At 34.8% G+C, this 72,089-nt stretch overlaps 2 protein-coding genes and 1 long non-coding RNA gene across 3 annotated transcripts in view; 2 read left to right on the forward strand and 1 right to left on the reverse strand.

The window, feature by feature from the left end:
• Window positions 1-6,304: 6,304 nt before the first annotated feature.
• LOC127840519 (MAM and LDL-receptor class A domain-containing protein 1-like) lies at window positions 6,305-10,654 on the forward strand. The gene is made up of 4 exons (XM_052368934.1): window positions 6,305-6,485; window positions 7,588-7,739; window positions 9,938-10,051; window positions 10,388-10,654. The coding sequence occupies exons 1-4, from the start codon at window positions 6,305-6,307 to the stop codon at window positions 10,652-10,654; spliced, it is 714 nt and encodes a 237-aa protein (XP_052224894.1).
• A 44,388-nt stretch (window positions 10,655-55,042) lies between these two features.
• Window positions 55,043-58,797, forward strand: LOC127842726 (uncharacterized). The gene is made up of 2 exons (XM_052372402.1): window positions 55,043-55,674; window positions 57,376-58,797. Exons 1-2 carry the CDS (start codon window positions 55,056-55,058, stop codon window positions 57,699-57,701), a joined length of 945 nt encoding a protein of 314 aa, XP_052228362.1. The 5' UTR covers window positions 55,043-55,055; the 3' UTR covers window positions 57,702-58,797.
• Window positions 58,798-69,787: 10,990 nt separating this feature from the next.
• Window positions 69,788-72,089, reverse strand: part of LOC127843212 (uncharacterized) — a 2,839-nt gene continuing 537 nt past the window's right edge. Inside the window, exons 2-3 of the long non-coding RNA XR_008032136.1 lie at window positions 70,816-70,995; window positions 69,788-69,974 (exon numbers count right to left, since the gene is read on the reverse strand). This is a non-coding gene — a long non-coding RNA (uncharacterized LOC127843212). The remainder of the gene's footprint in view (window positions 69,975-70,815; window positions 70,996-72,089) is intronic.

Consider the following 72,089-nt stretch of genomic DNA (forward strand, 5'->3'; position numbering starts at 1 on the left):
TGTATACTAACACCTTCGACTTAGCTGTTATTAAAATATCACGGCCTGATATGTCAATGCTGTAAATAGCAGGACGTTTATTAACGGATTACATGTATTTCGAAAGATGGTACGATATTTCATTTGTCCACTATGTATTCCTTTTCCCAGAAGTCTGTATATGTCGCATACTGCTTTAGTTATCAATAGTTTATTGTATGTACAGTTAGTCCTGAAAAGCATGCAGGTGAGTTTGAGTCAATAATTGATTTCTTTGGACATATACAGATTTAACGTGATTAAGTTGATGCTTTCAAAGTTCTTTCTTCTAATTGAAGCTGTTTTTATACGCATTACTTATCAGAATGTTTTACCTAGCTTAAAAGAACGCATAAGTATACAATTAAGTAATTCAATAGTAATTAACATATTGCCGTATTATTTAACTGGGGTTATTTTATTAATACACATACATCAATTAAATTACCTTAATTTAAGCTGATGACAGATGAACAGACGTTCTCTATGTAGAAAGCAATAACAATTTGTTTTCTAAAAGAATATCAATTGTATGAATGTCATTATATCTGTCATTATGATTTATATCTTCTCTAATGTTCGAAGAATTGTTATATCAATTAGCAGTTAAGTACTCTCTTCGCTTGACGGTTGTTGTTTCCATCTGTAAGTTTGCTTACATAACATTCCGTTCTTTGAATATATCATGACAACGAAACGATGAAACCTCGGTATTTGCCAAATGTATGTAAAGGTGATATTTACTTTTATCTGTGAACGTTTACCTTATTATGAACTTTGAACTTGGTTTTGGTATTCTTGGAAATTTCTGGCATTGAAATCCTTATTTAAGTGCGAAATAGCTTGAATATCTTAAATAACGTTAACGAACACAATGTGTTACCGACCTACCTACTCGACTTGATTGAATTGTTAGTGGAAAGTAGCTACTCATCATTTGGTATAAACACATCGAAAGGGTCGGCGGAGGTCATATTATCGTTAATCTAAAACTTATAGACCAGTATTTAACTTTATTTTATTGTTTGTGTCCACGTATTTTTAGATGTTCTATCGTTTATATATATTTACATTTGATGACAGTGTCCTTTGTTCATATCTCCGAGTTTCTTTTTTTTTCTTTATGTTATAACGAGTTAATGTTCAACAACCTTTCAATAACGTTTCACGATCGTTCGTGTTAACCCCCTGTACGTCGATAATCCAAACTGAGTAGGATAATTCAAACTGAAGAAAAAATGACGACAGAACTAAAGACTCCAGTCATTTATTTCTGAGAACACGTTTATTTGAGGTAAGTTTTGACATAATAAACGTTTCTTTTTGAAAAAAATGTTATTTGCCGGATACTATGCGCTAATAAACCCATAACAAGTAAAAACAATATCGTCGAAATAAAATGAATATGTTTGAAAATCTGGAAAAAGTAAATGAAATTGTCGAACGTTTTAGGCCAAAAACAATTATAATCGAATGTTTTAAATGTTTTAATGCTTGGACTTATGTATTAACCTTTCGTATATGTATGTAAAAATTTGATTGGCGTAAATGCTCGAAAACACAATATATTCGTATTTGTTTGGGACAAGAATATACAAATTGGATAATGACCTAACTAGTGTATGGATAATTCCAAACTAACATTAGGAAGTTGATGGATAATGACCAAACTGCAAGATGTCTTTATGTGAAAATCTATCTAAAATGAACACTCTTGTAAAATATTTCGAGATTTATTTAATTTCTGACAACAAAAGCATATATATTTAATAAAACTGTATTCAAATGATGAAAATAAATAAGCATTTTCATACGTTTGCCTCTACCAGTCTGGTCCTACCACGTAGCGAAATAAAGCCAATACTATGTGCCCAAGCCCCGGCTCTAAAACTATTTGCCACCAGTTCAAAGGAGCGAATCAACGGAATTTCCCTATATAATGAAGTATCAAATATTCAAAATTCCAAAAAATCCACATTTTATTAACATAAAATCGGAAGGAATAATCCTTTGATTAATTAAACCCATAAATTGATGAAATCGGAAAGAAATCTAGTAAAAAGTCCACAAATATTATTCCAACCAAGGTTTCAATAGGGTTCAAAGTCATTCCATATAAAACTCGCAAGCTTTCTATGCTAAAATACCGTTAATAGTGACTGTTGTTTATCGTCTGTGAGCATGCGCATAGTGGGGTACTGTACAATTCACTCGTTAATATTTTACTACTACTTCAATTTTCCCGCGCCGGCAAAAAGGGTCATGGGGATTTTTTATTGTTATTAAAATACATTATTTACAGAAGATTTTTAATATCTATGTCTGTGTATTGATACATCATTAAATATGTTCTTTTCAATGTGTAAATATATTTCGGAAAGTAAAATGTTATACTAGCCGTCGATATGCCCCTTAAATATGTGTGTAACATTCGATGCAATCTTTCTGATATAATGTATAATGAATCAGATTAGTAATGCCTCAAATAATATTCGAAACCTCTAATATGGTGACAAATACATGAATCAGCGAGGCAAGTGCATCTTCGACTCGAATCTCTTTAAATAAAGTGATTAAATAAAAAGTAGGGACATTGTTCAATTTCTATGCTTTTCAAGCTATCCAAAATGACATGGAACACGTGTTATGGCATCTTTGTGTACGTGGAATGCAAATTTCGCATGCTTATTTTGCTTCTAATCTCAATTGTATATATATGCAAGTTCCGTTGAAATTGATTTCACTAATAATAATAATAATAAATATAATAATAATAATAATAAAAACTTAATTTCATGAAGAATTCACGTTAAGAAATACTTTCTTTTTTACAATGTGGTCTTCAGTAAAAAACACAAGTATAACTAGAAATGGCGCGGCAGAGGCCGACGCGTATCCCCACGCCGAATGTTTGACCTAGGTGTGCCCCAGGGTTGGTAATGGGGCCATGCATAGCTGAGATTGACCGTATTGTCATAAGAGAAGTTCATCATCAATTAGAAGTGAATTGGTGTAGAAATGAAGAAGTTATAGTAAAAGGCAATTTTGGGTGGGTGTGACATATGTGGGCAGGGCGCCCCAGGGTTGGTAATTGTGCCATGCATAGTTGAGATTGACCGTATTGTCATAAGAGAAGTTCAATATCAATTTGAAGTGAATCGGTGTAGAAATGAAGAAATTATAGTAAAGGCAATTTTGGGTGGGTGTGGTCTATGTGGGCGGGGCCCCAGGGTTGGTTATGGGGCCATGCATAGTTGAGATTGACCCTAATGTCATAAGAGAAGTTCAGTATCAATTTGAAGTGAATCCGTGTAGAAATGAAAAAATTATAGTAAATGGAATTTTTTAATGGGTGTGGCCTATGTGGGCGGGTGCCCCAGGGTTGGGATTGGGGCCATGCATAGTTGAGATTGACCCTAATGTCATAACAAAAGTTCAGTATCAATTTGAAGTGAATCCGTGTAGAAATGAAAAAATTATAGTAAATGGAAATTTTTGGTGGGTGTGGGGGGGCGCCCCAGGGTTGGGAATGGGGCCATGCATGGTTGAGATTGACCGTATTGTCATAAGAGAGGTCCAGTATCAATTTGAAGTGAATCGGTGTAGAAATAAAGAAGTAAATGTAAAATAACCTAAAAAAATGAGTGATAATTTCTGACGCGGCCCCACCCCAACCGCTATAACTTTTGACCCAGGGGTCAGATCAAAATTCCAAATAGTGCAGGGTCGCACATATGCTCATAGCTACCATGTGTGTAAGTTTCAAGGTTCTAGTGCTTTTAGTGTAGGAGGAGATAGTGGCCAGGACGGACGGACAGACAGACAGACAGACAGACAGACAGACGGACGGACGGACGGACGGACGGCGGAGATAACCACAATATCCCCACCTTTTTTTCAAAAAGCGTGGGGATAATAATAACAAATAAATGAATGTTGATGTTCTTTGAAAGTATTTTTTATATTCCATTATACACATCGTGTGAGATTTTGGTTATAAATAGTTGTTTTCAAAGAATAATATCCAACCTGTCTTTGCAAAACATATATCGCAGTTTGTGAATTATCCATTTTTAGTTTGGTTATTATCCACAGAAATTTTCATATCAGTTTGTATTTATCCATAAACTTTTATACCCGTCCTGCAAACACATGATTTTAACACAAAAACACATTAGGTGTTAAAAGTAAAATTTTAAAGGACGTTCATGATATAATTTGGCATATCTCTGTTACAGTTTCGTTCGCTCTTTTGTCAATTAACGTGTAAATAATTCAACACATAGGTAGCATTTCACGAAAATTAGCATTTTCCGAAGACAAATTTATCGTTTTTTACTAGAAAACTATTAAATCATTGCAATAATCAAAACGCATGTGTGTGTCAGACATTCCTTATCACATGTGTAGAACAAGTACGTCCTTATAGTTACAAAATTAGCAGAAATGATCAAATAATCACCTACCTTTCAGTTTCAGTTTCAGTTTCGGCCGACTTGTTTTTCTTCAGTTTGAATTATCCAACTCAGTTTGGATTATTTACGTACAGGGGGTGGTGTTACGTACTTACTTATAACTAACACCTCAAAATATATTTAACACAGATCTTCAAAGACCAATGCCCGTTGGAAAAATCGTTGTTATGTTTAAAGCAAAAAATTATGCAGGTAAAAAAAGGCTCTCGTATTAAACGATGGAAAACAACCTGATAGGTGGCCCTTAGTTGTACACGATAAAAGAACAAATGAAAGACGTGCCATTAGGCCCAACAAAATTGTCGTGACATGGCGACGACCATTCTCGATTTACCAATATTTACTGTTGTTGCACATTGCTACAATATTACTTCTACGGGCAATCGATTTAAAATTTAACATTGCATGAAGTATGTTCTTAGCAGCTATCTTTGACACCATCTTGGATTTTATTTCACTCCAATACGAGTTCTGGTTCCATAAACTACACACCTAACACAAATTATATATAAAAGGTGCTGTATACAGACGTGGACCATTTGGTTATGTAAACATGCCATAATAGGCTACACTAAAATGGTATTATGATTGGGATATTTATTTCACACAAAAATAGTGAGCGCAATTGTCAAATTGAGTTACATATTATATGCGCCTTGCGTTTATATGGTGGTATCCATTTTCGGATATAGTCCGAACTTTCTTTGTGAACACGTCATAATATAGCTAAGTTATCCTCCAGTACTCGCCACAGCTAACTTCAATTACAAAAACATTCACAAAATTACCAAGAGCAATCATCGGATGGTCACTTTTTACTTGCGGACTAAGCTTTCTTCTGTCCTTATTATTTGTGCACTGAGTTGTAAACGGTTGGTTCCCTTCGAAATGGAATAAAATAGAAAACCTAAATCATCGAAACGTGAGAAATTTTTGAAGATAAAGATAGCGCGAGGTTAAGTCATCCAAAGCCACAAAACGTCATTTAAAACTGCAGTAATTGTGCAGGAACATCTGTTCTACCGCAGATAACAGGACATTTGCTTGTCATTGTCCTTGTTTGCTGGATGTTTTATGTCCTCTGTGTTGGTGTCAAACGTTAGGTCGTCTAGACGGCAATGATACGTGACTTCTACAAATGCCAAACGTATGCAAACTGATCAGCCGGTGAAATCTAATGTCACTAGGTTGACAGTTCATATATAATTATTTAAGATGCACGTGGTAGATCTTGTAAACTGTGTAGAATTGCTGACGCACATGGTGTTGATATTTTTCTAATAATATATTCGGCGAATATATGAAGTAGTAGTTATACGCTGGCACACTACGACAAAATATGTTTCTCCTTTAAAGATAAGTAACATATAGATGATATATTGTATTGGCATAAAAGTAAAAAAAAATAAAATAATGTTTGATACGGTATTCAGCTATCACATCGTCACTCTCTATGATGCCAATCCGAAAAGTCAGCCCCTCGACTAAATATCGAGTAGGTCGCCGTAGCGTAATGGACATGGTGATATGGTGGCTAGCGACGGGGAGGTTACGGGTTTGATCCACACTATGGGAGCGTTTTTTAAATCCCCCAGAGACATCAAGTACTTTAACTAATTAGTTTGCTGCTCAGCAAACCATTTTATCCGCGGAAAATGTCGTTCATTTTGTTTTAATTTCTCAAAACAATAAGAATATGCATTTTTAATTAATATTATCATACAGTTCTTCTTGCATGTCCTGGTTTTTATGCAAATTATTCTCCATTTCAAATAACAGGAACATATCTCTATTTTGAAGATATTTGCAGAATGCTGTATGTGGTAAATCCTTTTAGCGAAGACCCAGCATTCTGCGGGTTCGAGGATCCAGGCATGTGCGGTTTCGAGCAGGACAACACCACGGACCAGTTCGACTGGACGCGCATCCAGGGTCGCACTCCCTCAGCCAACACTGGACCGGAAGCGGACCACACGTGCGGCGATAGTAACGGTAAGTGGTCGGCTGTGAAATATTTGTAGAAAATTGGCGCCTGCTTTCGGAATGTTATGGCCCCTTATTAAAAACCGCGTTTACAATAAGAGGTTTTCTGTGCAAATTAAATTTGTAACGTACGGTATGCTTATTACCACCAAAGTAAATAAATAACCGGGTCGATTGAAGATGTTATATTTTTCATCCTGCCTCTGTTGCAAACATTGACCTAATAACGAACGGTCGAATAAATTTTCCTATCTTCGGTCAACAGGAAGTAGTGTATTCCTACGCACGTTGTGACACATAGTTGAGTGTAACCTTTCCAATACACTACACAAGGGTGTAGTACTTTACCAATATCGGCTGCTATCGTAATTGTAGCCCAAGAAAAATATCACATTCTCGATTCGTTTTTTTATTTCTTCTCATATTTTCAATAGGAAGGTATTAAAAAGAACAGTTTAAAGTGGAACTATTCTTTACGTGACACACTCGGTAGTTATTCGGTCGTCAGAAATGTTGTGTACATGTAGGAGGCTCGACAACAATTATTTTATTGTTATGTAAATTAATCGTTTGTCTTTGATAAAATGTGTCAACGGCATGAAGCAGGATAAATCGAATACATGGTTGGTGCCGAGAGGGAGAAAGTTTATTCGGTTCGGCCCGAAAAAGAAAAATAGGGCTCGCTAAAAGTCGCCCTATTTTCCTTTTCTAAGCCTCACCGGATTAACGTTCTCCATCTCGGCACCAACCATGTATTCTCTCTATATATATAACTCCACTTGGATTAGGTGTAACACATGTTTATACAAACACGTATAACGGTATAAATAAGCACGGCTTATGCAATTAATCGCATGCAAGTATAAAAACCTCTGACAGGAATCACTTTAAAAAAAAGAAGAAGAAAACGACTCAGAAAAGAGTATGACGGTACCGTACATGCACATGAACGTATTATTTGCCGAATTGCCTATTTAGTATTTATATATATTTACCAGACGATTTGTTAATGTTAAGTACCTCGATATCTAAATAAATACGCTTATGTTCTTTTCTTGTGAACGATGTAGATCAGATTCCATGCTTCTATGAGTTCAGTGTCATGTTGCAGGCTACTTCATGTACATTGAGGCGAGCGGGCGCTCCAAGGGTCACGCCGCCCGGATGTCGTCTCCCCGGTACCGCGGTCTCCAACCCCAGTGTATCGAGTTCTACTATCACATGTACGGGCGTCAGACCGGCACTCTCACTGTCTATAGTAAGGTAGGTAACAGACAACATGTACTAGTACTTTAAATACGTGTTAAAGACAGCTACTGCGTTCCAAAGATAGTAGGGTAGGTGACAAACTATTCTAAATACGTGCTAACGGCAGCTACTGCGTTCCTAAGTAAACTTCCTTCAAATCTCGACGTGGTGTGTAACTTCTCCGTGATTAAATACGAACCGTGTTCGGAACATGTACAATTCGGACCTTTATACATGAATAAATAAATAAAATAATGTCACATGTAATGTATAAGTTCCCTTACTGAAAGCAAGTTGAATTGAATAAAGCTTATCGCAAATGCTAAACTTCACATCTAAAAACACACGCACGAACAAGAACGCGTGCAAATGTGCCGCGTCATGCGAAAATGTGCTTTATATGTGCAATCGCGCAGTCATGTCAGGAACTACCTTGTCTGATAATAAGTCGACGAAACATGACTTTGAAGCCAATTGCATATTTCCTGACCACATTGCGCGAATGCGCAGATTGGTCTGAAGTTATGCAGGGCGCATATTACATAAGACCTATTTTAGCATGACGCGGCTCAATTTAATTCAATTCAATTCAATTTTTATTTTAAGTCGGTGCAGATATGTCAATATAAACATTAGCTATGTATAGCTATTTACCGACATATCATAAAAACATAACATGTAACAATTAAACAAGCATATGCAAGAGTCAATGAGAATAAATAAATAAATAAATGACTATAAAACATGGTAGTTTCATATACTGAAATGAAAGATCAAAGGTGGGTTTAAAACAAATAACATAAATACATTGTATGATTAAAAAATGTGTGTTGTACCTACTGATCTTGACTTATAAATGTCTAAAAGCTGCCTTAAACGCAAATGGGTAAAAAACTGAGTGAGAAATATGGGCACAAAGGTGCGACAGATAAAAAATTGATTTGAGAAAACTGCTATTACCTCAGATCAGTTCTGCGAGGAAATGATCAGCAGCTACATTACAAAGCACATATATGAATGAAAACATATACGCAAGACGCATCTTAGATATAATATGAGTGTGTGTACATATCCTCAATAGCATACATGCATATAGTGATTAAGTTTTAGAGCTAAGTATAAAAGGCAAAATAAAAGACAAAGCATATAACAAAACAAGTATGAACTAATCTAGCAGATTGCATAGGAAATGCAAAAAAGCAAGGTGGAATAAATAGTCTATATACACAGGCTCATCTTCGATATAATGTGAGTGTGTGTACATATCCTCAATAGCATACATGCACATATAGGGGTTGAGTTTTAAAGCTAAGTATAAAAGACAAAATAAAAGACAAAGTATATTACAAAACAATAATGAACTTATCTAGCACAATAATGAACAAAGCATATAGCAAAAACAATAATGAACTAATCTAGCATAGGATATGCAAAAAGCAAGAAAGAAGCAAATCGGATGCTGAATATATAAGCAGGGTGTATGAAGTATTACTATTACTAAGCATGGTTAGAACAAAAAGTACAGGTACAACTCTCTCCAATTCCATGAGCTTATCAGGCTTTTAAACTGATTGAAATTACTTTCGTCTCTAAAGTGTTGAGGGAGCTTATTCCATAGTTTGGCATAGGAGCGGATGGAATTAGTGCCATAACCAGTAGTTCTCACCTTTGGTATATCAGCTGTCCCAGTGTACCTAAAAGAGTAATTTTGTTTTTTCATATTAAGAAGATCATGTAAGTATGTTGGACCTTGTTTATTTAAAATCTTAAAGGCTTCAAGTGCCATAGTCCTTATTCTTCTTATTTTAAGGGAGGGCATTTTAGAGCGAGATAGAAGGGTTTGATAGTCAGAATTGTTATCACTGTAAATAAAGGTAATATGAGTTATGTTTGGTAAGTAAATGTAGAGACTGCATGATTAGCAGGTAAATGTTTGCCAATTTTACCAGATTGAAATTGAGAATTACAACAGAAGCACCTGAAATCATCGCATTAAGAAACTATATTGACGATAAAAAGCTACTGAAACGTTCCCTTTGAAGAACTTTAAATTTGTTATTTCAGTTTCAGTTTCAAAAATGTTGTTTTCGTCGTTGATTTTGATTTTACCCAAAACTTTGTCTGCTGTGTCTGTATTCATGAATATAACAGGCTTATATAATTTATAAAATCTGATACCTTTTACCATAAGGCCATATTGTTACATGTTTTAGCTTTTGACCAGTGAAGAGAACGTGGCGTTATGGCGCGTATTCGGTAACCAAGGCAACCTCTGGATCAAAGCAAGCATCGCGGTGTCCGAGGAGACGGTCCGCTCCGGCTACCAGGTAGACTTTTAAGTGTTTCCTGACTTGATTTTTGGTTTTTAGTGTTTGTGAAAGTTGCGAGGTCTTTTTGAGCTTTATGATGCATTTTGTTTTGGAACCCACTATTACCTAATTAATACTTGTCTCACGGAAGTTGGGACTAATTATCTATTTAGGCCTTCTTACTTTTTACACAAATGTATTAAATGTTGATGTGGTCTTGTGTTGCGGTGCAAAAAGTAGTTTCTGGAGAAAATCATGTAGAAATCCGGTATAGAACCCACCATCAAAACTCACATGCGTCGGTGCATTACCTAATATTATTGGGCTAATACGCGTTTTGCTACTGTATTTCAGTTGATCTTCGAGGCTGTCACCGACCTCGGTTACGAGGGCGACATTTCCATCGACGACTTCAGCATCCGGGACGGTGCGTGCGCAGTAGACACGGCGTCCCTGGAGGTGACGCCGCCGCCTCTGACGGACGCCGAAAAGTCTAAACTGCTTCAGGATCAGGTTGAAAGATATCGTAAAATTTTAAAGCGTCGGCAGAGGCTGCGGAACCGGTTGCATGGAAAGACGCCTGACAACGACGAAGGGGATGATGACGATGGTGCGCGTTGATTCTATATCAGGAACATCAGTCGATATCAAGACTTTTTAATGAATGTATGGTGAGAGTTGCGCTGTATTTCTTTAACCGCGTAATTTATGTGAATAATACATTAGTGTCAGCTATTTTCTGATCACCAGTTCAGAAACATGCGGTAGTCAACATTTTAAAATAAACGAGTTATAGAACCTATCGGAATTTGCAGGTTCAATGTGAGATTTTAATGTTTATTTAAAGTATTTTATTATGAATCCAAATCAGGGACGATGTATGTTCTTATTCAAAGGATACCTCAAGGCCAAGGTTTTATTTACGATAAATTAGAAACAAATCCAGAGGACTGTTCATGCAGCACTTTATTGCACAGTGTCCATGCAGCACTTTATTGCACAGTGTCCATGCAGCACTTTATTGCACAGTGTCCATGCAGCACTTTATTGCACAGTGTCCATGCAGCACTTTATTGCACAGTGTCCATGCAGCACTTTATTGCACAGTGTCCATGCAGCACTTTATTGCACAGTGTCCATGCAGCACTTTATTGCACAGTGTACATGCAGCACTTTATTGCACAGTGTCCATGCAGCACTTTATTGCACAGTGTTCATTGCTATGCGCCATTCAGCAGGACTTAAAGGCTAAAGCGATATTTGCATTGCCATGTTATTTAATGATCGGCGTGATTTATACATACATTAAACACATGCATAATAATGTGTCTTATTCGCATGTATGCATGAAAATAAAGAAATCAGTGTTTGCATTAAATGTGCGTGCACTAAATTTGTCGAAAAACAGCATGACTTTAAGAAGATGTGTCTCTGGTGTGTTCTAATAGTGAAAATAGGACCGCGGCTTCAATAAAAATGGTTTCGCAGTTATAGTAATGCAAATACAGAGATGTATAGACCACACGAGCCGTGCCCAATCATCAACAGAGGGTTTCGCATACTAAAATATAATTAAGACTCTGTAAAATGCGACTGAAAAATCATTATGATCATTCGGTACTGTGGGCCTGCGGTTGAAAGATGGCGTCCAAAATTGCCGCTAAAACATTAAGTCACTGATAATCACAATACACTTAAAGATTTCATTACCAAATTCAATGTAAAAGCAATAAATTTGACAAAAAATAAATATTTTTTAGCGAATAGACCCTCATAACCATACCATTTTTAAAGAGCATTCCGGACGAATTGATTTAAACAATGAAAAGGTAGTCAGTCGATACGTGAGGAAGAGTTCGATGCAAATCAAAGGTCACTGATTTCCGGCCATCTGTTTTCCGGCTACTCTCCAGTTGAAGGTATGCTGCCAAGTGTAAAGGCCACATTACGTAGTTTCCAACCTTAACCCCAAACAGTAAATTTGTAGTACGCAACACTGTTTTGTCCTACCACACGCACACAGAAAATTTTAAAAACAAGTGCATGGCAAGTGCCCACACAGAGAATTGTGTTCTAAAATAAATGATGTTATTGATTAAGAGAGAATAGGATTGCACATAAAAATATTTATAATCCTGTAACCTAATATGGCTATATTTATGAGCTATCATCAAATGTTTTTTCCCCGTTATTTTATGCGATATACACCATATACCTATACATCAGATTTACTATTTTATCTATTTTTTGTTTGCCAAAAAGATATTAGCTATACTGTTGCAACATGTTTTCGCTAATTTCTTACCAAAATGAAAAGGGTGTGTTGTCTATGATAATATATAATACACCTTAACCAAAATTAAAGTATGTCTTCTTAGTTATTGTTTATTTTTGAGACACTTTGAATTTACACAAATAACACTTGCCTATACCATGATAAAGATATAATACATTCCTATGTTTATGAGTTTTCTTGGTGTGACATCATAAGGTTTACGGTACGTCACCAGATTTGTAAATTGAAATACAGTAGCTTTCACCCAGCTTAGGAACCATGTTTTTTTATCTAGTGGGGTGTATCTTACCCATGAGGTTTTGGATAATATTGCCGGTCTTGACAATCGGCATCACTGTGGATGGAATTTGATTGGTCAATTTAAGAATTGTCTGAAATGTCAGAAAGAAAAAATGAAACACACTTTACATGAATAATCTTGAATATATAGAAACCAAATGCGTTTTATTAAACCATTCTAGCAACGAAGAGCCGATGGTTAATAAACCTTGCCTCTCTGATTGGGGCTCTATGTTCATATATATTATTGATTTGTTTTCTGATACGGGAGATGTCATTCCCACTATTAATAATAATGGACTCACTCGGAAAAGGCTGTTATTCGGGAAACTTAATAAATAATCCTGTACTTCTACAGGATACATTACAAACCGGTCAGCTCTTGTCGAACCATACTCGGTAGGAGAATACATGAACATAAGAATATATAATTTGTTTGAATGTACTTACATATGCCGTGAAATACACAATGACTTTTGCTCACCCCAAAGCCGCATCAAACGAACTTGAGGACCTATGCCAGTAGGATAAAAACCATCCGTATAATTATAAAATGATTGTAAAGAGATAATAGGCAGCGTAACAATTTTGAATGCTCCGCTTATTGAGGAAACTGTCGGCAAGTTGTGTCCATGCTACAGGTCTGGAGACTCAATTGGCCATCACGATGGTAGCCGAACTATAATAACTTAGTTTTACTTTGTTAAAGGCATGTTTGTTACATGTGCATTTTGACACACTTGTTTCTTTACGCATTCCATTAATTTAATAGTTGAATGTAACTTAAGAATTATTGTTGGCATTTTATTATCTCCTTCAGATTAAAAAAGATATTACCTAGTCTCCGAAATACCAACTCCTACCGTTTAAATGTACAACTGTCAAACATTATTATTTATGTTCACTAACATTAACGAATCATGATCATATTTCAATCTGTATATATCCTGCGTAAACTTTATAAATCAAAATATATGCAGCGAAACGATGAACACACATACAAGTAGTAAATATATTCCTGACTTAAAAGCAAAATTAACAACTTCACATGTATCAATATAACAAAACATGTATAAACATAAAAAAGACAGTCTCAATTTTCAATGCTCGAAGAGATAAGCAAGCTTAAAATAAGAAAGAAACGGCCTGAACACGAGATATCTAAATTATTTGTAAATAATTTTATACCATGTGAACGATTCTTTTAAATGATACATAATTTTCACGTATTATACTAACAATAAATAATTTAAATTATATATAAATTTTATCACAATGTTTATCCCCTTCATTTCGGCCTATTTGAATGCACAACATATTTACATATAAATGTTAGTTTTATACTCTAAGTCTGATGACAACAATATTCACAAAGAGAGGGCAATAAAAAGCGATAATTTCAATGTTAAATTCCTACACTATTAAGGCCATCTTCAGCATCAATATTTATATCACCATCTCTGAATCGTTACCCCGCATGATTATTATCACAATCGCCAATTTGAATTTCAATAGTGATAAAACGAAGGCAAGATCTTACGATTCCACTTCATAAAAATGCTATGTTAAGTGCGAAAATACGATGAGAGATAGCAAAACAACGATGCAAATTCATAGTATTTAATTCGAGATATCGCATCGTTTTATCGTGAATGCGACCGAGCATGGATCAAGTACGCGAGATCACAATATTAACTTCGCAAATTCGCATTCCGGTTGCATATGCGCAGACATGCCATATTATTGCTGTTTTTAATGTTTTATTATAAAACATATACCGGCATTACGCTAAAATACGTTAATGAGGATATGTGCAAATAAGAGGTCAAAACCACAACGTGGAAATATACGTGTACGTGTAAACGATAAAAACTATAATTAAATATTACATAAAGGCTCAATGTCGGATCTGAAATTCCGTTTGATTGAACATATTGGATTTTACTTAGTACATAGGCAATATTGAAAGTTTAATGGTAAAGGCATTTTTTTCGTAGCACACATGCTGTGCGTATTTAGACTTTTGCTGGCGAATGTGTATGTTCCTTTATCATCATTCTCCTCTCGTTAACATCCGAATTCGGTGGTTTTCTAGTCTGTTCGCAAGGAGGATTGCTTTTGTACAAACTTTACTGCATGAATATCTAGATTTCTCGACTAATAATGAGTTAATATCGCGAATACACAATACAAAATAAAGATGTTTATATCGTGATCTCGTATCGGTATGTCGCCTCATCGCATCTTATTATCGTATTCCTATCATTATATCGTGCCCTTGCGGTTTTAGCGGTACTTAATGACACAAACATGTAAATACATAGTTTCATCTGTTTCAAACATAACATATATAGCAATCAACATGTAAATATACAGTTTCATCTGTTTCAAATATAACACAAGGGCTGATCCAGGATTTCTGGTTACGAGGGGGGGGGGGCGGAATATTGAAAAATTTGCTGGGCGTCCAGGCGGCCTGATAGGAGCTTCACGATTTAAATGATTTTGAAGGCTTTGACAACCACTTCTCGAGCATGTCACGCCTTATATACTTTCATCAAAGTACCTTCTTATAATGCCAAAAAAGTGCATGGTTTATCGTTTAAGGGGTCCAGGGGGCGAAGACCCCCCCCCATCGAAAGCTTCACGATTTTAATGATTGTGAAGGCTTTGACAACCACTTCTCGAGTATGTCACGCCTTATATACTTTCATCAAAGTACCTTTTTATAATGCCAAAAAAGTGCATGGTTAATCGTTTAGGGGGTCCAGGGGGCTAAGCCCCTCCCCCCCCCCTCGAAAGCTACACGATTTAAATGATTTTGAAGGCTTTGACAACCACGTCTCGAGCATGTCACGCCTTATATACTTTCATCAAAGAACCTTCTTATAATGCCAAAAAAGTGCATAGTTAATCGTTTAGGGGGTCCAGGGGGCTAAGCTCCCCCCCCCCCCTCGAAAGCTTCACGATTTAAATGATTTTGAAGGCTTTGACAACCACTTCTTGAGCATGTCACGCCTTATATACTTTCATCCAAGTACCTTCTTATAATGCCCAAAAAGTGCATGATTTATCGTTTAGGGGGTCCAGGGGGCTAAGCCCCCCCCTTCGAAAGCTTCACGATTTAAATGATTTTGAAGGCTTTGACAACCACTTCTCGAGCATGTCACGCCTTATATACTTTCATCAATGTACCTTCTTATAATGCCAAAAAAGTGCATGATTTATCGTTTAGGGGGTCCAGGGGGCTAAGCCCCTCCCCCCCCCTCGAAAGCTTCACGATTTAAATGATTTTGAAGGCTTTGGCAACCACTTCTCGAGCATGTCACGCCTTATATACTTTCATCAAAGTACCTTCTTATAATGCCAAAAAAGTGCATGATTTATCGTTTAGGGGGTCCAGGGGGCGAAGCCCCTCCCCCCCCCCCTCGAAAGCTTCACGATTTAAATGATTTTGAAGGCTTTGAAAACCACTTCTTGAGCATGCCACGCCTTATATACTTTCATCAAAGTACCTTCTTATAATGCCAAAAAAGTGCATGGTTTATCGTTTAGGGGGTCCAGGGGGCGAAGCCCCTCCCCCCCCTCGAAAGATTCACGATTTAAATGATTTTGAAGGCTTTGACAACCACTTCTTGGGCATGTCACGCCTTATATACTTTCATCAAAGTACCTTATTATAATGCCAAAAGGTGCATAGTTTATAGTTTTGGGGATCCACGGGGGCCAAACATGATGTAGTAAACAACTGCTTACCAGTTGTTAAATGAAACTGACCATTTGTGCATAAATGTACTTAAATAATGTACGTTGTATTGCTTTCGTCGTTTGCAAAAGGCGGACAATTTGTATATAAAACACTTCAACCACTGTAAATGATAAAGTGCAGTTGTATGTATGTATTGCAATCTGTTAAAAACATAAAACTCATATCCATAATCAATATGATTGATAAACTGATCATACTACAAAGGCACACTTTTCTGATGATTTAATACCGATAAAGGTTTCGTGACCATACCAAATATCTGGAAATGCGTTCAATATAAAACATAATCGATTAGGTGTGGGTTATGAGCATCAGTCGCTGTACCTATGGAATTCAAGAGGATTGGCATCATGAACACATCTGGAATCAACACGTGATAGGGACGTTTGTGAAACAAACGATGCACTCAATACAAATGTCTTAGATAGTTGTGTAATCACGAAATGGCTCTATGTATAAGTACATAGTTGTCGTCATGAAATAGTGAAGATGTGTCGTCGTCGGCATGTTCTCAGCCTTATGGCGACCGTCCTTTGGAAGTTCCATATGGTTTTAAGAAGCCATTCCTGAAATAAAATAACGGGGTGCAACCATAACTCTGCAATATGGTTACACATTTCGTAAACTCATTTACCCGGGAATGCAAACGGGTTTCTACCGAATTTAAGTAATGTTTTTCGCCTAAATGACGAACGCATATTTTCTTGTTTGTTTTATTTGGTTAATATTTGTCACAATGCCTAACGCGCCACTAGTTACTACATATATAGCGATATGTACAGTATGAAAACATAGGACATTGTAACTAAAGACATGAGACGTCGTTTATAAGATTAATCTGTATGATACTGCATTATTTTGCAACACTCGACACATGTTTTTTTAAACAAACAAATTCAATATTTGACCCGCTACATATTCGTTGCATTCTACTCAAAATGCACACACACAATTTGAAACAAACGACCCATCTAAGTAGCATTCCATCGGTCCTGTCTCTCGCTACTCCACTATGTTTTTCAGTACGTTGTGCTTTTATCATAAGGTACTGCCTTCAGTTTCCTTTAATTACTTTTGTGAATTATTAAAGGCATGTTTACACGTCTCTAGTTGTTTAATTGTCATTTTCGGACAACGTCACGTTCGCATGTTTGTTCGCATAGTCTAATCGCTATGTTTTATCTTGACGTTGTTTTTATGAATGTTTGTCTCGCGTTTCAACACAGCGGAATGGGGTTCAACCTGCACCAGTTGACGTGACTCATGACTTGCCTGCTGTTCTGTCGCTATCAGCAAATCGTTGGCTCCGTTCAGCACATTATTTACTTCGCGCAAGTATACAGTGCGTTCAATTAGTACGAAAACGGTTAAACTGGATCTGCAGCTGAAAATTAAGCATGTTTCCGGAAATTTCGTGTTCCCCACACTATCATAAAGCGAGGACTCTATCAAGTATTCTGTAACATTTAGTTGAAGTGGATCATAAGATTATTGTTTAACAATACTAGGCCATATTCATAAAAAAGAGACATTGATACTGTATTATCCGGTTATCGCTTTAATTTTGGCTTAATTGACGTTATTGTGAACTTATTTAAAGCACTGTGGCATATAAATCATATCATGCTTTATTTTACTTCTCAAAAATCACTGTCGTTGACGCTCTCGCTCAAATAATCAAAAAGGTAATCACCCCCCCCCCCCCAAAAAAAAAAGAAGAAAAGAAATAATAATAAATAAAACACACACACACAAAAACAAAAACAATTACAACAACAAATAACAACAAAAAACACACACACACACACACACACACATATGATTAAACATCGTAATTATCATCACAGAGTTTATAACGTCATATATCAACCCCAGCAATATAACCTTCCGCATGCGGCCGTCTAAACTAATAACCTCCGATAAATCTGTTTCGTCAAGCGCGGTCGGAGGCTGTAGGCAAGGTATACCATAGTGAATCAACCGCTTTGATCTTGTGTTTTAGCGTAATTTGGTTAATATCTTATTATCCCCACGCTTTTAAAGGCGTTCTGTCCGTTTGTCCACAGGAGTTTGAAATTCTATCAATATAGCTAATCTAATGGCTAAATAAAAAAATATACCCCTATATAGTATAAAGACTACAGGAATGCAACGCAGCAGACTCCGGACCTGCCCATTTTCCAGTATACAAGGGAAATTACTGGAAACAGGGTACCCTACATCGACCCATGGTATAATTATCAAATGGCCGGTGAAAGAAACTACGAACACTGCTTACCGTGAACTACCTTCCTCTTAATTCACAATTATTCAACACTTTCCGCTCATCGTCGGATCCATTGCGCGTTGTTGTTGTTTTTTAGGCTAGATTGCACTCTAACGGTACGCAGTTGTTTACCACTATCGACAAAGCAGGGGTTTGGGGGCGGTAGTTCCCGATACTAAGGAAATATATAGGATAAAAAAGATTATTAAGTGTTGTGTTATGTGTTAGGAATTGGGCGCTCAGCAACGATACAATTATACGCTTTTCCATTTTTTTACGTACCGGTAACGTGCAATCGTCCCGTTTTTTATTCACTTCGAATCTGCCATGTACTTCCACTTCGATAACAAAAACAACAAGAAATATATTCTTTATTTTATATGTTATAATAAATATTCCTATAAATTAATAGAATGTGTCTGTTTTTATTTGTCAGTTAACTAAAATGTTTATTTTTTTTCGAAGATGTTGTTGTTGATGTTGTATTGACGTAAACAAAAGACACGTAACCCAATGATCATGAAGCGGGAAATTTGAAAATTGGAAAATTTCCTAGCGAGTGGTATTTTATCATGGCCAGTCATCTAAGCATAGCGATATGGTATGTTTCCTATGTGTTTTATGTCAAGTTAGGTGTAAAACTGACCACTTCTGTGTGAAACACAAAGATATGCCATAATTGAATCACACTCTATGACCTAATTCCGGGGGGGGGGGCGAGAATGGCCACCTTTTTTAGCGCTCCCAGGTATATGAATAGCTTCTTTTTTCAGACAAGAGAGGCCTCGTTTTCTTATATGGGTGCCTGATTTTCACATTTGGCATACGATATGAATCGCCCAACTTTCGGACTCTGACTGGCTGCGACCTTGGTAGTCTACTAGAACCACCGACCTTCCGCCGCTAGTCACATGGATGTCTTCATAGACCACTCCGGCTAGGCACATATTACTTGACTGTATTAACTTACCTTATGATATGTCACGAGTTTGATGATTGGTGACTGGGAAATGATATAGTTATTTTTAAGTAAATAATAACGAACACCCTTAGTAAATATCACCACAGCTTTAATGATTACTAAACACGCAAATACTTTGCCAACATACTAGTACTCATATTCGTGTATATAATGCATCATCAACATATAGAGTAAATCCTGTCCAACAAAGCGTTTATAGCCACTAAACAGTACATGTATATTGATGCAGGAGTTTGAAATTCTATTCATAAAGTTAATGTAATGGCTAAATAATAAAAATAGACCCCCCTATATAGTCTCTATAGACTACATAGGCTTACTCCTGTGATATTATTATTGTCATATATTGTCTTTTTCTGAGGATATAATTCCAAGCACGATCGGACATTTCCCTAGAACCGCTGATCGTTCAGCTTGGTAACACCAGCACTTAAACCAGATAGACACAATCGTAAGGTCTACATCATCGGACATTATACTAATTAATTAAGCAACATGTATGTTTAAATGCATAAAGTAACGACACATCTAAACTGCCGTAGACAAACTCATAACTAACCGCTGAGGTCAATCATTATAGCCTTTACTGGGATCTGGTCAGGTTCCAAGCAGTTTGACGATTTAACAATAATTCTTCTGAATTTAGATAACTTGGAAAAAACTTAAAACATAAATCTTAAGACATTTGAGCAGAAGACATGGAGTTGATTAACACATGTATGACGACACACTGTGATATATGTATAAATATTACGATGGGAATAAAAAACGCGACGATTGCATTTTACCGGTACGTAAAAAAATGGAACAGCGTATAATTGTATCGTTGCTAAGCGCACGATACCTAACACCTAACGCAACACTTAATAATCCTTTTATCCTATATATTTCCTTAGTATCGGGAGCTATCGCCCCAAAATCCCTGCTTTGTCGATAGTGGTAAACAACTGCGTACCGTTAGAGTGCAATCTAGCCTAAAAAACAACAACAACGCGCAATGGATCCGACGATGAGCGGAAAGTGTTGAATTATTGTGAATTAAGAGGAAGGTAGTTCATGGTAAGCAGTGTTCGTAGTTTCTTTCAACGGCCTTTTGATTATTATACCATGGGTCGATGTAGGGTACCCTGTTTCCAGTAATTTCCCTTGTATACTGGAAAATGGGCAGTTCCGGAGTCTGCTGCGTTGCATTCCTGTAGTCTTTATACTATATAGGGGTATACTTTTTTTGATTTAGCCATTAGATTAGCTATATTGATAGAATTTCAAACTCCTGTGGTTTGTCCTGGCCACTATCTCCTCCTACACTATAAGCACTAGAACCTTGAAATGTACACACATGGTAGCCATGAGCATATGTGCGACGGCGCACTATTTGAAATTTTGATCTGACCACTGGGTGAAAAGTTATGGGGGATAAATGGGGTAAATTGAGGACATTTTCACTCATTTTACTAACAACATGCGACGCACATGATAATTACTTTTGACCCAGGGGTCAGATCAAAATTCCAAAAAGTGCAACACGGTCTATCTCGACCATCCATGCCCACATTACCCACCCCAGGGCCATTGATACATGTAAAGGCAGCTTGGTTCCCGTCCTCTTTCAAATATTTCGAGAGGTCCACGAGTACTATTTTCCCGTACCACCAAATTATTTTTCGTACCCAATTTTTTTCCGTACTCATTTTTTGTACCCAAATTTGTTTTTGTAAACAAATGTTTTTTCGTACCCCAACTTTCCCGTACACCTTTTTTCGTACTCAATTTTTTTTTGTTCCGAAATTTTTTTTGGTATTTATTTTTTTTTTCTAAATTTTTCTCGTACCCAAATGTTTTCGTACCCAAATTGGTTGTGTACCCAAAATTTTTTTCGTTCCAAGTTTTTTTGGTTGTTCTCAAATTTTTGTTCGTGCCCATTTTTTTTTTATTACCCAATTTTTGTTTTGCATAATTCTTTCGTACCCCAAATTTTGTACCCAAATTTGTTTTCGTACCCAAAATTGTCGTACATAGACAATTGTGGTGATGTAGATACACTTAAATTGGTGCTTATATGTCCTTCCTGTTCAAAAGCATCGTCACACCAGTACTGTCAGTACTTTGATTCTTATTTTTCATTGATTATCCCCACGCTCCGCATTGGAGCGGGGGATTATGTGGTTATCTCCGCCGTCTGTCCGTCCGTTCGTTCGTCCTGGCCACTATCTCCTCCTAAACTTTTAGTAATAGAACCTTGAAACTTGAACACATGGTAGCTATGAGCATATGTGCGACAGTGCACTATTTGGAATTTTGATCTGACCCCTGGGTCAAAAGTAATGGGGGTGGGATGGGGCCGGGTTAGAGATTTTCACGCATGTGTTATGTTATTTTACATTTACTTCTTCTTTTCTAGACCGATTTACTTCAAACTGATAATGAACATCTCGTATGACAATACGGTAAATCTCAACTATGAATGCATGGCCCCATAACCAACCCTGGGGCGACCCGCCCACATAGCCCACCCACAATTTTTTTTTAACATAACTTTTCATTTATTCACCAATTTACTTCAAATTAATACTGAACATCTCTTATGACAACACGGTCTATCTCGACCATCCATGTGCACATAACCCACCCAGTGGCCTCACCAACATAGGACTTGCCCACCCAAAATTGTCTTTTAATATAACATCTGTGCGGCGTGGGGTACGCGTCGGTCTCTGCCGCGCCACTTCTAATTAATATATTATAGTTATTCATAGGTCGTGCTTGCTTCGTCAATCCGACGATTTGGCAAAGGCAAATATTAAAATGTATACTTATATTGTAATCCAAACTAAAAAAATCAGATCAAACCCATGTTTACAATCTCCTATTCCTATTTATCCTCGTACCAATTTATTCAATATAATACCACCAATGGTCGAACCCGGATTTTAACCACAGTTTACAAGTTATATCTAAATACAACGGCTATGTGGTATATATGTTAATCTCAATGTAACAGTTTAATTGAGAATGCAGTGGGGGTCAAATAGAAACCAGCACATAAGCAATATTACCATTTTATTTTACAAGCAGTGGTAAAATAGCATATGTTTGTCAATGAAATTGTAAAAGACGCGGTTAAATATCATAAAGCATTATTGAACATGTTTTGATTGTAGGTTAATGCACCCAAAATGTAAACATAATATAACGCTGATTGGACGACTGTAAAATAAATTCACAACTATTAAGTATTCTCACGGAAAGACGGCGACTCTTAGAGAGCAGCAATCGACTCGTATTTCACAACATTAGAAATCTAATACAATAACAGAAATACACAACTGCACTACAGATTGTTAAGCAAGCGGCTTCTTCTCTTGGAATGCGGTAAAGAGGTATTTAATCATTAACACACACAACCAAACCCTGTACCTTTCGGTAGAACTAATAAATTGTCTTATTCAAAAATGTAATACACTATGTAGACAATTGCTAAAATCCTTATATATTTGGGGATATTTGGTTGGGAAAAGCAATATGAGAGAAATTGACATTAATCGTTAGCACAAGTACGGTAGCAGTGCATTCAGTACTCATGTTCCTAAACGAATATGAAATAAATAACACATGCAAAGACACGAAAACTGCATGCACTTGTAATAACATGTTTCAAATGTGTGTCATTAAAACTTGACTCTCTTCTTTTGCTAAAGTTAAGAAAACACATTCAACTTGTGTTGAAGTTTTATATAGTGTTTTTTTGTATGTAAGAACCGTTATAATTTTGTGTAAGTTGTGCAATATACAAATACAATGATTAAGTTAATTGAACATTAGTATACTATGCAATGATTTTGATAAAACGATCTTCCAAATGTATAATGATACATGAAAAAAATTACCGCAGACCTGAGAGCGAATAAAACATGTGCACTTGAAGCTTAATGTGCGAATATACGTATTGCACTTTAAGCTAATTGTGTGGATGTACTTATTTCGAACTCGAGAAACATTATAAGGGAAGACATTGTCGTGTGACTCAATAAATATACAAGTTTTGTTTTGCGCGAAAAATTACTTTTAATTGAACAAAAAACTCTCTGCAATATGGTCAGAAAGACCAGCGTTACAATCACACTCACGCATGCATTCACACACAAGTGAATACAACACATCAAGAAATAACTTAATGTTCATGATAAGCAGTAAAACTTTTGTCCTGTTTTTTTTTTACAAAGCAATCGTAGTATCGTTTAATTAGTTTCTATTTAATCTGTAATGTGCAAATGATGATTGGGTTCTTGTTCTTACAAAAGGGTCGATATTGCATAACGTCCATCGCTGTGCATGTATGTGATTGCAGGGTAGAACGACTACCAACTCAGACTTGTTTCAACTCGACAGGCAAATGCAGTAACGCCCGAGTCAGAATCGAAATTTATTGCACTGCAAAAGTAAACTTCAAATATGTCAACTTTAAAAAGGGGGTAAATGATTAAGAAAACTGTCATTGTTATCGTGTATCTATCATCAACAATGTAATACACTTCCTTTGTGTTTTACATTATGATTTATTGAAATGTTCTGAATTTTAACAATAGTGTACATGCAAGTGATATTATATTTGCATACAGTTTCTATAAAACGAAGACCTAGATTTATTATTTGTATTATCAAAAGACCGTCCGTATTATATGATTTCTAAAAGTTTGATTTTTTAAGAGATAGTTCTTTGATTATTTTATTTGAGAAAAGAATGGCACACAATAAATCAAGGATTTTGTCGATACACGTGCTATGTTTAATAGAATAAAAAAGATATGACCAGCCGCTAACAAGCAATACGCCATAGATACTATAGTTATGAGCAATGTTTCGTAATATCAATGGCAGTTTATCAGATATATAAAAGCATGAACTATAAGATAAATTTATTTTAAAGCACCCCTTTATGAACGATCTAGTTTAGTAACGGTCTCCCAGGTAAATTCCTATATTACAATTCAATAATGTATTTGCAATGTTATCAGCATAGTTTACTTGTAATTCTTGGTATATCTTTGAATAGTGGTATTAAACAACTGAAAAAAAGGTAAGCGGATACTTATCTGAACGCTTATCGTGAAATAAGTATTTTTAGAATCTTAATTAAGTGAATTTGATATATATTTTCATGTTGCACGACGGCTGTCAATATCCTTACTTCACATATGCTTGGCACATATTTGGATCGGCTTCGTATAAAGTCGCGTTGTGATGTAGATTCGTTAAATGTTATCGATAACTTTAACCTTGTACAAGCGCTCATCATGATATTATGAGTACTGAAGTTTTATTTTATGCTTTCCGGTGATTTATAGAGAAATATCAGTGAATTAAAATTGATACTTCACTGTTTTAACAAGTGAAAAATAGCAGTGAAAAATATCGATATTTTTCACTGTTTTACTGTGTAATGACGTAATTTTGTCGACCAAATGACGTCATAAATCCAGCAAAATTATCAAGTTAAACTCTTTTACAATGTAAATAAACGGTGACAAAAAAAAATAATTAAAAAGAAAATTTGTTGGATTCGATGGAATATCGATTTTAATTCACTCGTGATCATAAAAAATATAATATATTTTCACTCGTGGCGCATATCCTCTATTTATTACGTGAATCAAATTTAGTTAAGCTAAACATATGACGTCAAAGCTTTTTGCACGACACAGTTAGCCCGCCCTAATAACTGTCAATCTGAACCTGACACAGTGAATGATTGTTGATGTTTTAAAATTTCTGAAACGGGAAAATCATACTGTGCCTTGTGGTTGATTGCATATTTGTTTCATACTAGGACAACATGAAAATTTATAAAACATTTTTTTTTTCCTTTTCTTGAATGACAAGTTTCTACAGTACGTGATAAACTATTATACTTAAGTATAATCATACCAACAAATGTGCACTGTTATACACTTACACTAAATTGTATTTTTCACTTAGAAAATGAAAGAGAGAAATGTATTTATGTATTTAAAATAATTTAATTGGGGTTCCAATAAAAAATGTAAAATAAATCAACGTAAGAATCATTGATACAGTTTAGATTAATGAGTGATTAAATGCGTAAAGCATCTCACCTCTATCAAAGCAAAAACATTTCGTTATCAATTTGGTATGCTATGACGGCATATAATGCGCATGTGTCGACAGGTGGTGTTGGCTGGAGCCCAGATGGGTTACGAGGCTTATTTTTCTTGCTATGATTATGTGAACTGAGTACTTTTCACTGTGCGTGCAATATTAATAGATACATGATAAGGGATACATAATATTTTTGAATTGGCATTTTAGCTCGTTATCTTCCGAATTGATGTCTTGAGAAATATTACTTTATAAATTAGTGTTATCCAAATAAGAGAAACTACCAAAACGTGTTTTATCTATGACACGTACCTTATCAACTGCCACCATACAGGACAACTCAACCCTAAACATACCAATACTAACAATTTTGGTCACCGTCTTGAAACGTTCCATGCAAACGATTTTGTTTTAAACACGTGACTATCCGCTCTAAATGTTACACTAACAATATTCCTAAGAACAACTTTGTTTTTAGTACAAATTTGTTAATCAACAGACATGTTAATGGACATAACTTTGGCGTCAAACCATTTTCTTCGGCGACTGTCCTTTGACGTAAACGACCTCTAATGCTATCCATGTTATTTCTCATTATTTCGTTGAATTGTTATCATCATTATTATTCCTAGGATGTGCTAATAAATAATGGCGCCTAACTTTGATAGTGATGTGATGATAAGAAATGAGATTGAACAAATACGTCTGGAAATGAGTTTCATTATTATTGTTTGTATTTGCTTACATATGGTTAACACATATTTATACGGTAGTTGTTAAGCAGACATAAATATTTTAATTAGTTGAGTTTGTTATGTTTTTCTTATTAAATATTTATCTCTGTTCTAATTAAGCCGATGGATCGTTTTTTGCACAACATGATATGTGTATGATGGTTTTGGCATAACATCATATGTGTATGATGGATTTGGTAAAACATCATGTGTGTATGATGGGTTTGTAATAACATCATATGTGTATGATAGGTTTGGTATAACATCATATTTGTATGATGGGTTTGTCAAAACATCATATATGTATGATGGCTTTGTAATTTCATCATATATGTATGATGGGTTTGTAATTTCATCATATGTGTATAATGAGTTTGTCATTACATCATATGTGTATGATGGGTTTGTCATTACATCATATGTGTATGATGGGTTTGTAATTTCATCATATGTGTATGATGGGTTTGTCATTACATCATATGTGTATGATGAGTTTGTCATTACATCATATGTGTATGATGGGTTTGTAATTTTATCATATGTGTATAATGAGTTTGTCATTGCATCATATGTGTAAGATGGGTTTGTCATTACATCATATGTGTATGATGAGTTTGTCTTTTAATCATATGTATATGATGGGTTTGTCATTTCATCATATGTATATGATGGGTTTGTAATTTCCTCATATGTGTATGATGAGTTTGTTATAACATCATATGTGTATGATGAGTTTGTCATTTCATCATATGTATATGATGGGTTTGTAATTTCCTCATATTTGTATGATGGGTTTGTAATTTCCTAATATGTGTATGATGAGTTTGTTATAACATCATATGTGTATGATGGGATTGTCATAACATCATATGTGAATGATGAGTTTGTAATTTCATCATATGTGTATAATGGGGTTGTTATACCATCAAATGTGTATGATAGGTTTGATATAACATCATATGTGTATGATGGATTTTTCATTACATCATATGTGTATGATTGGTTTGTCATGACATCATATGTGTATGATAGTTTGTCATTACATCACATGTGTATGATGGTTTTGTCTTTACATATTATTTTTATGATGGTTTTGTCATTTCATCATATGTTTATCATGGGTTTGTCATTACATCATATGCGTACGATGGTTTGTCATTACACCATATGTGTATGATGGGTTTGCCTTCACAGCATATGCTTATAATGGGTTTGTAATTACATCATATGTGTATCATGGGTTTGTCATTACATCATAGGTGTAAAATGACTTTGCCATTACATCATATGTGTATAATGTGTTTGTCATTACATCATATGTTAATGATGGGTTTGTCATAACATCATATGTGTATGATGGGTTTGCCTTCACATCATATGTTTATAATGGGTTTGTAATTACATCATATGTGTATCATGGGTTTGTCATTAAATCATATGTTAAATGACTTTGCCATTACATCATTTGTGTATAATCTGTTTGTCATTACATCATATGTTAACGATGGGTTTGTCATAACATCATATGTATGTGATTGGTATTATATTACATCATATGTGTATGATGGGTTTGTCATTACATAATATGTGTATAATGGTTTTGTCATTACAACATATGTGTATGATGAGTTTGTAATTACATCATATGTGTATGATGGTTGGTCATTACATTATATGTTTATGATGGGTTTGTCATTACATCATATGTGTATGATGGGTTTGTCATTACATCATATGTGTATGATGGGTTTGTCATAACATCATATGTGTATGATGTGTTTGTCATTACATCATATGTGTATGATGGGTTTGTCATTACATCATATGTGTATGATGGGTTTGTAATTTCATCATATGTGTATAATGAGTTTGTCATTTCATCATATGTGTATGATGTGTTTGTCATTACATCATATGTGTATGATGGGTTTGTCATTACATCATATGTGTATGATGTGTTTGTCATTACATCATATGTGTATGATGTGTTTGTCATTACATCATATGTTTATGATGGGTTTGTCATTACATCATATGTGTATAATGAGTTTGTCATTACATCATATGTGTATGATGGGTTTGTCATTACATCATATGTGTATGATGGGTTTGTCATGACATCATATGTTTATGATGGGTTTGTCATTACATCATATGTGTATAATGAGTTTGTCATTATATCATATGTTTATGATGGGTTTGTCATTACATCATATGTGTATGATGGGTTTGTCATTACATCATATGTGTATAATGAGTTTGTCATTACATCATATGTTTATGATGGGTTTGTCATTACATCATATGTTTATGATGGGTTTGTCATTACATCATATGTGTATAATGAGTTTGTCATTACATCATATGTGTATGATGGGTTTGTCATAACATCATATGTTTATGATGGGTTTGTCATTACATCATATGTGTATGATGGGTTTGTCATTACATCTTATGTTTCTGATGGGTTTGTCATTTCATCTTATGTGTATGATGAGTTTGGTATAACATCATATGTGTATGATGTGTTTTTCAATCATCCATATGTGCATGATGGGTCTTTCATTACCTTATACGCATATGATGGCTTCAAGAAAATCTTATGTAGCTTTTAATAGGGTTAGCAAAAGCAAAAAGTTTGCACTATATTAAGCAAAAAATGGAACATTTACATGAGAGAAATTCGCCATCGCTATCATGCGTATATATAGGAGTTTACTGCATCTTATACATGGAATATAAAAGAGAGATATTCTTGAGATTCGAGAACTTTTCTTTGAGGCAAGTGGACAATTACTTGCGCTATATGGGACAATACATACAGCATAACAATGAACATAATAACAGTGGGCTTTCACCTGGTACGTTCAATCCAGAGGCTTAAACCAGATGTTCGAGCTCACAAATTCTCACACGGAGCCCAGAAAATAATAATAAAAACCACATGCAAAAGGATATTAACCTGTACTTATAACTGGACAAAAAAAGCCATGAATATGACCACATCGAGAATGCATAATTAAATAACATTATATGATAAATTCACTGGTAAATTATTCCATCTACATTGGACAAACTGACTCAGTAGTTTTAAGTGTTAGAATACCTCGGAACGATATTACATAAAAATCCACTATTTACTAAAATTATTAACACACTGTTAGGCTCGTCAACATTTAAGATTATCATGCTTCTCTGCAATGTGTTAGCAATCGTTAGTCATTCCTATTGGAACTTTGTATCGTGTGAATCATTGCAAAGTATGCAAAAAAATTATCTGGGTCAAAGGTTTAAAGTGCTTATATATGAGTGATAATTTAAACCGTTTTAACGAGGAAACACGCACATATTACACACAATTAATACAGATTAACTAGATCTTAAAAAAATAAGAAACGAAATTGTTAAAAAAAACGCACGCAAATACTATGTCAACAATCGGTATCATAACAGTTAACTATTAACGACAGTGTACATGTTTGAACCAACATGTGAGATCCAATATGGCATGTGAAAAGAGTTGTTTTTCTAAAAATCGAATTCTCCGAAGAACGCGATATGACAATACCAACTTGGCAAATTCGCATTGCGGATATATATGCGCAGTCATGTCATATTATTGCTGTATTTAATGTTTTATGATAAAACATATTCTTGCATTCCGCAAAAAGGTAAATGAGGATATGTGCAAATTAAAGGTCACAACCACAACGTGGAAATATATGTATAAGTGTAAACGATAAAAACTATAATTAAATATTATATTAAAGGCTCAATGTCCGAGCTGAAATTCCGTTAGATTGAAAATATTGGATTTTTATAATAATATGGGCAATATTGAAAGGTAAATGGTAAAGGCATTTTTATGCGTTGCACACATGCTGTGCGTATTTGGACTTTTGCTGGCGAATTTGTATGTTCCTGTATTACCATTCTCTTCTCGTTATCATCCGAATTTGGTGGTTTTCTAGTCAGTTCGCAGGGAGGTTGACTTTCATACAAACTGTACATATTATTGTTTGCAATACGAAATTCGTGTTTATTTTAACAGTGACAAGCAGGAGCTCGGCATAAAAAATAACATGGGGCATGTTGTAAATACGTATATGTTTATTGTTTGGAATAGTGCATGCCCAACGTGGACACTTTACTTTCGTGGCATAATATAACAAATTTAGTGCACTTACCACAATTGATTATATAAATGTCATGCTAAAAAAATGTTCAGGAGACGTGTTCACAGATGTTCGTTTGTTAAAAATTGCATAAAAAATGTATAACAACAACTGTAATACTTATTTGGAAAAGTCAAAAATCATTAAAAACCATGAGGAAAAGTTGGATGACCTGCATTGGTTTCAAACCCTAAACCTTCAAAATGAAAGACCAACTCGAAACCTCTTAACTATACCGACATTTGGAAATTAAATATTATGATTCACTTAGCAAACTGTTGATAAAACGCCTTTTAAATGTACGATAATCAATAAACTATATATCATGTTTTAGTCAATACTGTTATTTCGTTTGTCTGGAAATAATGCAGAAATCCTTATCCGAAATCTATGACAGTTTTTGGAAAATTCTAATCATGGCAAATAATATAATTTCCCAAACTGACTCGTCGGCGCATATGCAGATGGAATATGAAATGAATATCTGGATCTCGCGATCTTGACTTATAATGAGTCAAAATCGCGAATACACTATTCAAAAATCAAGATGTTAATATCGTGATATCGTATCGGTGTGTCGCCTTCTCGCATCTTATAATCGTAATCATCATATCGTGCTTTTGCCCATGTAATACAGGGGTCGACAATCCAAAGCAACGTGGGTTCAAGTGATACAGCGTATTAATGACATAAACATCTAAATACAAAGTGTCTTCTGTTTCTAACATAAAAAATAAAGCAATCAACAGTAAAGATACGCAAAAAAACGATACACTTAGTATGCATATCAAGGCAACACATTACTTGAAAATAAAGAACAGCAATACCATTACACTTCAAAAGCGGTCGACAACCACTGTGAATAATCTAATACAACTGAATCTTATCAATACAATTTACAGCAAATATTTCAATAATCTAGTGAACGCTGGATATACTACGTGGATACGATTTTCGGAGAATGTTAAAGCGATAAAAGTCTCGTAAGAATTTTAAGATCTGGAAATGCTGTAAATGTTCAACGTTATTTGTAAATTTGTTGCATCAGCATGTTAATGTATACTGATATCTAAATACTACTGTTCCAAACAGAATGTAGTAAACAACTGCTTACCAGCTGTTACATGAAACTGACCGTTTGTGTATTAAATTATTAATGTATTTAAATAATGTTACGCCGAATTTAATACTTTTTGAACTGATTTCAAGTTAGTTGAATTCAACACTCACTTAATTTATTTTATTCAGATGGCTACCTCCAACGTCACTAAACTATCATCTCGCTATCATGGAAATAGAAAATAAAATACGCGTTGAATTGAGTTATAGACGAATTATACTGTACGATAAATACCCATGATTATAGGAATGTAACAATGTATGGGATGTATTGTGTCGTTCATTTATCATAGCTATTTTATGCAAAATTCATACCTATTATGTGAACGCAGAATGTATACGGGTGAAGAGATTAATCGAATTTCATAAGCGTTATCTGAGACGATAATTCAGTGTTACTTTGACATAGGATGCGAGAATTTGCTTTTTGCGGCGGTTATTCATAATGTAAACACCTTTCATCAGTGTGTGGTATTCGACATTTGGAAACCAATATGAGCGCTTTTTATGTGCATATAGGCTGCTATTTATTTAAAAAGAGCTTTAATATCGGCATTTTAACACAAAAAAGTATGTTTTCGTCGTTTGCAAAAGACGGACTATTTGGAAATAAAACACTTCAACCACTGTATATAATCCAGTGCAGTTGTATGTATGTATGTAAATGCAATCTTTGGAAAAAAAACTCATATCCATAAACAATGTGATTGATTAGCTGAATACATTACAACGACACAATTTTCTGAACAATTAATGCCGATAAAGGTTTCGTGACCATACCAAATATCTGGAAATGCTATCAATATAAAACATAATCGATTAGGTGTGGTTTATGAGCATCAGTCGCTGTACCTACGGAATTCAAGAGGATTGGCATCATGAACACATCTGGAATCAACACTTGATAGAGACATTTCTGAAACAAACGATGCACTCAATACTAATGTCTTACATAGTTATGTAATCACGAAATGTCTCTATTTATAAGTACATAGTTGTCTACATGAAACAAACAATAATTTTATGATATCAGGTGTTTTTATACTGAAGATGTGCCGACGGCATGTTCTCAGCCTTATAGCGACCGTCCTTTTGAAAGTTCCATATGGTTTTAATAAGCCATTCCTAAACTAAAATAACGGGGTTCAACCATAACTCTGCAATATGGTAACACAGTTCATTTAATCGAGAATTTAAACGGGTTTCTACCGAAATATAAATAATGTTTTTTTTGCCTAAATGTGGAACATATATTTTCTCGTTTTATTAGGTTAGTATGTTTTCACATCGCCTTACGCGCCACTAGTTATTATCCAACGACAAGCACAATAAGTTTGGAATTAATTTATTATTTAAGTTTGGCAAATATCTCTCAAGGCTGAGTTTAAACAACAAATGCATAGTTATCTTTTGTAAGAAATAAAACAGTTACAAGAATTATACAATACAATTATGATAGCTTATATCCCCCGACCCCGGAAGGACATCACTTCTATTCTTTATCCTTAAATGGTGTTTTCAAGGCCAGAGTAAAAACCAGAGATAAAACTTCACTCAATGTAAAATAACTCTGGAAAACTGTACCCGAAAACAACCAATATTAACATGTAACTGTGGACATTGTGTAGCTCAAACATAACTGGTAATTTTAACTAATTCATTAATGTGGTTGGAATTTCAAAAAGTAAAAGTTTACTGATCAAAGTCTAGCGTAGAACTGACCAAATTACAAAAACCGTGCACAAATCCCGCCTAGGTACGCCTGAGTGACCATCACTCACGTGACAACCATACGCATGTACGAACCGCCCATGTACCTGTTTTGTGCGGTGCGTGATGTTTAGACATACATTCTGTGCAATCAATCAAGACCCCGATACCGGAAGTCACTGATAAAGTTCTTAACACATGCAGCACTCTGGCACCGGAAGTCAATAATATATTCAATCAGTCTCTGATCAGCCTTGACGACGACAGGCGAAGGGAACACGAAGTCATGGAAACAATGGCTGAAAATATATGAAGGAATGGCGAGTATCGATGTTCATCCTAATACGTCACAGGGAGGTGGGTGGGTGTTGTAAAATAAATTTCTAAATAAACAATGAAATGGCAACTTACTCAGCAGTGAGACATTAGGTTAAAAGAACGCACGTGGAATTAGAGCCTTCTATATACTATGGTTCAGCGCCCTTACGCGGGGGAATAATTTTCATGAAAGAGAACTCTTGTATGACGGATAATACGTATATATATAGTTCAATAGCTTGTGTTGGATAAAATGGTTTATTCTTAAGCGAATAAACATTAGTAATCCAACGACAAGCACAATAAGTTTGGAATTAATTTATTATTTAAGTTTGGCAAAATATCTGTCAATGCTGATTTTAAACAACAAATGCATAGTTATCTTTTGTAAGAAATAAAACATTAACAAAAATTATATAATACAATTATGATAGCTTATATCCCCCGACCCCGGAAGGATGTGTTATAATAGGATCATGCCAAAAAGATTCTCGAAAGACACCCGTTGAGTGAGAGAATCTTCCGCCAAAAAGCGGCTATGATAACACGATAGCCTAGACAGATATACAATCATGATTGAATTAGAATGGAAATATACAAGTGTTTCCAAATAAAAATGAATATATGGCGTTTGACAAAGTTTCAAGTAAATGATAATAACCCATGCTGGACAGGTAGGTATCGTCAGATTAAAAACAATCTTGGGTCTTCAATGATGGTGGTGTATCTAACGTAACACCCTTCATTCTTAATAAAAAATGTTGAGAGACCAAAAATTGAGTAAAGAGCGGATAGATTCATCCAGGTGATATAAACGCACACCACCTCTATAATCCCATGTGAGTTTAACCCCTCAACTTTGGAGACCACGATCTGTGCCCCTGCCCTTTTTTCTGCCCTCGTGAATGCAATCCTAACGATGGATGAACCGACAATCAAAACGTTCCATACAAGAACTCCGAGACATGAAAAGGATGTCATGATGTGATTTATCCCATGAAATGCATGTATGAAAATTTCATTCGTTTATAAACGAAGCTTCCAAACAAGCGTTAAAGATATAGTCATGTAGTATTTTGGTTCCAATATAACCATAAATTACTTAATGTCTAATATAGCCATATATTATATATATTATAATATATTCTTTAGGTTCTGAAATAATCATACCATAAACCTGCTCTTAGCTGGAACGCTTTATATAATATGTTGACATTCTCATTCTTAACACCATTATTCTGCAAGATCCTTATATAGTGCAAGCCATGAAACAAAATATTTATAGGGTTCTTCCGGGATTTAGACCCAGTTCCGGTAAAGACCGGTCACCGATCAGGTCAGCACATAAGGTAGTCGTGAATACTCAGCGATGACCTGTAAATAAACTCTGACATTCACACAGACCGGTCACCGGTTACCCTGCCAAGAACCATAAACATGGATTTATTTAAAGTCAAAGGTGATCACCTTCATCAAAGGAGGTCGCCAAAGGTGATCACCAAACCATGAGCCATCTTTATCATTTTGAAAAACTAGACATGCTCTGAGCTCTAGCGCTTTATACAATAAATTCAACATTATCCTTATCGACATTATTCCTTATTATTCTCATTATATTGTAAATGAAACATTATCTTTATAAGGTTCTTCCGGGATTAAGTCCCAGTTCCGGTAGGACCCGGCACCGGTTTCTCTACCAAGAACCATAAATATGGATTTATTTAAAGCCAAAGATGATCGCCGTGCTTTTCACCATAAGCCACTTGGCAGATCGGTATCGTTATAATTAAAAAAAAACTTAACATGCTCTGAGCTCGAGCGCTTTAAACAATAAATTCAACATTATCCTTATCGACATTATTCCTTATTATTCTCATTATATTGTGTAAATGAAACATTATCTTTATAAGGTTCTTCCGGGATTAAGTCCCAGTTCCAGTAGAAACCGTCATCGGTTTTTCTACCCACAGTAAATATGAATTAATTACAAGCCATCAAAGATCGTCGTACTTAACCGGATAGTTATCTTTATATTTTTGAAAAGCCCAATGTGCTTCTAGTTGAAATACGACATCAGACTTTGTGGTACAGAAAAGATAAAAAGAAATAAAATTTATTTTAACAATTGGACTAGATTTACATTACTTTTCTTTACATGATAAATGGCCTGTAGAAATAACAATACTTAGAAAACAAGATTTGTGTAAGCCTTACTTTTGAGCTTGTTTAAACTTGACTCACGATTTAAAAAGCATTTCAAACAAATAGCATGATCTGCAAGAGCCGCTTCCTTCCAGATCAGAACATTATCGCAAATAAAATATAAGAAAACGACCCGAAATTAAATAGGTAAAATCCAACCGCTGTCTTAAATAATTGAGTATGAAGTAAAAGCGCCCTGAGTGTGATGCACATTTTTAATCACCTCTCATTTGTTATTTGACAGGTCGCCGTGGTGTAGTGGATATGGTGGCCGCCTAGCGACCGGGTGGTCACGTGTTCGATCCCCACCGTGGGAGAATTCTTTAGATCTCCCCCATCGCGGGACATGCCTTGCGTATTTTTGAAGTTTTCTTATTTATAATTTCGTCTAGGCCTTCATTATCGGATTGTAGAATAATCTCTCTATTGCGTAAATCATGACCCCACAAGTAAAAAAACAACATGATTGGTACAAGCTCTAAAAATGTTATATCTAACATTATGACCGCTTGCGTCCGAAAACGGTTACTAGATTTACCAAAAGCGCGCGCTTTCGGTAAAAGTGCCGAAAGCGAAGTGTCAGTACCGAAAGCGCCCTGTAAAATGTAAATAACGGAAATAATTAGTTGACCAGTTACACTTTTTAATTAAAGAATAACCAGAAACTTGTATATTAATGCATTTTTCATGGACGATATCGTACAAAATCGATCAAAAGCGCGCTTTATCGGGAATAAATTGTGTGATAATTAAACACATTAATAAAGCAAAGAACACACAGGGGTAAGTTTCAATAATTGGTACCATTCTTATAGTTTACTCGCAAAAGATTAACTTGGGATCGTGGATGTGGCGGGGACGTTTAGCGTAGACGTAAATGACACGTTTATTAAAAACGTGTAAAGGCAATCGAATGAGTCTTTGGTCTGATTATTTAATGATTTGTTAACCAACCTACAATGCTGATTGCTCGTGTAAACAAATGTATATACATATAAATTGTATCAAAAATATAACGTTTGTTGAAATTATGAGCAGTTATCGTCGTATTTGCTCAATCAGAAGTTTATATTATGAGTCTTATTGTCTTTGTAATTACATTATCCACGATGTCACCACAACCGTTTAAGCGAGTTTTAATTAAGAGCGAATTATTAAACAAATGTAATAACAAACTTATACTTGTTAAGTAAGTAAATTCATTGCATGTAGTTAGAATACGTGTTAGAATCCGTGATGGATAATATGATGATACATTATTTATAGTTCATTTAATTTTTTTTTATTAAATTATTTGTTTAATGAGAATGTCTATGGGTTTCGTGTGAAAAGAAAAGTGTTTCCTGTCGCCTATGCATTACAACAACCCGACTTCATTGCAGTACAACGAATAGCTAGCTTTGTTGCAGTCTTTCAGTTAACCAATTAATCAAGCGGTATCCGAAATTATTTCACCGGTTAATTGTTTAAAAACATGTTCCATCCCTAAAATAAGTGATTGTTTAGTAATGAAAAGAGTATTGCTGTTATGAAATTAATAAATTAATTAAATGTGTGTTATTTTGTTTGTTTTGACTCTTGTGCGCAATAATAAAAAGTGAACCATTATTATGCTTTGAATGAGATAGTAAACGCCTTAAAAACCTAGCCAGAGCACACACTGTCTCAAGTACAAGTAAAATCGACACATCCAGTGTGTAACGCGCTAAAGAAATTATATTCTACCGTCCAAAATTAATTAGCGTCGTCTTTTAATAATGAAGATCTATATCTAAAGAGCAGACACCGGAAAACTTCATAAGAGAAAGCCGAAGAATAAGAAGCATACGATAATTACACACATTGTTGTTTCCAATAATGACTGACCATGTTTGTTACAGTGAAATCGTGATCGTTACTTGATACCAGTGGTTCCGCCAGGACAGGTACCACTGCCGCGTGGTCCGCGCTGTTGCCCGACTACCGACATCCGGCGTCGCCATGGCCCGTAAAGCCTCCGCAACGTTCCCCGGCATGGCCACAGGTACTTGAACGTTAGTGTCTTCCATTGGCTCCGAAGGGGCAGGTGCCACTACCGCGTGGTCCTTGCTTGTGCCCGATTGTGGACCGACGTCCGGCGTGTCCATGGCCCGCAAAGCCTCCGCAACTTCCAATCTACGTTTCCTCGGGCGTGGTGGCATGGCAATATTAAATTAATAAGCCGATAAATTTTAAGCACTGAAACCAATATAACAGCTTTAATTATATAAATATAGTGATGACGTCATCAACTTCACTGCTTTAATTACCTCTGCAAATGAAAAGAGCATAAATAAAGTTTATTTATGTGTGAATTAAAAAAAAAGGTATTAAACCATAAAAATAATATTGTTAATAAAAACGGAAAGCGAACAATGTTATAAGCAACGAGTTCAATAGAAAGCAAAACTAAAGTAAACGTAGAATTTAAATAGTCTTGTTAATAAAAACGGAAAGTGAACAATGTTAAAGACGATAATGAAATTAAATATGGAATTGAAATTCATAAACTCATGTTAACAATTAAACAACATGAAAGAAAAAATTATTAACTAAAATACATATTTTCTAAGTTGCCACAAAATAGTCGCTGTAAACGTAGAATTTAAGCTTTGCTTAATAATACAAAGGCTAACTAAACAAACCACGAACAATATAAACAGATCACAGAGATGTATACACGAACAGCTAACACAATGTAGGCCGCTTTCAAAATGTCATGAAACTGCACCAGCCACAAATAGTTGAAGAGACTGTACCTGTTTATTTATAGATTTAAATTTCGATAATCATACAGACACGTGATCGATCTATGCTATATCTAATCTTATATTTAATCTTATATCTAAAATCCAAACGATAATTATATTTCCCCGAAACTGTATGTACTTAATGTTATATAATAAATAACAGTCCGAAAAACATTTTGAAATTTTACATAAACATCGAAATGCATTTAAAATAATACTTCAAAAACAATTAAGAGGTGCTCATTTGAAAAGAGCTAAAAAAAATACACAACCATTTTATATACTAAAATGTACAATCATGCGACAAAAACAATTTTTGTAAAATAAATTTCTAAATAAACAATGAAATGGAAACTTACTCAGCAGTGAGACAACAGGGTAAAAGAACGCACGTGTGTGTGTGAAAGTCAGAGTTTTTTTTACAGGTCTCGCTGCGTCTTCACGACTGCCTTATGTGCGGACTTCCCCTGTGACCTTTCAGGGGAAAAAGATTAATTTTGGGCCAAAGTAGGTCAAATTTACCTTAACTGCTCGGGTTTTCGCCGAAGGTTTTTAAAAAAAAATACAAATACACCAGTGCACGGTGGCCAATGAGACCTTATCGTTGACTGGTATATAATAAATATTAGGTATATCTTTCGTTTAGTGGATGAATTTTGACCTATTATAGCCATAATTAGTATTTTTATCATCATCATCATTACCCCCCGCATCATAATCATCACCAACACTAACATAACCATCATTCTCATAATAACCATTATTATCACCACCCTTATTATTATCATTATAATAAGTATTACCATTTATGATTTTTGGTTTATAGTTTGTTGACTGAATCGATTTTGATTTTATTTTATTGAGCTCTCCGCCCCAGGAGAGGTGTTAGTGGGGGTTCGAGCGGGATACAGGAAACGCCCCACTTCCAGAGGCGTTCCTGGTTCTTTTAAGTGCCCGGTGTAGAGCACCGATACACTGCGCCCCCGTTTAACGTCCCTCGCGGAAGACATGTTAGTCAGTTAGGTTAGTGTTAACAGTATTAGTTAAATCAATTTAAACACACACATTAATAACCAGATATATGAGCAGTGAGTGAGAATCTAGCAAATTGCAGAGTAGGTATGCAGCTTCCTTCCTAAATTAGCCTGTTTACTCGTCGCCCATATATATCAAATGTCATGCACTATAAACCAAATAATGTGAAGTATATAAGAGAGCATGCGATAGACAAGAGAAAAAACCGCCACCGTTGGTTTTATGTTTGCGTTTGGTTTGGTTTGCATTCATGGGTAAATTAAAATTTCCTAACTTATTTATTTAACACTCCTGTCATATAACGGGCACTGTTTACACTACACTACTGGAAAGCATCATCTACACTACAGTAAGGAAAACAAAACACAACAAAAACCGTCACAATTCTTTTTTTGGTCATGATGGGTGGGTCATTTCAAGAGCCAGAGTGCACGGACGAGATGGTATTTCACCAGGCGCGCCCTACTAGCCCTGCCGCCACGCTCCACCCAACATGTTTTTATAGTGTGCATAGGGGAAAAATTATTTAATTATAATATTTATTTACAACATTATTTACACCTATAGGGGTTGCACTGTAAGTAAATGCGATTTGCCCACGTGAGCACTTAATGTCTTCCGATACTGCGTGGAAGTATGTTGTCTGTTTGCTTTCCCCTGCCTTCGTAGTCGGTAGCTGTTTACAGCTTGAGAGAAGGAAAAAGAGGGTCTTGCGGAACCCTGGGTTTTGTTATCTAGACGATATTTGGTTTTAAAAGAAGGATTAGAGCTTATCCATAGTGGTCGACAAAGGCCGAGTGACCTGCGTGTTATGGAAAATGTACCCTTCCGTCGTTTTAGCATTGTGTGTTGTTGATGTTGTACCGAGATTCTTAATTCTCAAAGAGCGCACGTGGAATTAGAGCCTACTATATATACTATGGTTCAGCGCCCTTACGCGGGGGGAATAATTTTCATGAAAGAGAACTCTTGTATGACGGATAATACGTATATATATAGTTAAATAGCTTGCGTTGGATAAAATGGTTTATTCTTAAGCGAATAAACATTAGTTAGGTTAGCGATAGGTAAAGTATGAAAACATTGGACGGTGTGCCAAAAGACATGAGACGTCGTTTGTAAGATTAATCCGTATGATATTGCAATACTTTGCAACACTCGGCACAAGTTTTGTTTTAACAAAACATGTGCAATACTTAACCCGCTTCACAATCGCTGCATTTTACTCAAAATACACTCACAACATTTAAAACTAACGACACATGTGAGTAGCATTTCATCGGTTCTGTCTCCCGTTACTCCACAATGTCCTACGGTTCGTTGTGCTTAACTGAAAATGTACTTCCTGCCTTTTGTGTATTATTAAGGGAATATTTTCACGTCTCTATTTCTTCATGTGTCATTTCCGGACAGCGTCACATAGGTGAAAAGCTGTATCTCTAGTATTGTAAAACGTTTGTTCGCATAGTCTTCTCGCTCTGTTTTATGTTGACGTTGTTTTAAGGAATGTTTGTCTTGCGTTTCAACACAGCGGAATGGGGTTCAATCTGCACCAGTTTACTTGACTCATGCATTGCCTTCTGTCCTGTGGCAATCGGCAAATCGTTGGCTTCGTTCAGCACCTTCTTCACTTCGCACAAGTATACAGTTTATTCGGACTGGATCTGCAGCTAAAAACGAAGGATATTTCAGGAAACTTCGTGTTCCCCACAAGACCATATATCGAGAACTCAATCCGGTATCCTGTGGATCATAAGATTGTTGTTTAGCATCTCTTGGTGATATTCTTAAATGGGGACATTGAAACTGTATAACCCGGTTATCGATTTGATTTTGCCTCAATTAATTGTATTGTGATCTTATCAAAAGCCCTGTGGCAAATAAATAATATTATGTTTTATTTTATTTCTCAAAAATCACTGACGATGACGCTCTCGTTCAAATAATCAAGAAGGTATTCATACCCCCGCCCCCCTAAAAAAACAAGACATAACAGCAACAAAAAAACAACAAACCACAACAACAAACAAAACAACCAAAACACACACACATACAATTAAACATCTTAATTATCATCAAAGAGTTTGTAACCTCATATATCAACTCCAGCAATATAACCTTTCACATGCAGCCGCCTATACTAATTACCTCCGATAAATCTGTTTCGTCTAGCGCGGTCGGAGGCTGTAAACAGTATGTCACAGTGAATCAACTGCTTTGATATTGTGTTTGAGCGTATTCTCGGGTATTATCTTATTAATATATTAAAGTCATTCGTAGGTCGTGTTTGCCTCGTCAATCCGACGATTTGGCAAAGGAAAACATTAAAATGTGTGTAATCCAAACTAAAATAATTAGAGCAAACCCCTTTTTACGATCTCCTGTTTCTATTTATCCTCGTATCAATATATTAAATATATTACCACCCATGGTCAAACCCGGATTTCTACCACAGTATACAAGTTAAATCTAAATACAACGGCTTTGTGTATGATTGTATGATAATCTCACTGTAACATTTCAGTTGAGAGTGTAGCGGGGACCAGAATCGAAACCACCACATCAGCAATATTACCAATTTATTTTACAAGCGTGGTAAAATAGCATATTTGTATTAATAAAATTGTAAAGAGGCGGTTAAATATCGTAAGGCATTATGTAACATGTTTTCAGTTTAAATTAATGCACTCAAAATGTAATCATAATATAACGCTGATTGCACGACTGTGAAACAGATTCCCAACTATCAAGTATTCTCACGGAAAGACGGCGACTCTTAAAAAGCAGCAATCAACTCGCATTTCACAACGTTAGAAATCTTACACAAAGACAGAAATACACAACTGTATTACAGATTGTTAAGCAAGCGGCTTGTTCTCTTAGGAATGCGGTAAAGAGGTATGTAATCATTAACACACAAAACCAAGCCTTTAACCTGTCGATAGAACCAAAAAATCTTGTCATTCAAAAACGTAATATACTGTCACTAGCCGAGCGGTAGCTGTGATTTGTGTGTGATTTAAATCTGTCAGATTTTTTACAATACTTTTTTTATGCATATTTTCACGTTGACATGGAACAAAAATGGACTCGGATAAACAGAAAACTAAAGATAACTATTTGACCCTAGTTCCTTGTGATATTTCAAGAAATGTAAACTCAAGATAATAACATTTGTACAATTTATTCATTTAAAATAAATAAATGACAACTTTCAATATATATAACTCTAATAAGACATACAATTCATAAATAATTCATCACATAGTTGTAGTAATAGTCTATTTCAGTAAGAACAGTAAGTATTTGCACTCTCTTTTTAATATAACGTTAAACACATCAATTCATTTATGTAGCCTAATTGTTTTATCTTTATAATTTGAATATAATGTATTTTTTTCAAAAACAAAATTAAATAGGTTTTACACCTAGGAAATCACAGCTCAGATGATAATTTTCAGTGCCTTTTATGCTCTCCAGAAGCGCACGCATGACATTGGGCAATATAAACATAGAAGTGCACATATGAAATGTGAACAAAAAGCGCACAAGAAACGCACATTAAAGCACAATAGAATTTGAGCGTTCTTGACACCGTAAATGTCAATCGTCTTAAAGGGATCTTTTCACGCTTTGGTAAATTGACAAAATTGAAAAAAGTTGTTTCAGATTCGCAAATTTTCGTTTTAGTTATGATATTTGTGAGGAAACAGTAATACTGAACATTTACCATGGTCTAATATAGCCATTATATGCATCTTTTGACGATTTTAAAACCTAAAAATTATAAAGCGTTGCAACGCGAAACGATTGAATAATTTGGAGAGTTCTGTTTTTGTCGTTAAATTTTGTGAAGATTGCTTATATGAGGTATAAAATACGTTAAGTATGTGTACTCAGCGGAATAGCTCAGTAGGCTAAAGCGTTTTTACTTCAGGACTCTGGCAGGACTCCAGGGGTCACTGGTTCGAAACCTGCTCCGGGCAATGTTCTTTTCCTTTTTTAAATTTTATTCTTGATTTTTTACTGGAGCTTTTACGATCCAATGTTTACAATTATCAATATAAAGCATTTAATGAATAAGTTAAAAAATGCCAAAATCTGTGAAAAGGCCCCTTTAAATGATATTTCTGACAATATTAGAATAAAACAATAGTCAAATACATATCAATTAAATAAATAAATCATTTATAAAGACGACAATTACATTTTTACTAGATAATATGGGTTGATTATGAGTTTCAAGGAAATTATTTCATATGACTAACATGTCAAAATACTGTAGTCAGTATACCTACCAAAATGCACTTATGTCAGCATCAGGAAATTTACTTCTTGTTTATCCAAAAACTGGCTGCCATATGAACAGACGGTAAAACAATGAGGCATTTAAAAAGGATATTACAAATAAATGCAAGAGGTAGGCATCGGCTGTTATCTGATCTAACTACCACATAGCATCTAATAACAGCATTTAATAACAGTGACTTAGTTTATTATTTTCAAAAATCTAACACTAACAACGAACAATAAATATGCGCATGAACACAAAAAGTCAAGTTTAAATGATCGATCTAGGGAATTACAATCCTTATATATTTGGGGATAATTGGTTAGGAAAAGCAATGTGAGAGAAATTGACATTAATCTTAAGCAGAAGTACGGCAGCAGTGCATTCAGAACTCATGTTCCTAAACGAATATGAAATAAATAACACATAAGACTACACGAAAACTGCATGCACTTGTAATAGTATGTTTCAAATGTGTGTCACTAAGACTTGACTCTCTTCTTGGGCTGAAGTTAAGAAAACACGTTCAACTTGATATAAAGTTTTCAATAGTTGTTTTTTTTTAAATTAAAAACCTTTATAATTGTGTGTAAGTTGTGCAATATACATATAAAATCATTAATTTAATTGCACATCAGTTTACTATGCAATGATTTTGATAGAACGAATTCCTCAATGTATAATGATAATGAAGAGAAATTACCGCAGACCTGAAAGCGAATAAAACATGTGCACTTTAAGCTTAATGTGTGAATATACTTATTGTGAACTCGAGAAACATTATAAGGGAAGACATTGTCGTGTGACTCAGTTAATATACCAGTGTAGTTTTGCACTCGGCACGAAACTCTATTCTTAATTGAACAAAGAAATCTATGCAATATTGACAGAAAGCCCAGCGTAACAATCACACTCACACACGCACACACACACGTACACACAGCACATCAAGCAATAACTTATGTTCATGACAAGCAGTAAAACTTTAGTCTTGTGTTTTTACAAAGCAATCATAGTATCGTTTAATAACTTCCCATTTAATCATTTATGTGCAAATGATGATTTTTTCTGGTTCTTACAAAAGGATTGCTATTGCATAATGTCCATCGCTGTGCATGTATATGCTTGCAGGGTAAAACTACCACCAACTCAGAATTCCTTTCAACTCGACTGGCAAATGCAGTAATGCCCAAGTCATAGTCGACATTTATTGCAATGCAAAAGCAAACCTTAAACATGTCAATTTAATATAGGAAGTTAATGATTAAGAAAACTGTAATGACTATCGTGTATCTATCATCAAAAATGTTATATACTTCCTTTGTGATTTACATTATGATTTATTAAAATGTTTTGAATTTTAACAATAGTGTACATAAAAGTGATATGAAATTTGCATACAATTTCTATCAAATGAAGACCTATATTTATTATTTGTATTCTCAACAGACCGTCCGTATTATATTTTTTCGCTCATTGGGTCATTGTCAACCTGAAATGGCCCACAAGTCACCCGGGGGTTACTAGAAGCCGATTCATGTCACCCTGGGATGACTTCAAGCCGCCGCTAGTCACCCCCGGGTGACTAGAATCGGCTTCTAGTCACCCGTGTATGTTTTTATCAAACGGCACCGCATCGCATTTCGATGTCGTAAAAACCGCGCGCGCGTTCGACCAGAAAGCGGCTTATTCCGAAAACAACAACAACAACATGTACTTAAAAATAAAACATAAAAAGTCTAAAATCATAGAGTATGTGTGATAAAATGTAAGGATACAAATAAAAGGATCTGTGATAAAATGCATTTAATTCAAGACTCCCGCAATTAAGTAATTTCGTTTTTTTTTAGACATTAAGCTCTACTTTCGTTTTTATAGTATTTGTACACAAATTACCTCGCATATGAACGAACAAAGCATTTATTTTTTGTTGAACAAGTACAATTGTTGCCGAGGGTGACTTTATGCTGATTTCGAGGGTGACTAGAATCGGCTTGAAGTCACCCCCGGGTGACAAGAATCGGCTTTGTGTCACCCCCGGATGACTACAATCGGTTTCATGTCACCCGGGTGTGACTAGCGTCGGCTTAAAGTCACCCTAGGGTGACAAGAATATCGGCTTCTAGTCACCCCCGGCTGTGAGCCATTTCAGGTCGACAAAGACCCATTTAGCTATATTTTCTAAATGTTTGATTATTTAAAAGATAGTGCTTTGATTTTTGTGTTCGAGAAAAGCAAAGTACACAATAAATACAGGATTTTGTCGATGCACGTGCTACGATTTATAGAATTAAAATGATATTAACAGCAGCTAACAAGCAACACGCCATAGATGTTGCAGTTATTAGCAAGGTATAGTATTATTAACGGCAGTTTATCAGATATATCAAAAGCATGAACTACGAGCGAATTTCATTTTACAGCACCCTTTTATGAACGATCTAGTCTGGTAACGTTTTCCCAGGTAAATTCCTATATTACAATTCAATAATGTATTTGCAATGTTATCAGCAAAGTTTACTTGTTATTCTTTGAGTATCTTTGATTTTTGGTATTAAACAACTATGAAAAAAGGTAAGCGGAAAACTTATCTGAATGCTTATGGTAAAATAAGTATTTTAAGAAACTTAATTAATTGAATTTGATATATCTTTTCATATTGCACAACGGCTGTCAATATCCGTACTTCCCATATGCTGGCACATATTTGGATATGCTGCGTAGTAAGTCGCGTTTTGATGTAGATCCGTTTAAATGTATCGATAACTTTTACCTTGTACCTGCGCGCACCATGATATTATGCGAAACGTAATTTTGACGTTTTTATTACGTGAATCAAATTTAGTTTAACTAAATATTCGAAGTTAAAGCTTTCCGCAAGACACAATTAAACCCGACCGTCCATAAATAACTGTCAATCTGAATCTTACACAGTGAATGATTGTTTTTGTTTTATATTTTCTGAAACGGGAAAATCATCAGTGTGCGTTGTGGTTGACTGCGTATTTGTTTTATACTAGGACTACATGGAATTACAAACAAATCATGGCATTTGTTTGATTTTCTTGAATGACAATTTCTCAAGAACGTGAGAAACTACTATGCTTAAGTATGATACCAACAAATGTGCACTTACTCTAAAGTTTATATTTCACTCAGAAATTGAAAGAGAAATTTTTATGTGTATTTAATATAATGTAATTGGAGCTCCAATAAAATTGTACAATATATCAACGTAACCATCTTTGATACAGTTTAGATTAATGAGTGATTAAATGCGTAAAACATATAACCACTATCGAAGCAATAACATTTCATTATCAATTTGGTATGTTATGACGGCATATAATTCGCATGTGACGACAGGTGGTGTTGGCTGGAGCCCAGATGGGTTACGAGGTTTATGTTTCTTGCTTTGATGTGAACTGAGTGCTTTCCACTTTGTGTGCAATATTAATAGATATAATGATAAGGGATCAATAATGTTTCTGAATTTGTATTTTCGCTCTTTAACTTTCCAATTGACGTCTTGGGAATTATAACTTTACAAATAAGTGTCATCAAAAGGAGAGAAACTACCAAAAAGTGTTTAATCTAGAACACGTGATCAACTGTCAACAGAAAGGACAACGCAACCTAAAATATAACAATACTTACAATTTGGGTCATCGTTTTGAAACGTTCCATGCAAATTATTGTGTTTTAAACAAGTTAACATCCACTCTAAATGTTCGATTACAGTATTTCTTAGAAGAAATTTTGTTGGAGTACAAGTGTGTTAATCAACAGACATTTAAATGGCAAGAACTCTGTTGTCAAACCATCATTTTCTTCGGCCATCCTTAGACGTTAAAGACCTCTAATAGTTATGATTTTAATGCTATTTACCATTATTTTTTTTATTTTTAACATCATTAGTATTCTTAGGATGTGCTAATGAACAATGACGCCAAACTTTGACAGTGATGTGATGATAACAAATGTGATTGAACAAACACGTCTTGAAATTAGCTTCTTTATTAGTGTTTGTTTTTGCGTTCATAACATTAAGTTTTTAGAAGATAGTGATTAGGCAGAACTTTTAATAAGTCGGGATTTTACTGTTCTTTAACAAATACTTATCTCATTTATGATAAAAGCCGATTGATTATTTTGGCATTTCACCATAGGTGTATGATGGGTTAGTAATTACATCATATGCATATGATGGTTTAAAGAGAAGCTTACTAAAGCTATTGATGTGGTAAGCAAGAACGAACGGTTAAAAATCTTTGAAGAAAAAAATGTACATGAGAGATCTTCTTGCGATTTGCTAACTGTTCTTTGAGGCAAGTTGGCAATTACTGACAATATAAATAAAACAGCCCGACAATGAACTTGATTAAAACTGTGTTTCAACACCTGGTACGTTCAATCCACAGTATTAGAGGCTTAAACCGGATGTTAAGGCTCAACAATCTGGACACTGCACACAGACAGTACTTACTAACAAACACATGCGCAAATATATACAGAATAATAGGTTGGTGACGCGGATGGAGAATGGTTATCTGGCAAGTCGGAGGAAGTTATCGGGTGAGCCGAAGGCGAACCCGATAAGATCCTCCGACGAGCCAGATAACCATTCTCCATCCACGTCACCAACCTATTATTCTATTTATCCTGTCACATTCGTTGAAATGTTTCTAAAATATATAGTTTTCGAGTGTTTTGTGTTTAAATATCTAATATGGGAAAAAACACGCGCGAGAAAAACATTGTTACGTCACGTCATGCAAAACGCTTAGGCTAGCTTCCATCTTGTTAACAACACAGAAATCGAGTCAATCGTTATCAATTCAACACACAAAGACGAAATTATGCTGTTAAAATAATAATGTTTAAACAAACAGTGCTTTACATGTATTTTGTTGTTGTTTTTTAATTGAAAACAAGTATATTTTATAAATAGAAAATAATACAGGCGTGCGCATGGGCGGAGAGCAACTGACGGATATTCGAGGTCACGTGGTCATCTAGCCTAATATCTTTTGGGATATTAGGTTACCTGGTTATCGGGCTGATTTAAAGGCATGTGACAGGATAAATTAACATATACATATAACTGGAAATGACGCCGTGAATATGAACACATTGCAAATTTATAATTAAAAAATATTATATTTTTAATTCAGAAAATATACTCGTTTTTATTTAACTAGTGCACACAAACATGGTACACGTTGACCCAGTTACTTTAAGGTAGTACAACTGTATTGGGCAATATTTCAAAATCCATTAAAAGTATTATTTTCATAAACTTCATACCATATTTGGTCTTATTACAAATTTTTTGGGAGGCTTTCCATGTAAAAAGAAATTCGTGATTTTTTCTGTATGATGACCCATAATTTGAATTTTCTTCTAAATTAAATAACCCCTGGGGATAAATACATTTAATAAACTCATATTGTTTAGCATTTTTTGTTAACAATGTTTGTATATTTAGTACAGGATATGATTGTAGGTGATAAAATAATATAATATAAGACAATAAAGAAAAAAATCTGATTTATTATGTAAGGTCCTTCAAAACTACAAGTTCGATCCGTGTATGCAAAAATAAACCCATACACAATTTTCTTCTTTTTATAAGTTTTATGTTATTTCTTTTAAATTTGAGCATTGAAATATTTTTCAAGAAATTCAAAACCACATAATGGCAAATGGTCAACATATGCAAAATAAACAGAGTCATTTACCATTTCAGTTAACACCTTCAATGTTCTTAATCACTTTATACATATATTTAATACAGTATGCAGTTATGCTAAATCTGCCAATGTAGGGAGGGCTTTGGTGATGTGGGGGTGGGGGTGGAGGCATGAGTAGGTCTGAAAAGTGAAAAAAAATACAAAGTTGTATACTAAGTATTTTTCTCGGTTAACTAAGATCTATAACATTGTTAGATTTAAATTCTACTGACCGCCGACCTAACAAGCTTGTATTCATTTAATAACAGTGTACAAACAAACATATTAATGCAAAATTTCATAACAAAACTAAATAAGCGTATACTTATAAGTTCATTTGACATGTACAGGGCTTTCTACACTATATTCTGTAGTTAGTTACAAATACTCAAGCAAATTTGGTGAAACTTGGCATGCATATAAAAGGCAAGGGATTAAGTACAATCCTATATTTTTCACCTTATGTGATTGGTCACTGTTTCTAAAAATAGAAACACAAAATCACACAAAATGGACCCTACGATAACTGAAAAGTACTAAGGGTGCTTTGATTTTGTGCACTTATAAAGGGGATTATGAAGATTATTCAGTACCATATTTCTTACCTTAGTTTAAATCACTGTAACTTTAAAATATATATAAAAACATGCACACAATCTGACTCATGTAATTACTGAAAAACTACTGAAGGTACTGGAATAAAACATGTAATTGAAATTTTCTTTCAAATCATTCGTTAAAGTACTTACATATTTTAGAACAACTTCATGTAATACCTTCTTAGAATAAGTGACTCTAGGCAAGCCTTTAGCATTTTTTAAAATGAAAGCACCACGTATTGCATCCTCTCCACCCCTGTTATTAAGCATTGTCAAATACACAAGTTTTAGACCTGACCCAGCAATATCAAGATTACACTTCATGAAATGAGTGGGCTCAATCTTGGACAGTTCAGGGTTTTAGCACTGTAGAAAGCAATTGTTTGACACAGCCAATGGGGAAAAGCTGTGGGTCATTAGATCTTTTGAAGACAAATTCACAAATTGGAGCAACTTTCTAAAAAAAACATTAACGCAATGCGAGGCTCGTCCCCTTTTGAGATTATCATGCTTCTCTGCATTGTGAAAGTATTCGTAAGGAATTTCTGTTTGAACTTGATTTCATACGAATATCATTAAAAGGACAACGAAAAATGGATCTGGAAAAGTGTGTATGAATAAGTGATAATGGCAAATGTTTTAACGAGGAAACGCGAACATAGTGTACACAATTTACACAGGTGAACAACTTCTTGAAAAATAAGAAACGCAATTTTAAAGAAAAGCAAATACTATGTCAACAATCGGCATCAATACAGTTAACTGTTAGCAACAGGTTGCATATTTGAACCGACATATGAGGTTAAATATGGCATATGAACAGAGTTGTTTTTTCTCCGTTTAAAATTATTTACATTTCGTATAAATAGCCTGATACTGATATAGAAAAATGCTGCCGATACTAATCGCATATAGAACCTGTTGTAGCTGTAAGATACATAAAAGATCGTCGGATGAAAGATGGATGCCCCTAAATATATCTTAGGAGCGGAATAAAACATCAGTATTATTTTGGTAAATCGATTATAATAAAATGAAAAACTTCTGGTTAAAGTTCTTTGCAATCATGTCTGTTCCACGTTAGTTTACAGGACTCCGTTGACTATCGAAAACACGTAACGTTGGATCCGTTGTATCTATAAGACTCACTTAACTAAGCTTGTTAACTATACACTACGTCTCTATATCGTTATTTCGAGTAAGTCCGATGTCGTTTGATGTTTTTATTACTGAAACAATAAATTAACTTAAAAAGTTAATGAAATGTGTTCTACTATCTGTTCATAAAGTGTAGATTATTGTCTTACCGTGTCATTGAGCAAGGGAAGTTACTTTTGTTGTGAAAGAATTTCCAAAAACTAGGTGACCTCCCTTAAAAAATACTGCATCTCCCCATTCTATACATAGATGGTGACGTCACTACGTTATTGTCAGTAAGACCGGTGTGTACACAATGGCACCTCCCTTAATTGCGGACACGAACTACTAAAAATTCTGTCAATTGAAAACGGCTTCGTTAGTGAAGCTACTGATGTTAAGAATATGACAACTGAATGGTGTAAAGATGTTTATGGAATCGTTAATAATATAGCTTTCGATTAAATGATAGAAAGGTACATTTAAAAATATGTATGTGATTCTTTTGTAGGTTTATAGAGAAATATCGTTAAATTAAAAAGGACAAATCACTGTTTCAAACAGTGAAAATTAACATAGAAAGTATAGATAATTAGTCCCCTACCGGTTTCACAGGAGGGGACTTATGGTTTGCGCTCTGTTTGTCCGTCAGTCAGTCAGTCAGTCAGTCAGTCAGTCAGTCAGTCAGTCAGTCTTTCACACTTTTCTGGATCCTGCGATAACTTTAAAAGTTCTTAATATTTTTTCATGAAACTTGAAACATGGATAGATGGCAATAAGGGCATTATGCACGTCATTTCATTTTGTTCCTACGTCAAACATTCTGGTTGCTATGGCAAAAAATAAAAAAAAATAAAAAAATATTTCTGACAATGGTGGAGCCGGTAGGGGACTTATATTGCTTGACAATAGTCTTGTTATCACTGTTATATTGTGAAACGATGTCGTTTATATAACGTTACGACGTCATTATTCAGCAAAAATACAAAAATAATCACTTCGCCACTTGTGAAAATATTATTTCATATTATAATGCGTGCTTTAAAATCGATATTCCACCAAATCTAACAGATATCCTCTATCTTACACAAACATAAAGTAAAACATTAACTGCAAACCTCATAAAGTCGAACTTCGTAAACTCCGACAGCAATTGTGCCTTGATATAAAATGTTCGTCTTAATGAGGCTTGCAGTAAATAATTTACTTTATGTTTGTATAACCGGGTGAATATTTGTACGGAGTGAGTGTATCGATACTTCAGTAAATATGTAAAGGCTAACATGTATTTAAGCCCGTGGTGAATTAAATTGAATTAGTTCAATGACACAGATTAACTAACGTTTAACATAGACAGGGCATATATGCAATTGGACCAACCAGACGAAGTAGTAATTTGCTATTTTGCTTATAAACATTTGTATCAAGTCATCTTTATAAAAGTGAATGTCAAGTTTTATGGATTGTGTTTTTCTCGCCTCGTCTAAAAATAGCAAAAAGCGATGTGTTTGAGTTAGACCCAATACAAAATACAAATGTATACGGATTACGGATTAGAAGTAGGTATAATATAGATACTTGCATAAACATTACACTAAACTCCCAATAGTGTAACAAAAGCTACGAATTAAGAGTTTTATCATATTTTGAATGTCTTGATACTTGCATGTTATTTAAAGTTACTACATACAACGAAGCGACTGTCATTTTCTTCAGGAAACCGTCTACAGAGCTATGCCAGTATCCACAAAACAGGTACGTCCGAATTTTTAAAATGTCTTTTAAGATTAAAAATACTAAATGGGTTTTCGTAAAACATGTTGTTGTTGTTGTTTTTTAAATGCTTATTAAGATTTAACATGCCTAAATTTTCAAATATTATATTTATTTTGAAAATGACTTAACTTTTCTTCACGCAAAACCATCAACATATTTTTTTCGACCAAAAGCTTTTGGTTTTACCTCTATTTTAAGTATCCATATTTATGAAGAAACAATAATATATAGTCGGTTTTGGTGCGCATATGTTGTGTCTAAGTATTTTTTATTGCGGATAGCTTTGTTTATGCAATTATGATACATAATACCCACACCGCAAACATGAATCAACGGGTTACTCCTTTTAAACCATAACGCACATATACTATCTTCATTGATAAATGAAACATACATTTTAAAATCTCTACTAAGCAATATAAAAACAACTTTAGTGCTTATTTTAAGCCACTTTTAACGTATATAATCGTATTTGAATGTGGTTTGGCAATATTTGATGTAACTTAACCTCGTTCATAAACCTGTGTACTCATTGAGCAAAGACCGGTATATCAAATAAACGTTAATGTTTTTCAGAGATATAATTGTTGAACACATCGCGATACACGAATAGAAACGGGTAATTGTCCTTTCAAGCAATAGTATTACATATGATCCATCAAACCATAGAAGCTATTGATCTCGGGTTTGCACAATTGACAGATCCGTTCATAGATGAAACCGCGTTACTTGTGAATTATAAATTGGTTGGAGTGAAGGGAACAGTTAAAACTGAGTATCTTTGAAAATATTACTTAATGTTTAAGTTTTAAAACTGAAACCGTTCCTCGGGCGATTAAGGCAGCAAATATGTTATTTAGTACAACAACAATATTTTAAAATATTGTTCTCTTTATCTAATGATATGCCATTAACATATATTATGCACATATTGTCTTAAATATATCGATGAAATACAACCGTATTTAAATTGAAGATTAATAAACATGGGCATTATATTTCAGACAAAAATATATTGCTAGGTTAAGTCTTGATACTGCGTCTGGGTACAATCGTTTTACGAGGTTTTTTTTCAGTATACCACTAAATAACATAGAAATCAATTTAATTAGAACAAACGTCTTACTGGTAGATGATAGCTTGAACGTAAAATGTTCAGCCACTTGACTTGTTGCTTAATTTGATTCGCTTATGGACAGTTAATGCTGATTGAAAACGACGGATAATCAGCAAGGTTTAACATTTTAAATTAGTCCGCGCAGCGATCATCGTGCAATATTGTATACAGCAACCGCTTCAGTATAATGTAGTAAGACGTTCATTATGACGGTCCATCGTCTTTCAATCAATGCTTATGGGTCGTTGATAATATCATTCTCTTCTTATTTTTTTAATTTTAGTTCGACTGCTTCAAATGTCTTGGTCTTATAAAGTGCTATTTAAGTCCTTTGCCTTGGAATAGCCAGTAATTTGTGTCATTGGAAATATCTTGTGAACGCTTCCCAAGAAGGGATCAAATCTGGAACCTGCCAGGCTCAATGCGGACAGCGTATCCATTGCACAATAGCGGCATTTCGGTCCGCTCGTGTGTAATGTTTAATCTCCTCCCATTGTAACCATCTGCTAGGAATAAACATGTCGGGGTTCAATTGTTTGTTTTTTCTTACAGGAAGAACTCACGATTTCATTCCTCGTCAGTACAAGAAATGCAATACCGATGGATGCCGTCGACGTAATGTTCCTTTTCCGACTCGTGCAGAGTGGACTCATTTTCATGGCGATGGCCGCCGGCATTGTTTGCCTCTGGCATATCTTCTACTTTCGGCGGAAAAGCTGTGCTAACTCCGGCACCAGCTTTGGTATTGTTTTTGCCGGTTTCGTGCACCTGATTATATGTGTGCGCATGTTATCAATAGCCGAAGAGCCAGTGGTTTTACCTAACCAAGCACCGGCTCATTTGTGTTTGGACTACACTATTCAGGCGTTGTATGCGAATTCGATTGTCTATATTTTTATTTTGCATAATTTAATTTTTAACCATGCACAAACGACAGTTGGAGCTTTGTTTATCTGGATATTGTCAATTGGCTCCATATATACTGGTCTCGTATTGATATGGGATACGTCAGGTGCACAGGATGTGGCACATTTGAATCAAAGGAACTTCCTGTCCTTCACGGATTCTCCAAAAGGTCGCCTTGAGGCATTCGTGTCAGTCTGCGAGAAACACCTTTCCAGCGAAATTACAAATGTGATGATCGAGTACTTGATATTATACCTTCCGGTTATAATCATAGTGACGTGGGCGCTAGCAAGGAACTTCATGCAAACAAGAGGTATTTTTTAGATGTTTATGATTGCGCTACATGTATTAATATAAAAATGTGAAACTCCAGCTGCTGGAGCAGTATTGCATTCTATTTATATAAAATTGCGTGGTCCTTTATGTGAGGCAAGTGACCAATTTCCAAACCAGTACAAAACAGCACAATACGAAACAATTCATATCATTTTGAACATGTAGCAGACAGTACAAACAAACATCGAGTCAAAGAAATTGCGCATTTTTTAATTCTGGAACATGATTTTATAATTCAATAATATTAAAATGTAATCAAATTTCATAGTCAAATATGAAAACTGATTTTCTTTGCCCATGTATGTTAAACTATTATTTCGTAAAAATATGTGTCATTATATAAAAAAATCCCTTGATCGATACGGCTTCGGTCCATATACGGTTTGTGGCTGCCTGGCTGGTCACTATAATGCCATAGGGACCTCAGTGGAGTTTACTATTTCTTATAATTCACCGAAGAGTTTCCCCTTTCCCATTGTACAGTGTTGTACGATTGTTTATGGTTTAAAAGAGATAAACTGAAGAATTTTGCAGGAATAATGACTTCATTTTACAGTAAAACAGTGCAAATTTAGTGGTGTGTAACCCCGAACGGTCCATATACAAAAAATAGTGACCGGTCCATATACTATTAGGTTCCTCTATCGCATTTTAAAGACTGAAACCGGTCATATAGATATAGAAGGATCAATATCTCTGAGGTGTAATATAATTAAATAATATGATATAGCTCATAATTTGAGTAAGTTAAATTTGGTGTTGCTCTTTATTTATAGTGTTAAGTATTAACGTAATATTAATGTAAAAGACATTTCAACAATTTACCGTTTAAACAAACTTTTTTACGTTATAATAATTAACAAAATGGCTCCGCTATTGGATAATAATCCATTACTATTTTAAATACATTTCTGCTAAATCCACTTACTATATTCATGTATTTTGTATTATTGTTTAACAATAGAAACTGATAAGTGGATGTGTAATTAAATTATATTATGTTCTTCTGTTCTGGTAATAATACATGTTCAAAGCGCTGAAGGCAGTGAAATTTGTTCGCTGTTGTAACTCAGTTTTCAAAATTATGTTATAGCTTTTTATATCGCAAGTTTGAAATGACCACAACCCATTGAAATTTATAAAGAGTGTGTCTTAAAGCACAGGTCGAGATGTGTTTCTTTATCAAATCATTGACACAGCTAATCAGTGTGCACAGGCTAATCTTATTTGACATGCATTAAGCCCCGTTTTCCATGAAAGCAGCCAATATGTACAGCTTTCAATGATAAACACTAGACTGGCCAACGTTGTCTTACAAGCTGGTAAATACACGCTATGTAGATTACCAGTGAGAACAGGCAGATGCAGTGGTTAGAGCAGACGAATTTTAAAGGTGTTATCCACACAGGCTGTCATGGGTTACGGTTCCTGCCATAGCTACATGTAAGCTCATACTGATTTGCAAAATTGCGTCGGCATTATTTGTGAGCTAACGCTCACAAATAAAAATGCACTTATAGTTGTTTAACGATAAAGTAAAATGCGTTCAAAATAATAGGTAATTCATTCGCATTTGGATAACAATAAAAACACTTAGTGTTCATTTTATATCATTATTACTGTTCGGATGTCAAATGCAGATTCGCATTTTAGAACTCTTTTTTATGTTTGATTCCAGAAGTGTCCATGCTGAAGCTGGATATCCTTTCAAACAAAGAATGCGTCACGAATTCAAAAACCTGCGACTGTGTGAAACTTAACACTGTTCTGGTTGCCGTTTTGGTCAACTCTGCTATACTGCTGTTTCTAGCGAAGCCGGGATACATGCTGTATGCGTGCTTAACCTCGGGGTACTTCCGGGATATAATTCCGAGTATATTGCAAACGGTTCTGTTTACGCATATTTGCTCACAGTATATTTGCAAGGTGATTGTGCAGCGAAGACGGGAAATTCAAACACAACAGGTATGTAAATGTGAGACTGAAAACAGCGCGACAGTTTAAGACAATATTTAACAAAACATGTACGAATATTGTCGAACGTATGCAAATCATAAAATCCTTTAGATTAACCGGTGTTAATTGATCAATAAACAAATGTTTGGAATGTATGGTTTATAAGTGAAACCACGAGAACGTTTGCACGAGAAGACTTTGAAAACCCAATCAGAGCGGAAAATAGTTATTTTTTGAAGGATACAGATCAATTCTACGGAAATACTCTAAATAAGGGAACTGAGCGGTTCTTATATTATCACAATTGACTGATAAAGTCCTTGGAAGACTTATCTGTGCACAGTGAAAATTATTTTTAGTTACGTGAGTTGAATATCTTCTTATACTAATAGCATGACAAATAATGGTTTATTTTGTCATATTTATGTTAACTTTATGAGGTGTAATGTATTAATAAAAATATTTCATACATGTTTCTTAGTGCACAGTCTAAAACTGTGTAATGACATATTAATCAGAGATCAAAACGTGCAATATTTAGTACAAACAAGGCCTTACCTGTCCCCAGAGAGTACGAGTATACAGGGGAAGTAACTGAATATCGAGGACCTACCTAATCCTACAATCGTGATACATTGGCTATCTCCTCCGTAAGATAGAATAAATCATCTGCTGATCCAGCGTGCTAATCAATCTTAATGAGACCTAGTATTAAAAGAAAGTTACCGCTGTCCAATGACAATGCGCACATATTTTTATTAAGCTGCTATCTTCATTCATCAAATTCGGATCTTATGTGTGCGCTTTTACGAGTAGTTTTCTGATTGTGTTCTTTGATGCCTTTGTAAGCTTTTTCAATCAGTACATTTTTGTACCGCATATCACATTCATAGATTTGCTCAACGTAAATAAAAGTCTAAACTTGTTAATAATGCATGTAGGTTCAACGGGTATTATTCTAGAACAGTTAAAACATTTGACGTGTTGATTAAATGTAAGGATCAAATTATCATTTTCTCTCTTTTTCGCACGTTATTGGCTGCTTATAGATAAATAATAAGGCATTACAACTAAATGCGCATGTACATGACCTAATGTTTAATATAATAAAAGAAAAAAACAATTCTAATTGTTTCGTTAGATATTTGACCCGAGTTTTGCGAAAATAGGTACCATGCCATTCAGCCATATAAGCTCCAGACCAGCCCACGAGTTCGCGCATACACTTAAGACACTACCTTTGCCACTTTGGCGTGAGGCAAAGTTTCGTGGTCTTATTAACGGACAGGGTAGCATCTGACCAGTCTGCGCGAATGGTTTGGTGCTACGCTGGTCGCATCGAGCATAAAACATATTTTCGCATGACGCGGGTCAATATTATATAACATCACCATGAATATAAACATTTTATACATATAGCCCTACAGTAAGCCAGTTAAAAGATGGACCAGTATGTACAAGTTATGAAATCCATCCCTGTATACTTTATTATGCTTGTTGTCTATGTTCATGCGAGGGACATTATTAAACTTATTTTTTAAGGGAACCTATAATTATTATTTACCCTGTATATATGACTTCGGGTCTTTGTATTCTTATGTCCACTTTCAAGCACTGATAAAAAACTAAACGGAGCGTATCAGGCAATTAGACTCACATAAACGCATACATCCTGTGTATGATATCGCTGTAAACGTGTTTAATTCTTTAGTCACAGTTTAGCGACCCTAATCAGAGAATAATTACGCATTGTTATAAATACAAATATTACATATCGTTACTATAGATAGTAACACAATGACGTCGCCAGCGTGCCATTATTCGTATCTGGAGGCCAATATAAATTATATCAACCCGCCTAGTTGGGTCGATTTTTCATATTTGAAAAGAATCGTTTCGCGCGACGTCAACTAAACAAAAAGGCGTCCACATAAGTATTTTTCAAAGTTTACTAATTAAATTAAGCCACCATTCAACGAATTTATAAACAATAATTATAAATAAACGTAGCACACAAATGGAATAAATATAATTTTCGATGTTTGAAATTTATTGAATGAGTTGAAAATTACTTTCCCTTCAGTATGAATTTGCCGCTGGAGGCGCTCTGGAAGGTTTGTCATTCAGCTTTGGGAACTCGCACGGTATACATGCTATTTTTATACTGGAGTTTTTTTAAACAATGGACGACATGGACCGAGCCACGTTTTCGGAAGACATCAATAACAATTTGAAGGAAATTTTGTTCGAATTAAAGAAACAGCAAGTAGATATAACTTCTTTGAAACAGCAAGTAAGTTTGCCAGTGTCGTCTAAACAAGAACATAAAGACATTAAATGGAAATTTGAAGGAAACAAAAAGCAATATGAATTCAATAGTGATGTCCATGAAGGAATAATGCAATGCATGTGGGCAATTGAAAACCAGAAAAGGAAGTTTTATCGGAGGTTGCCAATAAAATTCACACGAGAAATAAACACATACGGATTGCGGATACGTCAAAAGGCGGTTGGGAAACTGTAAGACAGTACGAACAGAACCCCCTCGCAAGTGACTGATGACGAGTCGAGAATCAATAGGGTGGATTCTAAAGCTCTAACGAAAAAGAAGGCTATGCAGGCGAAGTTGAAGAAAAAGCCAGCCGTCATGTATGGACACTCGAACGCAGTCCGCCAGTTGCTTGAGGGACAGGTAGGAACACGTCCGGCGCCGTATCCGTTACCACAGAGGCCCACACAACCTCGATTGGTTCTTTTCGTGGCTACTCTGGATGGGGTCCCCAGCTCGGGTCATGTTTTGCGTGTGGACAGTTCGGTCACTTCCGGCGGACGTGCCCCAACACCAGAGGTCAGCAAGAGAGCGCTCAGGCCAGGAAGTAGTGATGTCACTGAGGCGAGCCCACCCGCGATCGAAAGTGCTGTATTTAAAGATGAGTATTTATGAACAAGATGACAGATTTACCAATGATTATTTTATTTAGAGGTCAGAGGTCAGAAAGACATTATTGTTAAAATAGATTGAGGGAACATAACCAATTTTGAAAAAATATCGGCGCCAATCAATTTATTATTGATTCTATAGAACATGGTTACAAGATTCCATTTTATTCTTTACCTGAAAGCGTATTGCTTATAAACAATAAATCAGCATGTGATAATAGGGAATTTGTTAGGAAAGCAATTACAGATTTGTTAGAACTTGATTTGGTAGAAAAACCCGATGTCCCACCTCGTGTTGTTAATCCACTATCTGTCTCAATTCAAAGTAATGGTAAAAAGCGTCTCATTCTTGATCTGATATGGGTTAATAAACACGTGTGGAAACAATCTGTTAAATATGAGGATTTGAGATTAGGTTTGATGTTTCTTAAATAAGGGGGATTTATGATAAAGTTTGATATTCATTCTGCTTAACATTTTGCGGATATATATCCGGAACATACAACTTACCTTGGGTTTTCGTTTGAAGATGATCATTGTGTAGTTAGTAACTTTAGGTTCAAGGTGCTTGCATTCGGGTTGGGTGCAGCACCTTATTTTTTCACTAAGCTTTAAAGGCCACTTATAGCAAAGTGGCGGAGCGAAGGTAAACGAGTTATTATGTTTTTGAATGACATGATAATTTCTACATAATGTTTTGGTACACATGATAATTATGAGGAGACGAAAAAGCTTGCGTCTGACATACAGCATAATTTGCTTCTCTCTGGGTTTATCCCTAATGTAGATACAAGTATCTTGGAACCAGTACAGGAAATGGAGTGGCTGGGTATTAATATTAATTTTAGAGGGTTTTCAATTAGAATTCCTGAAAGAAGAATTAGCAAGGCTATGAATACCATCAAGCTTTTATTGGGCTCTATATATATGCCAGTAAGAAAGGTAACTAGTTTTATTGGTCAAATTATTTATATGAGTATTGTAATTGGCCGTGTAGCTCAAATACTGACTAGATATTTGAGTATCGATGTTGCGAAAGAATGCACGTGGAATGCGTAAGTTGTCAATCGATAGTGTAGAGCATTTGGCATTTTGGAGAGAAACGCTCAATTTGCTTAACAAACGATTGCTTGTAACTACTGGCGCTTTCTCAAAAATGTATACAATGATGCATCTGCTGTGTCTTATGCCATATATAAGGTAGGGACGGTCAATGGTGTGGCGCAAGGGTCATGGTCGTCAGAGGAGACTAAAATGTATTCTACTTTGTGGAGTTTATAGAGTTTTAAAGTCATTAATTGATGTGCTTGCAAGTCACCGCGTTAAATGGTTTACAGACAATCGGGGAGTTTGTAGTGTTATTAAAAAAGGTTCTATGAAAAAGGATTTACATGATTTAGCTATCGAAATAGTCCATTTAACAGCGAAAAATTCGATTCATTTAGAAGTTTAATGGATTCCGAGAAAAGAAAACGGATTGGCAGATTATTTATCTAAGATTGTAGAGAGGAATGCCTGGGAAATTAGTTTGAATGTATTTGAAATGTTGCAAAGCAAATGGGTTCAGATTCAGCCTGTATGCGACTCCTAACGGCTAGAATCAAAAATCAGAGTTTTTGTTTATTTGCTATATAGGCAAAGGAGGGATGTAAGGGAATGAATAAATATCGATTACATCTGAAAATGTACTGTAGATGAGATGGCATTTGAGCTTTAGCACTAGCAGCCAAATTGGCACCCAACGTTGCAGAACCGTTGTATTTAGGTTGCATTTAAACGTTGGTTGCACTTTGGTTGTCACAATGGTGCATATGAAAGTTTTCCTGACGTTTTGTCCCAACGTTGCTGCCACGTTGTATTGAGGTTGCATTTAAGCAGGGTTTTTTTAATTTAAAAATAAATATATATAAAAACAAAACACATTGTCACTGCCAACTGCTCTTTCGAGTATTACATGCAAATATGGACACTGTCGAGTCCGTTGCCTAAGAAGGACCAGTACTTTGTGTCTATGGATGAGGTGATGAGAATGCTCCCCGAGTAGGAATCAAACCCACCAACTCCCGATCGCAAGGCGTACACCTCATCCACTACACCACCGCGACAGTTGAAATTGACGGCAATTTTCGTCAACTTAAACTTAAACAATATATTTTATCCAGCGATTTTAAGTAAAAGTTTACTTAAGCATTTTTAAGTTTGGAGCGAGATTTTACGATTTTTATATGTGTTTAATTGTAATTTATTAATAAAAATATGCTACAATAACAAAAAATAGAAAAGAAAAATTATTCATTGAATAATTGAATTTTTCTTTTCATTTTAATATTCTGTCGTTAAAAGTTCACCGATCGATAGTTAACAAATGTTTATGTTATCTTACAAGCAAAATAATTATTAGAAAAAAAAGTATACATTCCACCTATCGGCGATACTGAATTCAAGGAAAAAATATTAGCGGCGATACCTGTATTCAAGGGAGAAAACTGCATAAAAAACTGCTGACGCTAAAAGAGTGCACAATAACATAGAAGCATTGTTGTTGCAACATCTTTCTCAAACGTTCTACCGACGTTTCGCGTGCAACGTTGCAAAAACGTTTGGAAGTGGTTACTAATGTCACGGCCAGAATGCAACGTTTCTGAAACGTCCTTGCAACGTTATGATGAAACGCCTTGGTAATGTTTTGTATGTAACGTTATGGCAACGTTTGGTAATGGTTGCCGACGTTGCGAACTAAATATTACGTTTCAGCAACGTTCGAAAAACGTTTGATGCCCACTGGGAGGAGTCATTCAACATCAAATTTGTGTAAACGACACGCTCTCCTCAATCAACTTTAACCAATGCTTATATATGTTATAATAATACAATTACAGCGATATCTATTTCCATTTTATGTTCTTTCATCCATTGATCTAATTTATGTCAAACCACATTTTTAAAACGGTTGTATCGGTTTCTGACCAAAACATGGTTTACGAAATCAAATGGCTGGTCGGAGAGTTTAATTTTATTTCTATTACAGTTTTCAATAATGCATGACAAACACACAGTCCTCAATGCGTTTTGGATTCGTTCGATGCTTTTTAAAATAAATATTTTACTTTGAAAGTAGCCACAGCGATCGAATCGTTAAGAGTGTAGCTTAAACCGGAGTGTTTCTTCCCATACATTTCGTCACACGAGATACGTCAAAATTTCGTAATCAGTCGAATGAAAATAAAAGTACTGAAAGCTGGTTTCGTATAGCATTTAAGTGAAGAAACAAAATAGAAATATATGAAATCAGTAGCGGAGCTGCTATTAGGCACAGCGGGCCCGGGCCTACATTTTTTTTTAAATATGAAAAAAATAAAAATGCTTCAACTTCTAAAAGCGCATTAAAATGTTGAACCGGAGGGTGGTGAGGTGTAAAACAGTAAAATTTCAAAGAAAAACAGGCCAAAGTCTATTATTTTCCTATATTATTATTTGTCTAGATATGCTTTAAATCTCATTGCAGGCATTATAGGATTCAAAATTGTTCAGGGGGAGGACCCACGAACCCCCTTTTTATGTATCATATCCGGGCCTACAACTCAAAAATGCTAGCTACGCCCCTGCCCTGGAAATATAAACGTTAACACACGACAGAGCTGGGATGTAAATTTATAATCGTCCCTAGCCGCATAAAGGTCCTTGTTCTGTTATGTTAGCTCAGCTCATTGTTGTTGTCTTAATAAGTCGCTCTTTGTGAAAATGGACCTTGACGCAGGTGCTTAAAGTATAGTCCACACAGGCTTATGTTGGCCGAGAATTTGGGCTTTTATTGTATTTTAAGTTTAAAAGATCATTTTCTAAGCGGAAAGCATGTTTTAGCGTTAAGTGTCCTCCCTTGGACGACCTTTTACGCACATGTATCAAGTCCCGTTTTCCCCTAGCGAGGCTCAGATATAGATACATCGGATCGTACAGTGAGTGGAATGCATTCTGGAATATGGGGACATACAAGCCTTCATGAAGCCTTTAACCCCCGTAGTGGGCTCATAAGGTAGTTACAAGAAATATACGTGGTTCAAAGCAAATGATGATTACAATTCAATACATCCATGACTTTGCATGGAAAAGTCCAGTCTATAAATTTTAGTCGGTAACCTTATTTATTTTCAATGGTTTATAGATAAACGTATATGATGAACTACAAATTGAAAAGGGCCGTCTTATGAATATACATAGATAATCTAGATATTATTACTAAAAAACAATGTTCATTTAATTGAAGACGAATTCCATTTTGTTTAAGTGTGCTCATTATATGATGATATAAGAATTAAATATTTAATGGACAGTATTGGAAACCATTATATAACTTTAAATCTGTTTTATACGATGATGTCGGAATATGACAGAAAGAGTGTAATTGCTATGGCAAAATATATGCACGAAGCTTTTACTACTCGAAATAAGTTTTTCATTAATACTCCCACTCCACACCGTACAGAGTTAACAAACAATAAATGCATAATACAACGCACAATTTTACATTTAAACACTATCAACTTTTACATAACAATACTTATAATATTTGGCAATGATAAATTTGACAATAACAAAGCTTCTCTTAACACAACTGAAGAAGTGGTAGTAAAAGTTTCCGCTCATTACTTTGACGCATATCGTTAATAGTTAATTTCCTTCAGTACATTGAAATATAAGAACACGTATGATTAAGCTGCTTTAAGAGTAGTTTTGTTGATTTTACAATAATATAAATGTATTAAAGCTGAGATCACGGCGCAATTGAAAGGTTTTCCGAAAATTCATGTTTATAGAAAGGTTGATTTTGATAAAGTGTGTTGATTTCCGGAACAATTGTAGCAATCGTATTCATGTCAATTAAATAAGTAATAAAACACAAACACACTGTAAAAAAAGTATGACAGCAAAGTGTTTTCAAAATCATCCTTGTACACGGGTGTGAGTGTTCTTCAGCTATATCGAAGAAAATGTATTTAAGTAAGTCTTAATCATGAACATGCTTAACCGTTTAACAAATAGTTGATCCGTCGTAGATATGTGATCATCGATCAAATTACATGGTATTCATATAGCACACAGTAGTAGCTCGTATAGTATGTAAACCGTCTAAGAATGCCGATAAAGATAAATGAATAAAATTGTTTAATACATCGATTATTAAAGACTTTGAATATATATCGTCACTTAAGGATAGTTTCTTTTATAATGTGCATCACCGGTTATTGCTCTTGAAGTTTTAACTTATAATATTTAACAATTAAAAACAACTTCTTAAATATTAGTTTAAGTAATTATCTGCATCTTGTTTTAGTCCAATAAAAAAAACTTAACAAACTTTCCAAAATCGCATTCTGAACGAAAACATTCATCGTGTTTTTATATCATCCGAATTAAATGTAAAATATACGATATGCATGTTCATGTGTATAAAGAAAATAGAATATCGTTGAACCAAATCAGTTTAACGTGTGATTTGGTGCGAATTTTGGTAGAACTATTTATATAATTTAATTAAAAACAATAAATAATGAACGCACAATCAAAATAGTGCATATATAATTTTCTTAAAATTACATAATTAAGCTTATCCTTGTATAGTTGATTAACTTAAGTGTCGGAAATCATACACAATTTTAGTTTTTTCGGTGGCCGTTCTTGTCTAAGGGTACATTTTATAATTGCAGAACAGTAATATATACATAGAGAGTTCCATATGCAGTAACATTCCATCATTACTTCAATGGAATTGAACTATGGGTATTCAAACTAAATATGTATCTATAACATTACATGCTTCAAGCCCATGTGACATTGGTAATCGGCATAATGGACTTAAACATTGGTAGGCGCTTTCCCCCCTTTTCTCGTGACCATCATTCAAATGCTCATGGTTGTAGAGCTAATTAGTATCTAGATATCTTATGAAAGCGGACCCATAGAGCAACCGACCTACCTACAGGTGCATACTCGACATGCCGTCATGTAGTCATACTCATTTGTAGAACGCTATTTAAAAATATTGCGATAATGACAAAAATACAGTCCTCATGAGAATATATGCCTTTTTTTACTTTTAACATCTGAGTGTTACATTAATCCTTAGTGAAGGGAGGCATACATTGCGCCGGACATAGTGTTTTATTATGTTTTACTGTTTTGTCAAATTACTAACCATCCATCAATATTTTGTACTGTTACGATAGAACAATGAGTTATAAACTGTTGTTGGTCCAAATTTGACCTTATACCTCCAGGATTTACCGTAAATTTTAGGCAGAGGGACAAGTTAAACACGTTACACTGCTTCTTATGAAGATTAAAACACATAAACAACGGCTCAAACAAACGGTCGTAACCCTTGACAGACGAATGAACAGCAGAATTCACAGAAATACTTTGCGACGTCTATACGGAACATTTCTACGGAGAGTGCATCCACTGTATGAATTTTCGACTTGTGTATGTCATCGATAAGGGCATTAAACTTGATTTCTTTTCATTAATGCACAATATATCACAAGACAAAGCATCTATCATTTTTTTAGTAATATATTTAAAATAAATACTGAAAAAAACATAATGACGTAATGAAATCGTACATTCTGATTGAGATACTTTTAGTTTAATTGTTTTATTTACATTTTAAGTTGCATACGTTCGTTATTTGAACACTTGACTTAGTAAAAGGAGCACTAAAACTAATGGCGTACTCGATTTTCACAAACCATACACACCACGTGCGGTACCGGAAACAGACCTTTACACGTTTTCCGAAACTTAATTGTGAAACTATGAAAATACTTACAACTGTTATATCTGGTTAGTTACATCAGACAGCATTCCTCTAAGAAATGTTTTCTTCTAATCATGCACTTTGGTTCCAAGTTGACCACGCCCCATGAGACATATGTCTATGGTTTGATAAGCAAAATAACTTTGAAAGTATCCTCTGTAACATCACTTGGTCCTGTCGTGTTTTTAATGTTACATTATTTGGAGACATTCTAAATATTTTGATCAAATCCTGACTCTGATGTCATAACTTGTCGAATGTTGGGGAATATGGTCGATAAAGACTATATTGGCCAAATAACTACGGAATATAAAATATACATTTCTCTTTATACCATCTACACAAATAAGCTATATTGGGCCGTCTTGGTCCTTTAGCTAGTTTTACTATGTTTTTATTGTATTGTCCTGTATCGTATAACACTTTGACAATATCAAAACCAATATCAATCCTGATAATGTTTATGCATGTGTAATATTAAAAGTATGTATAGGTCATGGGGCGTCCCTTTTGTTGTTCGTATCTTCAAACGGATGAGGTTTTTAATTTTAAGTAAAATGTGTGTTTTGTGTGTTCTGGGCTAAGGATGAAGACCTGCATAACGTGTTACATGTTTTAGCCAATACTTTGTGTTGGCGCTTACAGTTCTTTATTTTCACTTATAATGCTTTGTGGAATCTATTAATTGTATTGTAACTTGTTATTTCCCCACTTAAATTTAGTTAAGTTAAACATTATTTAGTTGTAAACAGATCACTCAATTAAAAGTGTACATATTGACATCACTTCACAGAGAGAGATGTGATTAAAAAATACATCAAACAATTAGTACACTGATAACTTGCATCATTGCAACGAACACGACGACTTGATATAAACCACAGCAGACATGGAAAATCTTGACGGCGAGAAGACATACAGCTAATCCAATAAGCAATCACATCTCGCCATTTATTAGAAGGATGTTGAAGCCCAACACCACAGTGTTCAATATCAACTTATCTTGAGCCATACACACCCGTCCATGCAAGCTTACATACAATACTTAAAGTTACGAATAAACATTCTATTTAGCTACTTTAGTGGCGAAGAATATTCATTTATATTCAAATTACAGATTATTGCGATGATAAATTAATTTTCTACATGCATGCTGACTGTGCTCAACCAAACATGGTATGAAACAGATACATGTGTGATAATACTGTCGGTACTTTACCCTAACTCCGGCTATGTATTGGATGACTGATGACGGTTAACTACGAGTTGTTTTAACACATAATCATATTCTCGTGCAATGTAGAAAAACATAATTATATTGTATGTTCGCCGCGTTGCATAGAGTTCCAGTTCGTAATACACTACTTAAACGATTAATTTAATCCCATATAGGAGGGAACCGACGGCGACTGACGCTTGCATAATATTATTTATATAATCTTATATTACAAAATTATCTTTAGGCGGGAAAACATTCAAGCTTGGAGGTTCCATGGTTTTCCGGTTAAGTGTGATCGATGAATCATGCCATTTTTTTTACTTTACGCTCGAAGAAGGTCAAACCTGATAATATTCAATATTTGACACAGAACTGGGATCGTCATTTTTCAAATCACCATAGTTATATTCAAACAGGATTTTAATCAGCCCGAACACGTAAATTGTAAAAGGAAATACATGTGTGTTGTATGCAATATTGTTTTTTGAACAACAAAAACCGTTGTCTAGCGCACATTTTGCATCAACATTTACCGTTGTTGTTTAGCATATGATCTAAACAAACACTACTGAAAAACACGCTGGTTTATTTTTCGGTAGACGTATGAAAATGCTGGATCATTGTTAAAGGATGTGTTCATAGTATCAATATTAGCATAGTACGTTTTGCTTGAGAATGAAAAGTGTTACGACACAAGTTGGTGGTTAATGAATTATCTATACCTTATGCCGGGTAAGTATTCAGCAGTTGTAAACATGAAGGATATGTTGCATTTAAGAAAACAATGCATCATAGTTTAAATTCAAGCGGAAAACCTATATCATGATTTATACTATAAACAAAAATAATAAATAATAATAAAGATGTTTATTATTGGTAGTGGTAAATAAAAAGAGACCATATAAAAAGTCAAAGCATGTGAGAAACGCTTATCAGATAAGTATTAGTTCTATGGTATCGTTTTAAAATCAGATTGTCCATGCGGGCCCTGCGTCATTTTTTGTATCTGTTTTCATAATAGGTGAATAAATACACTTGTTACACTAATCAATTTAAACATACACATATTTTTTCATTTTACGTGTGTCGTGAAAATAGTTCAATTTACTTAACATGATGTCATTTCAAGGGCATAAAAAATTAATGACATAAATGCATATACTCGTTGCCGAAAAATATTTATTACGTATTGTCAACAAAAGCAAACATTCTCTGCATGTATGTATCTTTATTTCGTTCAATTTCATCGGTACTTAATTCACGTAATTCTTTTGCCAGCCCACGTAATTGCCTGTACCGTCCACGGAATTACTTTGTGAGCCGACGTTATCCCCTTGCCAGCCGCCCCCTTCAATAATAAGAGTTACGGCATACAAACGTAATTTATGTTAATATTTCATTCATTATTTTTATTAAAGTAGTTTAACATATGAGATAATGTTATTTGAGTATTGTATATTTGTATATCCAACTAATTTAAATGCAATTATTAAACATTACATAGTGTATATTAAATATTTTGTCATTGAAATAAATATTAAATACATACATAAAACATAACAATTGAGCAAACAGCTTGTTAAAATGTTATCCTTTTTATGTAATTATTGCTGATATCTAAAAAAGAACGTGGTAAGAAACGGTAACATTTAATAACAACTAGTGTTAGTATGACAAAGCTGTTATATCAATACTTAGTCAGGACAAAGTGTCTGTTCAATCCGATGCATATTTTATTCAATAAGGAGCTAGTCGATGTTTGAACATTGAATTAAGAGTAAAATAAACAGACAATTTGTATAAATGGGAATTTAATGTAAACAAAGAAACATTTATATAAATTGATTTCACAATTTTAAGTTAATTGAAGTGAATTAAATCGTTATTTGTATTTATTTCAATTATAGCATTTATACAAGTATGCTATTAAAGACATCTTTAACCATAATCAATTGCATAAACATATACATAAAAGTTCCATCTTTAATATGCATGGTTTGCGTTGCGTTGCTTCATATAATTAAAAGCTGCCCTGGCACGTCTTCTTGTTTGTTATAGAAATTTGTTAACCTAACTTGTTCCAATATAACCTTATAAAACATAGCAAATAAGTTTCTACCTATTAGTTGCTGTATTATAGCGGTGTTTAATCCTTTAGGATACAAACATTTATATTGGTGTTTTCTTACCTGGATAACCCGGATATTGTTGCGGCCAATAGTTCCCATATTGTGGCACATACGAGTTCCAATATCCGTCCTTGCCGGAACCTTTACCTGGCCAATACGAGTTCCAGTATGGGCTACTTAATGCTACGCCGCAGCATGACATGAACAGCACAAGTGTGACAGTTGAGAACATCGTATTACCTAAAGTGAAAATTAGAAGACAGGTTATTTGTTGGTAAAGTGGTCTCCTAACGGATGTAGACTTTACAAAAAAGCAGTCTTAGCTCAACCCATTAAGTCCATGAGGTGCTGAATGTTCTTCAATTTTTAGAGTTGGGCGATAACAACATGTGTTCGAACACATGTATCGCCTATAATAATTATTTAAATATTTATATTCGCTATTCCGCAGCTTCCACAAGTATTGTACTCGGGAAGTAATGGAACTGAGTGAAATAGAAGAGAGTTGTATTGTTATTGTTACAATTAAAATATAATAGTTCAAATATAATTAATATAGTTATATATAAAAAAATCACATTTAATTATTGTCGAATTGTGTGTGGTTTTAGATTCTTAAAATACACACAATGCCATACGCTTTTCACTTGCTAATTCCTAAAGTTGACACATCTTTAGACCGAGTCAGCGTTTTTTGAACACTTATTTTTTTTACAATCTGCTGTCTTTCGTGTTCAAAGTTTTGATTTCCATTACATTAAAACGTTTCTCGTTCGTCAGGTCATATACTCACTCAACGTGCTTTGTTTCTCTTGTTTGAATACAGCAAGAGAGAAAAATACGATATTACAGGAGCGAAGAAAGGTCAAGACTATTAACGACGCGTATATTGTGGATGTAATGTGGAGCCTGCGGAACAGTTATCCCCTCCAGACTGTTTGTGAAAGACAAAATGATACATGCATTGTATGCCATGTTTTTGTTAGAAAAGTAGTGATGAAAGGAATGCCGTTTCAAAATGTATTTAATAAATTCATGAACCGACAGCATTTGTATATGGACTAATAACTAAATGTTTAACAAAAAAAGTATTATTTTGTTTCATTCATTTTCATGACGCTTATTTAAAGAGTGAAAAATAACCTTACGGCATGTTAAAGATAATGATCTAAAGAATATTTCCACGAATTCATTTATAATTATTTATGCAAGACCGTTAACATTTTTTACTAACTTGTCTTTGCAAAAGGTATATATACGATTGTGATAAAACTGTAAAATAAGTAATCTATTAAGTCTCCATCTATCAAGTATCAATTTCTTGCTGATATTTC

The sequence above is a fragment of the Dreissena polymorpha genome, chromosome 8 (genome assembly GCF_020536995.1).
Source record: "Dreissena polymorpha isolate Duluth1 chromosome 8, UMN_Dpol_1.0, whole genome shotgun sequence".
Taxonomy (NCBI): Eukaryota; Metazoa; Mollusca; class Bivalvia; order Myida; family Dreissenidae; genus Dreissena; species Dreissena polymorpha.

Coding starts and splice junctions, on each gene's coding strand:
- LOC127840519 (XM_052368934.1), top strand. CDS start 6,305: ATGCTGTATGTGGTAAATCCTTTTAGCGAAGACCCAGCATTCTGCGGG. Junction 7,740..9,937: donor CTCTCACTGTCTATAGTAAG/GTAGGTAACAGA, acceptor TACATGTTTTAG/CTTTTGACCAGTGAAGAGAA. Junction 10,052..10,387: donor CGGTCCGCTCCGGCTACCAG/GTAGACTTTTAA, acceptor ACTGTATTTCAG/TTGATCTTCGAGGCTGTCAC.
- LOC127842726 (XM_052372402.1), top strand. CDS start 55,056: ATGGATGCCGTCGACGTAATGTTCCTTTTCCGACTCGTGCAGAGTGGA. Junction 55,675..57,375: donor GAACTTCATGCAAACAAGAG/GTATTTTTTAGA, acceptor GTTTGATTCCAG/AAGTGTCCATGCTGAAGCTG.